The following is a 60,948-nucleotide window of genomic DNA, read 5'->3' on the forward strand; positions in this document are numbered from 1 at the left end:
GGGCCCCCACCAGGATCCCATGGACAGACAAGGGCCACAACCGGGACCCCAAGGACAGTCCAGGGCCCCCACTGGGACAGCAGAGACAGACCAGGGTCCCCACTGGGACCCCACGGACCAACCAGGGCCCCCTCAGGGACCCAACGGACAGATCAGGGAGCCCAATGGACAGACCAGGACACCCACCAGGACCCCACAGACAGACCAGGGCCCGCACCAGGAACCCACAGACAGACCAGCCCCTAACGGGACCTCACAGACAGGTCAATCCCCAATAGGACCCCACAGAGAGTCCATGGCTCCCACCGGGACCCAGCAGACATACCAAGGCCCCAAACAGGACCCCACACACAGACCAACCCCCAGCGGGACCCCACAGACAGGCCAGTCCCCACAGGGAACCCACAGACAGAGCACGGACCCAACAAGGATCCCACAGACAGACCAAGGCCCTCACCGTGACCCCACACACAGACCAGCCCCCAGCGGGACGCCACAGACAGGCCAGTCCCCACAGGGAAGCCACAGACAGAACAGAGCCTCCACCGGGACCCCACTGACAGACCAGGGCCCTAACCGAGACCCCAGAGACAGCTAGGGCCCCCACCAGGACACCACGGATAGATCAAGGCCCCCACCGGGACCCTACGGACAGACCAGTGCCCACCGAGACCCCACAGACAGACCAACCCCCACCGGGACCCCACAGACAGACCAGGGCCACAACTGGGACCCCACGGACAGACCAGGGCCCACACTGGGACACCACGGACAGTCCAGCTCCCCCACCGGGACGCCACGGACAGACCAGGCCCTCCACCGGTACCCCACAGACAGACCTGGGCCCCCACTGGGAACCCACAGACAGACCTGGGCCCCCACCGGGAACCCACGAACACTCCAGGGCCCCCACCTGGACGCCATGGAGAGACCAGGGCCCCTGCAGGGACCCAAAGTACAGACCAGGGCCCCCACTGGGACCCCACAGACAGACCAGTGCCCACCGAGACCCCACAGACAGACCAACCCCCACCGGGACCCCACAGACAGACCAGGGTCACAACCGGGAACCCACGGATAGACCAGGGCTGCCACCGGGACCCCACAGACTGACCAGGGCCCCCCCGGGACCCCAGAGACAGCCCAGATTCCCCACCGGGATCCCACCGAAGACCAGGAACCCCACCGGGACCCCACACACAGACCAGCCCCCACTGGGACCCCACAGACAGACCAGGGCCACTGCTGGGACCCCACGAACAGACTAGGGCCATTACCGGGACCCCACAGACAGACCAGGGCCCCCATGGGGACCCAACGGAGAGACCAGGGCCCCCACCGGGAACCCACAGACAGACCAGGGCCCCCACTGGGACCCCACAGACAGACCGTGGCCCCCACCGGGACCCACAGCCAGACCAGGACCCCCACCGGGACCCCACCCACAGACCAGGGCCCCCACCTCGGCCACCCCTCAGACCCCATGCATGCACCCTCTCTCTTCCTGTAGAAGGCATTTTAATGTATTTGTTCTTCGCAGAGACACGTGTGCCTAAATCATTTCACGTGACCGTGTGGGTTACCCGTACTGCCCCCTCCCTCTACCAATGTCCCGAGTCCCCAGGTGTCACTCCAGCTCGCTTTCCTCTGTGTTTTGTCCTTGTGCACAAAACTCGATACTTACACGTAGAACATGAGCGCGTGTGATCTGCAGCGTATGCTTATGTAACTATGGAGTTTTACTGGGGCCTTTGCAAGAATGACGGGTTGTATAAACATCCCACTTCTCACCTGTGTCTTGACACCTCCAGGTCACCTGGACGCCTCCCCTCCTTGGAGGGGCTGCACACTAACCCCCTGTTGTGCTGAGCTGTGTTTCCCCAGATTCATATGTTGAAACTCTGACCCCTAGAACCTCGGAATGTGGCTGTTTGGAGATGGGGCCTTTACAGAGGGGATTAAGGTAAAACGAGGCCAATGAGGTGAGCTCTGATCCAATGTGACTGGTGCCCCTATAAGAAGAGGAGATCAGGACACAGACCCCGGGAGGACATGTGGAGACAGCCCTCTGCACTCAGAGGAGAGCGGCCTCCCAAGAGCCCTGGTCGCAGACTTGCAGCCTCCAGGACTGGGCGGAAATCAACTTCTATTGTATGAGCTCCGTGTCTGTGGGACTCTGTTACGGCCGCCCCAGGCCAACTGCACACCCGGCGCTCGCTCTGCACCCACCACCCCAAGAGAGGCCATGAGATGCCGCAGGATCCCCCCTGCTTGGTGTCCTTGAGGGCATCCCCCAGAGTCGGGACTTGCAGATGCTTCTAATTGTGTGATGGCGACCAGACGGCCTAGCCCTGAGCTCTTCTACAACAAGTGAGAGCCAGCTGCCCATACTCTGGCCCCTCCAGCGATACATGCTTTTGCTTTTTCATTTTTGCCAGTGTGACGCATCCCCGGTAACATCTCACCTCTGAAGAAGCCTGGTGCCCTCCCCAGGCCTCCTCTGGCAGGTGCACGGCCCCTGCTGCCCAGGGTTCTCTGAGGCCTCCTGGGAGGTCACCCTTGGGGCAGTGACCCATACTGAGGTGGGGTAGATTGGCCTGCTCCCTGCTCCCTGAGGCCGTCTCCCGAGACCCCTCTCCACGCGCCTCCCACACAAGGAGCCCGTCCCAGGCTCTGCTCCCTGGACACTGACCCGGTGTCCGTGATTCTCGCTTCCCTGACGCCAGCGAATCTGGACGTTCCCAAGTCTAACAGCTCCTGGATTTGCTCAGTGGATCGCCCACTCACAGCCTTCACCCATTTTTCCACAGAGTTTCTTGTCTTTTTCTTGACAGTTTATAAGTTCTTAATATAATATTTATTTTAACCATGTGTCATATGCATTAAAATATTTTCTCAAATTGATGATTTGTCTGCTGACTTTGCTTATAGATTATTTTGCTATGTTCAAGTTTTAACTTTGATATAGTAAGTGTGACTGTAAGGAACTAGGGGAAAAATCTATTTACTGCAGTTCTCCAGGCAGAGTCTGTACAAGGAGAAGAAGACTTAAAAAACCCCACGCAACCATAATTGATCTCCTCAAAGACATAAGAGGCAGTATTGTGATCACGGAGAAAGGTCAGAATGCTTTAGCAATAAATATTCAAACATGAACCTCAATAAAGGAGTTGTAAAGTAAAGCTGAAAGACCCAGAAAGGGAGATCGGGTCCCTGGGTCCCACCTATGAAGTCCCACGTCTCAGTGATATTTACCACGAAAGAGGGAACGGAGAAAACAGAAGCCAGGAAACAATTTAAAATTAATAATTAAAGAAAATTTCCTGGAAATAAAGAACAAGAATTTCCAGACTGGCGGAGCCATGGGGCACCTGGCAGAGGATGAAAGGGAACCCACACGAAGGTCATTTGCACGAACTGTCAGGACACCAGAGACAAAAAGAAGCCCCGAAACTTCCAGGAAGAAAAGACAAGTCAGGACTTCCCTGGTGGCACAGTGGTTAAGAACCTGCCTGCTAATGCAGGGGACACTGGTTCAAGCCCTGGTCCAGGAAGATCCCACATGCTGCGGAGCAGCAAAGTCCATGCGCCACAACTACTGAGCCTGTGCTCTAGAGCCCGCGAGCCACAACTGCTGAGCCCACGTGCCACAACTACTAGAGCCCACGCAACAAGAGAAGCCACCACAATGAGAAGCCCCCGCATCACAACCAAGAGTAGCCCCTGCTCGCCGCGACTAGAGAGAAAGCCCGTGGGCAGCAACGAAGCCCCAACGCAGTCATAAAATAATAAATAAATAAAATAAAACGAAAAGACAAACCAGTTTCACACCACAGATCAGGAATTAAAGTGGGGTTGAATTTACCCACAGCAGCAGGTAAATTCAGAAGCTGGGGTCCCACTTTGGAGGGACGTGGTTCTGGGCTGGAACTCTACACCCAGCAACGCGCCTCCACGTCAGGGGAGGGACAGGGCATCGAAAGCCACATGTCTGCCAGACGCCCTTTCTCAGCAAGGACGTGCTCCACCAGGGCAGGAGTGAACCGAGGAAAAGGAGGGTGTGGGGGCCAGGGAAATCCAACCAGGAGAAGCAAAGGGAATCTTCTGGGTGAAGGCCAGGGGAGATCTCAGGGGTGGAGGGAGCAGCCCTGATGTAGACCCAGGAGGATGGGCCACCACGGGCAAAGGGTGGAGGCTCCTGGACGGACCACTTCAGAAATACCCATGTGTTTGAACTTAAGCCACTGGCGAGAGTCTGAGGATGAATTAGTCGTGAGTGCAGAGAAAACTCAGCAAGTATGAAAAAGGAAGGCGATGATTAACATCATGTGTTCAACACATGTTTCAACATGTGTTGAAAACAACACATGTTCTGATTGGAACAGTAACCACGGCCTGTCACAGGCCTGGTGGGAACACAAATCTAACCGCTGAATTCAGAGCGAACTCAAATTATAACGTCATTCCTTTGGAAAAACGGGGGGACCCGAGTCTGTGGGGGAGAGGGGAAGAAGAACTAAGAAGAAATAAACCCAACTTCCCTGGGGTGAATTCAATAGACAATACCTAAATCTGAAACCCCAAGAAGTTGTCATTCAATCATGCTGTCGCACAGATGCTGGTAGAGTGCAGGAATTATCTGGGGGGCAGAAACGGTGGCCCCTGTGGCCGGCTGGGTGGGTGGCGGGGACATTTGTCCGAATCTTGCAGAAATGCTTGACTCTTAAACCACATGCAAGTATAACTTTGACAAAAATGAAATTAAAACTCATCTGGTGCCCTACCCCCGCTCTGCGGCCTGGGAACTGTTTCCATAATGCTGGAAGGACCTGTAATCAAACTCGGCTGTGGACCTGTCTGCTTTCGCTGTGTTTTCTGGGTAGTGTCTCTCATCACCTTGCCTGATTCTTCTGAATCCCCGACCTCGCCACATTCCCCGCCTCTTCTCTGACAGTTGATATTCTGCTGGGACAGAGCGTTTCTCTGGGTTTTCCCATCATGAGGCCACGTGGGGTCCAGCACCTCTACCCCGAGTCCACCTTCCCAGTCAGGTGCCGTTGCATCCACCGCATCCTGCCAGGAGACCCCCGGGGCGAGCGCTGTGATGGAGCGGTCCCGGGTCTTAGGCCCACGTTTTATTTCTTTTGTGCCTACTTGTTACCGGGACACCCAGTGCGGGACTGAATTTCAGCTTTGATGAAGGAAATCTAGCCAGTTCCGAATTCCACTCCTCTGGGGTGATTCACAGACACAGCATCTCGTTAAGTGGAATAAATCTGGTTCCCTAGCAAGAGCCTCTGGCCACCGTCATGTAAATTCAGGTGTCTCAGACCTGCCGCCTTCCCACTGGGCCCTGGATTCCGGCTGTTCTCAGAGGTGGCTGGTTAAAGGCAGGCCCGGGAACAGTTTCGGGCCTTAACAGTCACCTTTGTCCACTGGAAGCTCGAAAACACCCACAAACGTCATCGAGGTCCCCAACTTCTCCTGGGGGATCCCAGGGATCTCCTCAAGTGGGGCGGAATGTCCCCCGTGGCCCGCTGGGGAGCTCCAGCCTGCCCAGCTATTTCCACCTCCCCCAAATGTGTTCAGAGGGCACGATCCCCACCCCATCGCCCAACAAACAGCAGAGACAGACGGCTCTCTGGAAAACCCCTCCAGCCGAGAAAAGCTCTCCCAGAGACCCCCACTTTCCCCACAGGCACCCCCGGCCCAGGGCATGGCCCCTGCGCTCACCGCTGGGACGTCCCCAGTGGCCCCACCGGGACGCCCCAGAGACCGAGGGCTGGACGGCCGCTCAGAAGGAAAAGCTTTAGAGTTGGGGGGAAGGGATGTTTCGAGCCAGCTGTGCTCAGAAGCCATGGGGGAACCACAGACCCCACGAGACAAGCTCTCCCCAGCGCTTGCATGGGAGCCGCAGTCCTACCTGGTCCCCACGAGGGCGGCGGGCGGTGTCGCCGAGGCTGGCTCCCCGGCTGCCTTATCGCGGCCTGGCCGGGGGATGCGGTGGAAGCCTTTGCCTGGTACAACCGGCCTCTGCAACACAGCCCAGGAATTCTGCCTTGAATAATTTTTAACTTCTGCCTGGGAGAAAACCAAGGTTGTGTGCAGTGCCTGTCTACACAGAATGCCAGGGGGCTTTCACTCAGGAGCAAAGCCCTCAACAATAACAGGGAAACCTGCCTTGGCTAAAAAAGAGAAGGAAGAAGGGAAGAAGTGGCTACAGGGCTCGGGGAGCCTACTGGCGCCCAGACGAGCAGCCGGCCGGTCTCGCCTCATTCTCTGGACGTGAAGCCGCCTTGGCGACAGCTCTCCCGCCCGCAGCGCCCACCTCCCTGGCCTCTAAACCCGCACCGGTTCTGTGATTTCTTCCAACAGCCTCATATTTCAAACTGCTGGAGCCGAGCCGTGCCACCCCTGCGCCCTGCACGCCCGCTTCCAGCCCGGGGTTAGCTCTGTGCGCGTCCAAGATTGGACCCGTGACCCTGCAGCAGCACGTGGCAGGGGCCGCTCGAGCTCCTGTGGGCCCTGTGGCCACGACGGAGGTGGGGCAGTCTGGCCACCCCCCTGCCCCCCAGGATGGCCTTCACACAGTGAGCTGGGAGACCAGGGCTTTCCTTTAAAAAGACCTTGATTTTCTCCAGCTCTGGGACAGGAGTGACTGATGCTCAAGGCGGCCCAGGCAAGGCCCACTGGCCCCGTGAGGGAGGGCACTGGACTCCCCAGGACACGGGATCACCAGCACCAGAGGACGGGGTTCCAGGCGGCCCAGCTCTGCGCCGCCACGTGGGCCCTGGGCTCAGAGCCCCAGGACCCACCCTAGGGAGCCCTGCACGTTGGAGGCTGAGCTTGGTGGGGGGCTGGGGGTGAGGCTCCCGTGCAGCAGCCAGAGGTGAGGTGAGCAGGGAGGCCAGACACGAGGGGCCTGGGAAGGTGGGGCAGGAGAGGGGCTCCCGCCACCCCACCCGACTGGGGTCCCCACATTCCTCCGGTAGCGTGTGACCCCTGCACACCGCAGGCTCTACTCAGGGACAGCGGGCAATCAGGAGGGTGCATTGGGCAACCACAGGCCCATGCTGGGAATAAACCCCAGGGACACACGTGCCGGGGAGGCCCTTCAGGGCCTGCCTGCTGATGTGGTGGTCACCCAGGGGGCAGTGAGGAAGTGACCTGGGCAAGGCCGCACGGCCAGGACCCCTGACCGCCGGTGCAGCCGGTCGGGTGCGCATGGCTGGGGCTCCTCGGGCAAGAGGGCTTCGGTCCTTCCGACCTCAGACGAGGGGTGCCGGTCCCGCCCCCCCGCCCCATCCTGCCTGTAGGGGGCTCCCCACGGGCTGCACTGGTTGTTTTGGGTGCCGGCACTGCTGACCCCACATTCCTCCCATCCCCCCATTCACTCAGCATCGGATTTCAGGAGGCACCTGTGTAGCCCTGAGCTTCCAGAACCTGTGAGTTGCCCTCCTCAGGCTGCCCCCCCACACATGCCTGCCACCCCCATACAGCTCTCTGGGGATGCCCTCACCCAGCTGGCCACATCCCCAGCCGGGCTGCCCCCCCACACCTGCCCACCCTGTCTACACTCACCCATGGGCCCCATGCCCGCACACACTCCAGCGCTCCATGTCAGGCAGGCTGACGGTGAGACGGCCCCTCCTCGTGACTCACGTGTGTTTCTCTAACTGCTAATGGGCTTGAAGGTGTCCCCACACGAGGTCTTCTGAAACATGATCATTTTCTCACTTTTTTGCTAGGATTCCTCTCCTTTCCTGTTAAATTGCAGAGTTCCTTGTATATCCCAGATAACAGTCCCTACGGATGGGCACATTCAATGATCTTCTCCAGTTCTGCCTATCCATTGATCAGAAATCCTGGTTTTTATAATCAAGTGCATCCCTTGTTTGCCCGAGGGTTCGTGCGTTTGAGGTTGTGTCTAAGGTCTCCTTCCCCGTCTCTCCCAGGCCACCGGGTGTCACTGATGGGTTCTCCCTGGACCACCTGTCTTGCACGTGCTCTATACCGTAAGCCTGCTTCCCATCCCCACCCCGGTTACTCCATCTGGCCCCGTCATCGCACACTAAACACACATGACTGTAAGGTCTGTGCCTGCAACCCGTCCCGTCCCTCTGCCTACATGTCGTTTCTGCCTGGTTTGTGTAACTGTCACCTTGCCATGTGCCCCAACATCTGGAAGAGCTAGCTCTCCTCTTCCCTCTTTTTTAAAATGTTTACCTCATTATTCACGACTTTTTCTCTCATGAATTTTAGAGTAAATTTGTCTAGTCCCTGTGAAACTTCAACTGTAATTTTGACTAGGATTGCATGGACCTTACAGATTAATTAGGAAGAGGCAATGTCTGTGTAACGTTGCTCTTGCGCCCAGGAAGGCAGAAGACCTCTCCACTGACCCAGATCAGCACCCGCAGCCTTTACCTCAGTTTACAGTTCTCTCCATTCAGGTTGTGTATATTCTTGCCTGAGTTGATTCCTAGATACTCTATTTTCTTCCTTGCTATTGTGAATTCTCTTTCTCCTAATGGGTTATTGCTGGTATAGAGCAATATTATTGATTTTTTCATTAAAAAAAATTGAGGTGCAATTTACATGACATAAAGTTAACCATTTTAAAGCGTACGTTCCAGTGGCCGTCAGCACATTCACAGTGTTGTGCAACCGCACCCCCTCTACACGCGGTTGCCTAACATTGTCACCGCTGCAAGGGAACCCCGCACCCGTTACGCAGTGACTCCCTGTTCTCCTTGGCAACCACCAGTCTGCTTTCTGTTTCTACGGAGTTGCCTATTTTGGGTATTTCATAGAAATGGACTCATACAACGTGCGACTTTTGCCACTTGTCTGGCTTCATTCCTATACTATTGTTTTTTTATTTTGATAAAATACACCTAACATAAAATTTACTATTTAACCATTTTTAAGTGCACAGCTCAGGGATATTAAGCACGTTCACGTTGTTATGCAACCATCACCACCATCCACCTCCAGAACCTTTTCATCTTCCCAAATTGAAACTCTGTCCCCACTAAAAACTCACTCTCCCCCCCTCCCCCAGCCCTTGGTACCCACCCTCCTACTTCCAGTCTTCGAGTTTCACTCCTCCAGGGACCTCATATGAGTGGAATCATAATTGTTTGTCCCTTTGTGACTGGTTTATCTCACTCAGCCTAATGTTCTAATCAATACTATTGATTTTTTGTAGATTGGTCATTTATTCAGCAATCTTATTGGACTCTTATTCTAAAGTTTTCCCATCTGTTCTACTGTTTTTTCTAGATAGATGATTGTATCTTCTGCAACTAATATTGATTTTTTATCTTCTCTTATAATCATATGCCTCATTTATTTTTCTTTCTTTATCATGTTGGCCATGATCTCCAGTCCTATGTTAGGCAGTATCCACTATATGGGCGCACCCTTGACCTCATCCAGATCTTAAAGAGAATGCATTGGAAGTTTCTCCAGTTAATGTAAAGTTTGCTATGATGTTTTGATGTGTGAACTTTATCGTGTTAGTGAACTTCACTTTATTTATTCATTTATTTGTTTTTAAATTTATTTGGCTCCGCTGGGTCTTAGTTGCAGCGCGTGCAATCTAGTTCCCTGACCAGGGATCAAACCCGGGCCTCCTGCGTTGGGAGCGTGGAGTCTTAACCGCTGGACCACCAGGGAAGTCCCGAACTTCACTTTTTTTTTTTTTTTTCCGAACTTCACTTTTAATGCAAGTTTTTTAAAAGGTGATTTTAAAAATCACAATTAGGTTTTGAAATTTATTTAAAGTTTTTCTGAATCAAATAAGGTAACCACATTTTCTCCTTTAATCTATTGAATTCCTGTTACAAGCCCATTTGGTCATGATGTACTAGTTTTACTACACTGTTGCATTTCATTAGTTGCAGAGAGGATCTTGATGTTAAGAGGCAAACCCTACATGCCCCTTCACTGCAAGTCCGCACAGCAGGGCACACCTCACAGTGCTGCTTGACCTTCCTCAGCCCTGACCTCCCTTAGCCTTTGCTCATCTGTGGGAAGGTGTGCAATGCACAGGAGTCAGGGGTGGCCCAAGACACAGCACACTGAGCACCGAGCTTCCAAACACGAGGAAGGCTGCCTGCTGCCCACATTCTCTGTGCTGGGCGCCGGGGTCCAGCAGCGGACACAGTGGGCAGGTCCCTTCCCTGACATCCGGCTGCATCCTGAGGCCCCTTTGGAGCTAGAGGGACCATTGGTGGAGTCCTCACAGGGACTCAGGTGTTAGCTTGTAGGACGTGAATTCTACTGGCATTTAAGATGCTCACGCAGTTCTCAGACAGAGAATCCAGGCGAGGGGAGTAGAGACAGCATATCAGAAGACAAATCATCATATGCAGGGAAGAAGGAACACGTCTCGTCATTTCCAATGGAAAACACGACAGGAAAAGAGCTTGCTGTCCCGACATATACGATATTTGAGGGGATTCCCTGGCGGCCCCGTGTTTAGGGCTCCTTGCTCCCGCTGCAGGGGGCGCGGGTTCAATCCCCGGTTGGGGAACTAAGACCCCACAAGGCACGTGGCTCGGCCAAAAAAAAAAAAAGATATTTGAAGAACTGACGCATTAGAATCCTCTGGCCTCCAGGTAACATCTTTTCACAAGGGAATCACCTCCAGGAAGCTGTGCTTAGGCAAGCATCTAGCACCAAGAATCAGAGAAACATGAGAAACAGCATCGAGAAGTGAATTTGGTTCAGACTCGTAACATTGCTGGCGGAGCCAGGGCACCACCGGAGAAGCAGGTGAAGAGCAGAAACCCAAGGGGTGCAGATGCAGGAGCTTGGGGGTGTGCCTGCTCCTCTCACCCGGTTTGGGGGAAATTTATGTCCGGGGGAGCAGGAACTGGAAGGACCATTGGTGGAGCGTGCGGTATTAGATCTGCGGGGAAACCACGCGTGTACGGGAGCTGGCGAAGGATGAGGTGCCCTCGCCCGGGAAGGAGTGACAAGTGGCAGCAGCAGACAAAGACCAGGAGGGGCCCCGCTGCCCGGGGGCAGGTCTGAGTTTGGGGGTGCCCAGCAGGTCCAGGCCAGGGAGGGTGGGAGGGAGGCCACGGTGCTGGAACCATGACCATGACCCCCAACAGCGGGGGTCAGTGGTGTCCCTGGAACAAAGCACTGGGTCAGGGGGAGGGTCTGACCCCAGACAGGGGAGTCCGGGCCGCCCTGCACCAGGGCTGGTGTCAGAGCTGGACCCCATCAGCCTCCACGTGGTGACAGCCTCCCCATGTCCAGCTTTCTGTCCTGTGCCTCTGGGGCGATCACCTCTGCTTGCAGGCGCAGCTCAGATGCCCAGAGTAGAAAAGGGCAGCGCTGACCATGAGGCTCTTTCAGCCCTTGGGGGCAGCGGGAGACGGCTTCCCGTGTCCACCAGTGTGTGTGGTGGCAGGGCACTGATGGGCAGCCGGCAGGACCTCCTCGGAGCGTGTGCACATGTGTGCGTGTGCCCGTGTTGCCCCACCCACCACCGGGAAGTGACTGAGGACCAGGTCCAGCCCTGCTGAGGACACAGCCTGGCCCTCGGCTGGGAAGGTGTGCCTGGAGAGGCATGTCCAGGTCCAGGCCGTCAGAAGTTCAGGGGGCCTGGGGTCGGCCCAGGGTCAGAACCCTTAGAGTCCAAAGTCTGGCGAGCTCCCAGGCCCGTACCAGCCAGCGGGGTGCCCCCCTCCACCAGGCACCAGCCCGCTCGAGTCCCAGGGCCCAGGCAGGGGCCTGCAAGGCCAGAGTGGCAGCCGAGGGCTCTGGTGATGGAGAAGGCCTTGCCCGCGAGGCCCCGCGAGCTGGTTTCTGCAACTTCGGAAGGCCAACAGCCAGGTTCTCTCTCTAGGGTGAGAGGGATGCAGTGACGCAGCATCAGCTCCGCAGTGTTTCCTTCTGGGGTGAAATGTGGACTCGAGAAGCCCATGGGCTGGAACCTGCGACCACCCCCAACTCTCTCTGAAGAGCGGTGAGCGCCAGGCCCTCCAGCCCGTGCAGGCGCTGGGCAGTGCAGCAGCCGGAGGCCAGGCCTTGGGACTGCAAGACAAAGCCGAGGCCGTGGGAGATGAGAAGAGAGCCAGCCGTGCCCAGCACTTCGCTGCCACCAGAAACGCTCAAGTGCTGTTCTCCATGGCTCCCGCTGCGCGGTCCGCCCCAGGGTGGGGGGCTCGGTGGGCCCCTGGGTGGGAGGCACCGGCTCTTAAAAGTGGTTGGCAATTCCCATGTTTAACCAAGGGGCCCTTGGCAGTGAGCCAGGCAGTGGGAGGCAACTGCGGGGTGCCCACGGGCCCACTCACGCAGAAAGAGCTGGGGAGCCGCACCGCGGGCAGGAGATCACCGGCACGCGGCAGGGTTTTCCCTGGCGACCAAGCCAGTACTCATGGGGGAAGATGCGCTGGACTGTGGGAAGGAGCCGCCAGCAGCGCCACCCCACACGGAAGGCGCTGGCATCTCCGTACGCTTCCTAACAAACGTTTTCCTATGCACTGGTGTAGGTAAATCCAAGTAAATAAATACTGGGTTAAAAACCCAATCACGCTCGTTCCATCCAAGGCCATGTTGTATCTTCTCACTTTGCCTTATGACACCTCCCTGATGGGGCATGGTAGCCGCACAGCCTAATGTCGGCACACTGTAGTCTTCATTGCATTTCGCGGATACTGTGTTTCACAAATTGAAGGTGTGTGGCAACCCTGCGTTGTCAGATGACAGCATTTCTTAGCAATAAAGTATTTTTAAATTAAGGTGTGCACATTGGTTCTCTTAGACATAATGCTATTGCACACTTAATAAACTACAGTACAGTGTAAATATAACTTATATGCTCTGGGAAAGCAAACACGTGATTCACTTTATTGTGACATTCGCCATGTTGGGTGGTCTGGAACGGAACCCACAGAGGTCGGCCTGTATTATCTGTGCATAACAAGTTGGTTTTGGGGGCACTGGGTGAGCGCCCTGCTGCCTGTTTCTGATCAGAATTCCAGGGATGAGCTCAGAGAGCCAGTGGCCTGGTAGGTGACTGCCCCACTGGTGTCCCCGGCTCACGTCCACTCTGCAGATGAGCCACAGGGAGGCCTCCTGACTCCTCCCAGATCCAGTCAGAAGTAGGTGGAGAACCGGCCCCCAGGCTCTGCAGGCTGGCCGCATCCTGGGCCACATGGAAGGCCAGGCACTGTGGTCCCTTTGGTGTTGCTCCCTGGGGACACTGGGACCACACTGCAGGCCAACACTCCAGGGTGGCCGGAGAGGGGGGCTTTCCCCAGTCAGAACTGTGGGGCCTCCCCGGCCCCCCTGGCCTGTGTCCCCCTCCTCCCCTCCCACCGCCCCCCTTGCTGTCCATCCTCACCAGCTGCACGTGTGTGCTCATGCCCCGGGGGCTGAGGGGCCCTGCCAGGATCTGCCACGGCCATGCTTCACATTTCTGCCTGGGACCCTGGGGCTCTCTTTCAGCTGGCGGCCAGCCCTTGACTGGGACAAGGCCCATCACTCCCTGGATGGCTCAGCTCTATGTGGACCGGGCTCTGTGGTGTGTGGCCCCTCTATGCACCTGACCGCAGGCCCAGCGCCCAGAGAGCAGAGGGGAACAGGGTCTGCCTGGGTGGCACCTGCACCTGCCCAGGAGATTCCTGGGGGTCGGTGAGGGGACCGAGGCTAGACCGAGGAAACAGCCCCCGCCCAGCTTCTCCCTCCAGGGCACCCCGAGGGCCGGGCAGGAGGTGTCCTGGCTGGAATCCAGGCGGAAGCCAGCTCTGGGCCCAGCCCTGCCCACGCTGCTGCCGCTGTGGTCGGGAGAGACAGGCCACAGCCCCCTTCCTGGCCTTCGAGCCTGCCCGGCTGAGGCCCCTGCAGGACACGCCATACCCACCATGGCCCCTCCACGGTGAGCAAGGGCTGGAGGTGGTGCCGTCAGGAGCGGCCTGCAGCAGTCCCACTGCTGTACCCGAGCTCCGGGGCAAGGGCACCGTTCCACCCCCAGGCTGGGAGCTCTGCGACCTTCGGGCGTGTCTCCAGGCCTCGGCCCCTGCAGGGTACAGGCGCTTCCGGTCCCGCTACTGGGGCCTCAGTACACTGCGGCCGGGCACTGGGACACGTCCTGTGCGGGCCGCCCACGCCCCCTGCACTGGGGATGGACGTCCAAAGCCCTTCAAGCGTGGCCTCCTGCTGGGTGGGGCGTTGCTGTGGAGCGGCCCGAAGTCCCCAAGGTGCAGCCAGCTCGCCTCCCACGGCCCGGGCCCCCACGCCGATGACCCCTCTCCTCCCCGCCGGCCGGCCACTGCGGTTTACTCCTGTGCCTCTGCGGCTGTGAACCTTCCGCGGCCTTCGTCCCGGTGAGCCCTTAATTGCCAAATAAATATTTGCCCAGGGCGGGGCTCGGCGCTCAGGGTTAAGTATTACACGGGCTGAAAGGCGGAGGCCCCCGTGGCCTCCCTGGAGGGCCCGGGGGGCGTGGGGATGCTGGCCCGGCCGCGTTCCCAGCCACCCTGTCCAGAGGGGAAGGCAGAGCTGACCCTGGCCCGGGGCAAAGGCCAGCCCAGGGACCGAGGAGGACAGAGGCAGGGGAAATCCTGGGAACGCGAGGTGCAAGGGAAGGCTCTGTCCACCCAGAGGTCAGCCAGGACGTGGCTGGTCCTGAGCAACGGGGGACGAGGCAGGAAAAGGCACTTCCAGACCAACCCCGTGTGGGTCAGGTGCTGCTGCGTAACAGGTGGCCCCAGCACGGTGCCTGGAAACAGCAGCGTCTCTGCCTTTCTGTGGCTGGGAACCCAGAGTGGCTGGTGTGGCACAAGGCTCCACGGGGAGGGTCCCGCAGCTGTCTGCGAGGGTGGCCGCAGCCGCCTGATGACCAGCCCTGGACGTGCCGCCTCCCTCTTCCTCACACTGCGTCCACTGAGCAGTGAGTTGGGGGTCAGAGGGGAGGGCTGCTCGGGGCCGTGGGATCCCAGGGCACTGGTCAGGATCAGTGCATTTGGTTTGTGTCCTGGAAGCCACTTGTCCCTTGTGGGCGTTTGTTGTTTTTGCTGATGGACTGGCGGTTGGTCGGTTAAGACTATAAAGTGGGAGGAGTTTTGAAAAGATACACATTTGGAGTCAACCTAACTCCTAGGAACGCCAGGCCACGCGCAGCCGGCCCTGCGGCGGTTCCTGCCATCCTGGGAATCGTGGGGACACGTGTCCTCCACCAGGCTTTCCAAGCATTCAATCTGCTTTTCACGGGCACATGTGTGCACTCATCTTATGCGTTTGTCACTCTTTGCAGCAGCTCCGACGCAGTCCCAAGTCCCCACAGCAAGCCAGGGTCTGGGCTGATTTAGTGTCAGCTTGGCTGGGCCACGGGGAGCCCAGGTATGCGTCCAGACCTCGTCCCAGGCGTTTTTCCATGAGATTAACACAAATCGGTGGGCAGAGGAAAGCAGATGGCCCTCCTGTGAGGGTGGGCCTTGTCTGATATGTCAAGGGCCTGAATGGAACAAGGAGGCCGGTCCTCCCCACTAAGGGGATGCCTCCAGCCTCTGGCCCAGAGCGACCCCGCGCTCTCGGGGCCTCCAGCTGGCCGACTGCACACCCTGGGGCTCTCGGCCTCCATGCCCGCCCTCATAATGAACCTCTGTCTGTCCAAGTGCGTCCTGCTCGTCTCTTTCTGGAGACCCTGACTCGCGTGTCTGGGTGAATGGGTGGCTGTGGCCACGCGGGCTTCGGTGGGTGGGGGCAGCCTGGGCGTGGGTCAGGGAGGAGGTGTGCCACTGGGGGTCCCAGCATCCAGGCCCAGGAACCGACCGGGACCCTCCCATGGCGAGGACGAGGGGCTGTGTGATCGGATGGAAGGGGGGGTCTGAGGTCTGAGATGAGGTACAGGAACACGGCTGCAGGGGAAGGAACAGCCCCTCCAAGTCCCAGGGACGACACAGAAAATGAGGGCGGGGACCTGTGTGCTGGGCAGGCCTGAGAGCCCGAGTTTGCTGGGGCTGTCCCAGCGCTGCTCCCAGTTTTGGGGACCCCAGGCAGCCATGGGTGGGGGGTCTTCGGGTTCCTGGAACAGGGAGGCACTGGGTGGCGCTGGTCGAGGCGGGGTCCCCTTCTTCTCCCCCAGGGAACGGGGCTTCAGTGCCAGCCCAGGAGCACACCCACACACACATTTCTGCGCCTCCAGGAAAGGGTCCAGGCCCAGGCTGGCTCCCTGCCATCCGAGGGCCTGGGGCAGCTGAGGCGCTGGCCGCCGCCTGCTGCACAAGGGCGCCACCTGCAGGCTGGCTTGGGAACGCGCCATCCCCAGGGCCCCAGCCAGGGATGGTTGAGCCCCAGAGGCAGCCAGACCCAGGTCATCCCAGCCCAGCTCAGAGGTTTGCTAACGACAAGCAGGGGACTGGCCTCCCTGCTGGGCTGTGTCCCTGGAGCTCTGAGAAGATTCCAGCAAAGGTTAAACGTGCTCTTGGTCTTTCAGCCGTGAGCGAGGTGCACGTGGGGTCCAGAGGTCCGCTTGGCAAGCACGGCGTCCCGGAAGCCGGCACCCCCAAGGTGCTGTCCCTACCCAGCCCTTCACCAGGTGACCGGTGACTACACAGTCCCCAGGCGGTGAGGACCCTGGAATGTAAGCTCCGGGTGGAGTGTCTGGGCACCCGGCACGGCTTCCTGCTGCTCTTCAGATGACAGCCCCACCCAAAGGTCTGCGTGACATTTGCAGGCAGCCCACAACCTGGGGAAACCGGCCAGGTTGGGGAGGGCCGGGCGGGGGGTTAGGGTTGTAAAGAGCAATTAAGGCCGCCTTCTAATTGCGGGCAATGAATTAGCTGATGATTGACCTCCCCCAGCATAAGGAAGAGTTTATGCTTGAAAGAGCATAAGAGCTTGGGAAGCTCTGCTTGGGAAGAGCTAAGGACCTTCACCTGCTCTTCCCTGGGCTGTGCAGGTGCCCAGCGGGCGTGGGGAGTGGGGGACAGGCCCGGGGGGCTCCGTGGGGCTGGGGGTCCTGAGCCTGCCCATGCCCGCCCAGGTCACATCACCTTCTGAGTACCTGCAGAGAACACTCTCTTACCGTGGGGGTGGGGGAGGGTAGCCCCCAGGGAACCCAGTGCAGAGCGGATAATTGCCTGCCCCGCCCTTCCAGGAGCGGGAAGCAGTGGGAGGCGAGCCTGGACACGCCTGCTCCCTGGGCGCCCGGGGTACCTCCTTCCTGGGTTGACGCAACAGAAATGCCCACAGGCGCTCTGGGCGACCCTGGCACAGCCAGAGGGTCCCCCCTTTCTGCAGCGGCAGGATGTGGAGGGGCTGGGAACCCTTTGTCTGAGCAGCCATCTTACAGGAAAAGCTGAGCATGAGAAAGGCCACCGGGTTTCAGGAGACGGGACAGAAACAAAGACCCTGAGACGGCCAAGTCCAGACGGGGGCAGAGAATCTGCCCCGTTTCCCCGACGGGAACGTCTTCCCAAAACCGTGGCGTTGCTCACCGTGTGCTTAGTTGTCATCTGGTCCCATGTGTGATCCCGGGAACACCCCGCAGTCAGGTGCAGAGTGGCCCCCGCAAGGAGCCTTCCAGCTGCCCCCACCCACTGTCGTCTGTTCTCCACCTCCATAACTCTGTCATTTCAGGAATAAGGGTGCTTTTGAGACTGGCTTTTTTTCACCCAGCCAATGCCCGCAGCCCCCCTGGTGCAGGTGGTGCCCCACAGCTGGCTGACCTGCTCTGCCACCTGGGACACCTGGGTGGTTGCCAGGTTTGGGTTTTACAAACAAAGCCACTGTGGACATCAGTTTTCGTCTCTCTGGAATAAATGCCCAGGAGTGCCACTGCCAGCATATGCGGTAGGTGATGTTCAGTTTATGAGAAACTGTCAGACAGCCTCCCAGGGCCTGTTCCCTTTCACCCCCCACCAGCAATGCAACAGTGATCCGGGTCCTCTGCAGCCTCGACAGCACTCAGTGTTGTCACTATTTTTAATTTTAGCCATTCTGATGGGTGAGTGGTGGTACCTCATGTGGTTTTTTGTTTTTTGTGGGGTTTTTTGCGGTACGCGGGCCTCTCACTGTTGTGGCCTCTCCCGCTGTGGAGCACAGGCTCCGGACGCGCAGGTTCAGCGGCCATGGCTCACGGGCCCAGCCGCTCCGCGGCATGTGGGATCCTCCTGGACCGGGGCACGAACCCGCGTCCCCTGCATCTGCAGACGGACTCCCAACCGCTGCGCCACCAGGGAAGGGAAGCCCCTCACGTGGTTTTAACTTGCGTTTCCCTGATGGCAAATGATGCTGAGCATCTTTACATCCGCTTACCTGCCATCTGTAGGCCTTGTTCAATGAAATGTCCCTTCATGTCTCTTGCCCACCCTCTAATACTTTAAACTATTTACAAAGGTAATACATTCTATTTGTTTTTCTTTGTTTTTGGCCTCGCCACTTGGCTTGTGGGATCTTAGCTCCCCGGCCAGGTACTGAAGCTGGGCCCCGGCAGTGAAAATGCTGAGTCCTAACCACTGGACTGCTCGGGAATTCCCGACATTCTATTTCCTTTTCAACTTTATCTGAATCAACAAAATCCTCCAGATACCTGGAGGTATATAACTGCGAGATACCTATCTTAATTAAACTTATTGCAGGTTATTCCAAAACTCTGAAATTTTCAACACTTACTTATATCAGTTTAGTAGGATTTCATCTTAAAGCAACAAGTGTAAATAATGTCCTCCCCTGAACGATGATTTGGTGGCAAAGCTCACCATCTCAACAGGAGATGCACGACAAACACGAAACATGTACTGATTCCACTTCAACACACAAAAATATCAGCGCCTGACTTTTTGTTTCTCCTAGCCCTCCCCACAGTGAATCAACCCCCCACCCTCAGCTGGGAAATCCCCACTCAGGGAAAGTCTGCACACAGGCCCAGGCGGAAACCTCGACCGCGGAGAGTTCTGCGGGACGCTGACTCACTCCAGGCGCTGACCCTGGCAGGTTTTGCTGGCAGCCGGCCCGCTTCCCACGTTGCTCCCTGTGGCCTGCAGGGGGCCTCCCCCCACGGGACTGCTCTAAGGGATTTGGCATTTCTGTGGTCCTTAAGACAGTAAATTTATTTTCCATCTTAGCCTGGAAATTCTTCAACCGGATGGGCTCCTAAGAGACGTCCTCATACTCCCCACCAACCTGATGGAACTGGGACTGTGCAGCTCTTGGGGATCCTCAGAAGGCCCCAGAACAGCTCTCTCAGCCTCGTCTGGACCATACGGGGCCACCGCCCAGCAGCCACTCACCTGACACAGACTCTTCCTCACGTCCATGACGTGTCCCGCCCCCGCCCCCCACTGCTCCCCACGCCTTGCCAGGCCTCTCCCTGCCCTTGGAGGGGGCCAGGTAAGCCCCTGCCCGCCTTACAGAGCAGGGGCTGGCACTCAGGGAGCTGGCTGAGCCCTGACACTCCACACCACTGACGACATGGCCCTGGATGCCACTGCCGGGAGACAGGCCTGTGCGGGGGGGCGCTGGGGGCGAGTCCAACACGGCGCTGCCCAGAGCAAACACCTGACAGCTAACACTGGAAGCTGACCCAGGAAGCCAGCATAACTTTCACGTGTATTGCTGGGGAGGCGGGGAACCACAACACACACTCAGAGGGCTGTTTTCTCTGAGCAGCAGGAACTGGGAGTTTGGAAGGAAAGGGTGGAGCTGGAGATAAAAACAAAAACAGAAACAGACTTCTGCTCCTAGCCAGATGGCGTCACTGGGCCGATCACCCCTCCCCCAACCAGCTAAAACCCAGGCAAGATCCAGGAGATGACCGCCCACAAGGTATTGGACATCGGGTGACCAAGGACAGTGACCCCCAAGATGCGGGGCCCAGGGCCCCCCGAATCAGGAGATGGAGCTGATGGCCCAGAGGGCCCAGTGTGGCTGGAGTGCCCAGGACGGAGCCGCAGAGGGGCAGGCAGGGTGGGCAGGCGCAGGCGAGCACTCGTGCACACTCGGACCCGCGGGGGCTGCGAGGGCTCTCAGATGGGCTGGCCTCAGGAGTGAGGAACAGTGAATGCTGCCCAGAATCTCCTCACAAAGCTCAAAAGAAAGATCCAAAAGGGTCAAACTCTTTCCAAGTAACTTTTGCGCATCCCAGAACAAAGCTCAAATACTGATGGAATACAAAATGCCCAGCACCAAGGTCAGTTCACATCTGGCAACCAGCCGAAGATCGCCAAAGCCTGCTCACACATAAGTAGATAACTTCGCTAAAGAAATTGAAATGATGGTTAAAAACCTTCTCACAAAGAGAATTCCAGGCCCAGATGGCTTCACTGGTAAAAAGTCTACCACACATTTAAGGAAGAGTCAAGACCAATTCTCTGCTACTTGGTCCGAAAAATTCAAGAGGAGGCTAACCCTAACCCTTCTATGAGGCCAACATGACCCTGATAACAAACAAAGGCCTTACAGGAAAACCACAGGCCGGTGTCCCTTGCAACACAGATGCAAAACTTCTTAGCAAATTAATTCTTAACTTGGAGAACCTTAGCAAATTGACACAGCAATATATAGAAAGGGTAACATATCATGACCAGATGGAACATAAGGTTGGTTTAACATTAGAGAATCAATGTAATTCACCACATGAACGGACTCTTCTCAATAGATTTTTTTTTTTGCGGTACGCGGGCCTCTCACTGTTGTGGCCCCTCCCGTTGCGGGGCACAGGCTCCGGACGCGCAGGCTCAGCAGCCATGGCTCACGGGCCCAGCGGCTCCGCGGCACAAACCCGTGTCCCCTGCATCGGCAGGTGGACTCTCAACCACTGCGCCACCAGGGAAGCCCTCTCAACAGATTTTTAAAAAAGCTTTTGACAAAACCCAACAACCATTCCCAGTTAAAAACAAAACCAAAACCAAACAAACAGAAAAACCAAGTAGAAGTAGAAGAAACTTCCTCAGCTTAGTGAGATGGGGGTTCCCTGTGGGCCCACGGGTGTGAAGTATGGATGACACTTCCAAGCAGAGGTGTCGAGGGGACAGCGGGTTACAGGAGCCTTCAAGAAACTCCTACAAGGAAAGATAAAAGTTGCAGATCATTTTATTGTTCATTTCAGAAACTTTAGGGGGAAAAAATGTAAACACGAGGCTTTCAATGGATCCCACGAAAAGATGCCTCAGATCCCTCGCCTTGCTGTGCCCCCGGCCTGGGGACCCTCGCCCGATCCGAAGCAAGCGTCCTCCCCACCGCACGCCCGCCCTGACCCAGACTCCAGCCGCCGATGCGGACTCTGCAGGGAGCCAGTCGAGAACGCACGTGCTTTGTCCGTCTGCAGGCTTCTTTGGCGGCATTTTCAGGAAACCCACATTTGACAGGACTGAGAATCGCCGGAGCGAGAAGGTCACCCCTTGATAGTAAATGATCTGTTATTAACGGATGGCCTGACCTTAGGGGCACGTGGGGCTGAAGCAGGCGGCGAAGAACACTGTTTCCCCTGCCTTCAGAAAACCACCAAGAAAGTGGAAGTGGACTAAAGTCCAACAGAGCAATGATTCTGCAACAGGCACGACGGGCGGGGGCGGGGCCCCTAGGCGGCAGAGATGCTGCTCTGCTGCCCAAGGATGTTTCTCAAACATCCCAGTGCAGGAACCGTGCAGGTTCCTCCCGACCGCACGGGCCCACGAGAGCTGTCACATTCCCAGGCACAATTTCGTCCTTGAGAGACTTTAACATCGCCATCAAGAGTCACACCATTGGGCTTCCCTGGTGGCGCAGTGGTTAAGAATCTGCCTGCCAATGCATGGGACACGGGTTCGAGCCCTGGTCCAGGAAGATCCCACATGCCGCGGAGCAACTAAGCCGGTGTGCCACAATTACTGAGCCTGCGCTCTACAGCCCGTGAGCCACAACTACTGAAGCCTGCACGCCTAGAGTCCCCCCCCCCACCCCTGCCACATCTCTGACAGACAGAAAAGCAGTGCCACGAGATCGCTCTTGGAGCCGACATCAGCTCCTCCCACGGAGGCCCCCGAGGGCCACCCTGGGATCAAGCCCCCGCCTCCAACTAAAGAAACTCAGCTACCGCTGTCCTTGGGAAGAGAAGACACAAATGCGACTTGTCCTTCTGCCCCAGTTCTCTTACTTGGAGAGTAGCCTCACACCGCAAGATGCTTTATTTCTGTTGAAAACTCTGGACATTCAAACTTGGGATGAACGTCCTGGGGCAGCTCCCAAGGGGAAGAGAACCCGTGGAATTCGGGCCGGATGGCCAGCTGGTGCAGAAGCCAACTGGGAGTCCAGGGGCCAGGCGTAGGCTGGTGCCAGCTGTCCTACAGCACTCCGTACACTGTAGACCCTGACCCTAACCTGCCCCGACTCTCACTCCGATGCCCCCACCGAGGCCGACAGGGTCCTGGCCCTTTGATCGCACACATGCGAGCCCACGTGCTGAGAAGCGAGGAGCCTGCAGGACACAGAGCAGAGGCAGAGCCTGAGACCACAAGGCGGACGTCCTCCGGTGTCATCCTGTCGGGACAAACCAGCCTGGGACGCCAACAGTCCTGTCACCTAGACCCCATGGTCTTTGGGACTGACTGGGGAGCATTCCCAGCGCCTGGGAGGCACCACAAGGCCACGGGGTGGGAGCTTCCGTGGAAAGAACAACCAGTCCGACCAGCTTCACCAGTTCAAAGAAACCCGAGACCACGCGTCTTTCCCAGCCACCCCTCTTCATCCTGAATGAGGAAGTTTGGGAGAGACGCGAAAAGCCCGTGTTACAGGCGTCCATGCGGACTGCAGTCTTCGGCGTGGGTGCCCGTTCCGATGCAGGCCTCTCTGCTCAGACCCACCGGCCCAGACACTGCTCTCCGAGTAGCCGCCCTTAAGGAAAGTCGGCCCCCGCCCAACGGCACAGAAAGCACGACAAGGGGGGTGGTCGGTCTTACTCTCTTTTCTCCAAGCTCCTCGTCACAGCCTTCCCCAGAGGCAGCCTTGGTGCGGACCAGGCCCCGGGGATCCCACGTACCCCGACCCCACCCCGTGAGAAGGGCTCCGCCTGAGGTCCCGAAAGTGGCAGAGCTGGGCGAGGGGCAGTCCAGGAACAGCGTCCTTCCTGGGGAACCGCGCACAGAGGATGCAAACCCCACAGAGGCTTTTTCCTGGCCCCCCCCGTCCACCGCGCCCGAGCGCGGGCCGGGCCCCCGGGCGCCGGGAGCGGCCCCCAGGCCGATTCCAGAGGCGCAGCCGGAACCCTGTTCGCAGCGCGGCGCCGCCCTCCGGGACGCGGCTGTGTAACCCCGTGCTGTCTCCGGAATCGCTGCCCCGCCGGACACCGACGGGCAGCCTCGCCGACCGTCCACGAACAGCTGTCCGCCCGGCCAGCACAGGCCTCCCGTCGCTTCCGCTGCCCTATTCAGGGCCCTAGACTACACTTCCCAGGCCGCTCCGCGCGCGCTTGCAGATGTCGCGAGAACCCTGGCCTGGCACCTACATGGCGGGGGCGGACTCTCGCCTGGACCGCCGGGAGGTGTAGTTTTGGGCTGGGAGCCACGCTCCCTGGTACTCAGGCTCGGGCTGCAGAGAGACTACAAGTCCCAGGGGGCGCAGCGCGACCGCCTGGAGGGCGGGGGGTACGAAAGAGGAACCCGAAGGGCGCGGGGGTGAGTGAGGGGCCGGGGGCGGGCGCGCGGGGAGAGGGCGGGGGCTACCCTCGGGGTGCGGACCCCAGGCCGGGCGGTAATGGCGGGGCGGGGCGGAGGGCGTGGGGTCCGGCCGCCCTGCTCCTCCGCGCCCCCCGCCGCCCCGGCCGCGCGGGAGGGCCCGCAGGTGGATATCGCCCCCACAGTGTCCAGTGTGGTCCAGCAGGGTCTGTGTGCGTCGTCACCAGGACGATTTAATTGACGCTTTAGTTTCGGTTTAATTGAGACCGGGGTTCGGACGCGCGTATCACAGCGTTTCAAGGAGCAGCGTTCGAGCCAACGCAGCTCCTCGGTGCCCGAGCGCCAGGGTGGCCCTTTTGTCCTGTTTCCCGGGCCCCTGCGGGGCCGGGGGCAGAGCTGGGCCCCGTGCTTCTCTGCTCCTCCCCGCGCCTCCGCAGCAGGCTGTGTTAGCCAGAGTCTGAACGGCCACGGTGATCTCAGGAGCTCCTAGAAGGAAATCAAACCTGGGTTTTCCGGAAAGTTTCTCTTCCTGGCTCACGCTCACCCCACCTGGCCCTGGGCGCTCCTCCCAAAGGCGGAGCAGCCGCGGCTCGAGGGTGCTCAGCCCCGCACCCCTAGGGCGCCGCCCGCCCCTCCCTGCATCGCCCTGTGCCTCGAGGTAAGCTGTGACTTGTCGCGTAATTCACTTGAAGAACGACCTCTGGTCACCACAGCACTGGGAATCCCGCGTCCCCAAGGCCAAGGACCCCCCCAGGTGGGCTCCAAGGGTCCAACCGGCAGCTCCGTCTCGGGGCTTTTGAGGCCCCCGAGCCGTAAGTGTCAGCAGCCGGGAGTGTGTCCTTTACGTCGGTCAGATCGTTCACTGCGCTGATCTTCCTTGAGCGTGGGGGGATTTTCAGAATGGGAAGCAGCAGAATGAGAAGGTCCGCGGTTCTCATATTGCCCGTTGGCGCCCTTTGCTCGCGGAGAGGCTGACTGGAGGTACCCGCACGGAGGCTCTGGAGATGCCGCGGGCCCTCCTGCGTTGTGCTCGACGGTGGGAGAAGGAAAGGGCAGCACACGTGAACTGTGAAGTTGGTGACCACCTGCCCCTCTCCCCTCTCCAGCCACAGCTGCCCGCAAGGCTGGAAGATCGCGTCCGCCCCCTGCCGTGGTCACCCGGGCAGGGCCTCCTGTCGGAGAGCTGTTTATATGGTTTTCTGGCCCAGCACCCAACAGCTATTGAGGGACCTGAATAATTCCGCCCCCCGCCCCCCGCCGTTACCTGACGTGTTACTTGTTCAGAATCACAGTGACTTCTTTGAAACCAGTGCTTCTAAGGATAAATGAGAGTCATGAAAGAACACATGGTACAAGTTAAATTCTCACCAAACTTTTCATTACCTTGTAGAAATTTTTGGACCCAATTCCTTAGATTTTTGGCTCCAATAAGATTTTCAAAATAGAAAATGAATTGCATTTATTCAGTTCGTGATTACATATAATCCACATAAGTGAAGTGCATAGGTTCAGTTTGCCCAGTTTTGACAAATGTATAGCTGTGTAACTTGCACACTGGCATGATAGAGCACATTTCTGTCATCCCTAAAGGTTCCCTCATGTTGTTTCCCCCGAATCCTTGTGTCGAAGCCCCAGCGTGATGTTGTCTGCAGGTGGGGCCTTGGGGAGGTGATCAGGGTGAGGGGGGCCCATGAGGGGATCGGTGCCCTGATAACAAGAGGAAGACAGAGACCCCCCTCCCTGCTCACACACCAGGCAAGGCCAGGAGGACCGCGAGAAGGCGGCCGTCTGCAGGCCGGGAAGGGCCCTCACCAGAGACCGGATCTGCCGGCACCCGGACCTTGGGCCTCCCCGCCCTGGTTCTGTGAGGAACAGTGTCTGTCTAAGCTGCCCTGGGCTGACTGAGACCTCGTAAGCCTTCCCAGCCCTGCCCCCCAGGAGCCGGCATAGTTCTGATTTCTGCCACGTTCCTTCCTGGTGCTGTGTTAGACTCCATGGTCTGTGGAGCTCCCTGGCTGTCCGCAGCGCAACGCCTGGCCCGGGACGGCACCTGGGTGCATTCCTGGCATTGTCTTGGGTGATGGGGTCATGCACATTCTTGCACTTGTGTTCTGTGGGCGCGAGACTGCCATGTGAGGCCTGGTGGGCAGGGCGGTGTTCACTAGTGTCTTCCATCTGCATCTCCTTGAGCAGTGATGCTGGGCATGCGTCCGTCTGCGACACCCGCTCGAAGCATCTGATCAAGTTTTTTGCCTTTTTTAATTTTTAAAAATTTTTAAATATTTATTTTTTAAATTTATTTTTGGCTGTGTCTCAGTTGCGGCACATGGGATCGTCCTTGCAGCATGCGGGATCCTCTTCTGTGGCACGTGGGCTTCTCTCTAGTTGTGGCACGCAGGCTCCATGGCACATGGGCTCTGTAGTTGCAGCACGCGGGCTTTCTAGTTGTGGTCCATGTGCTCAGTAGTTGCCCCGCAGCATGTGGGATCTTAGTTTCCCGACCAGGGATCAAACCCTCTTCCCATGCATTGGAAGGTGAATTCTTAACCACTGGACCACCAGGAAAGCACCCTGCCTTTTTAAAAATTATCAAGTTGTAGAGACTTCCCTGGTGGCACAGTGGTAAAGAACCCGCCTGCCAGTGCAGGGGACATGGGTTCGATCCCTGGTCTGGGAAGATCCCACATGCCGCGGAGCAGCTAAGACCATGTGCCACAACTACTGAGCCTGCGTGCCATAACTACTGAAGCCCACGAGCCTAGAGCCCGTGCTCCTCAAGAGAAGCCACCACAATGAGAAGCCCGCACACCGCAACGAAGAGTAGCCCCCGCTCGTCGCAACTAGAGAAAGCCCACGCGCAGCAACGAAGACCCAATGCAGCCAAAAATAAATGAATAAAACAAAATTATAAAAATTATCAAGTTGTAATTTTCTCTAGGTCTTCTGGATACAAGCCATGTCAGATATATATATATATGTATATGTATAGAGAGAGAGTATTACCTCCCATTGTTTGACTTGCCTATTCGCATTATTAATAGCGTCTTTTTAAAATTAAACTCTTTTGGAGTGGTTTTAGGTTAACAGAAAGATGCAGACCGAGGCACACTGTGGAAACTAGGACACGACGGTGCTCCGTTACTGTTCCCCGCGCTCCAGGCTGCAGGTCACGCGCTGCCCCAGGGTCCTCGTTCTGCCCGGGGTCCCATCTGGGAGGCTACTTTTTCGTGACCTTGACGGTTTTGGGGAGGACCACTCAGGTGTTTTGTAGCATGTCCCTGATTTGGGCTTTGTCTGCTGTGTTTTCTCCTGGTTAGACAGGGGTTGTGGTTTATGGAAAGAAGACCCCAGAGGTGAGGTGGCGCTCTCGTGACATCACATCAGGGCACCTGACGTCCGCACGACATCACGGGGGCTGTCAGCCTGGTCACCTGGCTCAGGGGGGATCTGCCAAGGAGTGTCACTCCTTGTCCTGTCCTCCCGTCTCTCTGGCAGCCACTCAGAGGGGCAGCCCACCCTCCCGGGGGTGGGAGCGAAGCTCTGGGGAAGACCCACCGTGTGGTCTGGACTCCCGTAAGGAGGATGGACGCGTGGGTGTCGTCTGCACTTTGGTGGGGACGCAGCTCCGCGCTGTCGGTTTGGCTGCCCACCTCGTTCCAGCCTTGGCCGCCAGGACCTTGTCGTTGCCCATCCCTCCCACCCCCCGCCCCTTGTGAGCGCTTCCTTCCTTTCTTGCACTGCCAGCCACGCCAGCTTCCCTTCATCTTGTGTTCCCGCCTCAGTCCTAGAATCACCCAGTTCTCTGGGGAGCGCTGGTTCGTTTCATGGGAGAGTGGTATTTAGAAACGAGGACCTGGCAGCGGGTGTGGGCGTTGCTGCTGGGGTGTCCTTGCCTGTAGTCCTCTTAGCAGATAGGTAACTATGTATCTGTTCACCTGTGTGTCTGTAACCTGTAGTCTGTTAGAAAAGTGCTTATATGTAACCTTCTCACTGCCATCACCATCATTTTCTTATTTGTCCCACCCCAGTGTACATAGAAAGCAGTTTCAGAATTGTTCTCCCATATACCTCCCCACTCTGAGAAACAAATTTATCACCTTGAGTGCCATGTTTATATTTGGTTTCTTCTTATCGTTGGTCTTACAGTTCCTAGTCAAAACACTGTCTTCCTGTCCCCTTCAGTGTGTTGGTGTCACACGTTGATACAGTTAGATTCAGTGGTCACAGTCTGCTTTTCATCCTGACATCCCTGACATTCTGGTGGGTGGTGTTGATTTTTTTGCATGTATTAAGTCTACTCTCTGTGATATATCATTCTATGGATTTTGGCAAATGCATGGAGTTTATATCCACCATAATGGTGTATTTTCATGAGCAGAAGTTTTTAATATTGATGAAGTTTAGTTTATCAATTGTGTTTCTTTTTTGGTTCATGCTTTCTGTGTCCTATTTAAAAGTCTTTGCCTAACCAAAAGCCCCTAAGATAGTCTCCTGTAGTTGCTTGTAGAAGGTTTATAGATGCAGTTTTGTGTTTAGCTCCGTGAGCCATCTCTAATTAATTTTTCATGTGATGTGAGTCTAGTAGTTTCACTTTTTATTCCATGTAAGTAACCAGCTGTCCCAGCACCATTTCTTGAAAAAAACTTTCTTTTCTCCATTGAATTGCTTTGGCATCTTATCAAAAATCATTTGACTGTGTTTGTGAGGATCTATTTCTGGGTTCTCTATTCTGTTACGTTGGTCTATCTGTTCATCAATCCACACTGTCTTGTGACTTTATAATAAGTCTTCAGGTACGGCAGTGTAAGTCCTCCATGCTTGTGCTTTTATTCTTTTTAATTTTAATTTTTTTTACTTTTTGGCCGCACCCCGTGGCATGTGGGGTCTTAGTGCCCCGACCAGGGATCGAACCTGCACCCCCTGCATTGGAAGCTTGGAGTCTTAACCACTGGACCACCAGGGAAGTCCCACTTGTTCTTCTTTTTAAAATTGCTCTGGCTATTCTAGGTTCTTTGTATTTTCATATACATTTCAGAATCAGGTTGTCAGTTCCTCAAAAAAAAAAAAAACCTGCTATAATTTTGATTGTGATTATCTTAAATATTGGGTCAATTTGGGGAGAAATTAATCTTAGTAATATTGAGTCCTCTAATCCATTCACGTGGATATGTGTGTGTGTTCATGTTGATACCTATGTACCGTTATTGTATGTCTTTCCATTATGTGGACCTTGAACAACTCTCAGCAGTTTTATCTTTTTCTGTGTACAGGTCTCACACATCTGTTATTAAGTTCATCCCCACGAACAGACTGTTTTGAGTGCCGTTGTAAATGATATTTACTTAAGTTTCATTTTCCAGTTGCAGGTTGCTAGTATATAGGAATGACAGTGGCTTTTGCATATTGACTTTATATTCTTGTAACATCGCTGACTTCACCTACAAATTAGAGTAGGTTTTTAAGATTTCCTAGGATGTTCCGTGTGAACAGCCATGCCGTGTGGACAGAGGCGCGATCACTCCTCTTTCTAACCTTGTGGCTTTTGCTTTGTTTTCTGTCGTCACTGGCTTGAGCCACAGGACAGTGTTGACTAGACCTGCTAAGGCTGGGTGGACTTGGCCTCTTCACTGCTGCTATGGCATCAGCTGTGGGGTTTTTGGAGATGCCCTGCCTCACGCTGAGGGTGTCTCCTGTTTGCAGTTTGCTGAGAGTTATCGTGAATGGGCCTGAAATTTTGTCAAATGCTCGTTTTGCATCTGCTGAAATGGTGACATGTTTTTTTCCTCTTTAATCTATTAAAGTGGTTGATTGCATTGACTGGTTTTTGTATGTTAGGTCAATCTTTTTTTTTCCCCGAAGTTACAAAGAGTTTTAAAAAAAATGTTTATTTATTTATTTTTAAATTTTATTTTTGGCTGTGTTGGGTCCTAGTTGCCCCACGGCACGTGGGATCTTAGTTCCCCAACCAGGGATTGAATCCGTGTCCCCTGCGTTGGAAGGCAGATTCTTCTCCACTGGACCACCAGGGAAGTCCTACGTTAAGTCAATCTTATGTTCCTGGAAGAAACTCATTTGGGCGTGTTCTGTCACCTTTCTGTGTTTTACTGAATGCAGTTTGCTAATGTTTTGTTAGAGTTTGGGGTCTGTATTCATGAGGGATGTCAGTCTGCATTTTTCCCTCGTAATGTCCTTGTCTGGATTTCTGTCAGGGTTATGCTGGCCTATGTTTGAGTCTTGCTTGCTGGCCTTATAAACGAGCTAGGACAGGTTCCCTTCCCCTTTGTTTTCTGAAGGACTTGGTTTAGTATTGGTATTAGTTCTTCCTTAGTTTTTTGGTAGACTTCACTAGTGAAGCTGTCTGGGTTCACTGTTTTCTTTGTGGGAAGTTTTACAAATATTAATTCAATTTCTTTCCTTTCATCTTAATTCAAATTATTTCCTTTCATCTGCCTAATACGGTTGAATTCACTCTCGTTTTTCTGTCTTCTTAAGACGGAAGCACAGATCAGTGATTTCACACTTGTCTTCATTTCTTATACAACCATTAAAAACTATAATTTTTTTTCTAAGCGCTGCTTTAGTTTCCTACACAAAATCTGATAGATCGCACTTTATCTTTCTGTTAAAAATATTTTAAAATTTCCTATGTTTGATCCATGAGTTATTTAGAAGTCTGTTGTTTAATTTACAAGTATTTGGAGATTTTCTAAATATCTTTTGTTACTGATTTCTAATATAATTCCGTTTAGTCAGAGAATATTCTCTGTATGATTTTCACCCTTTGAATTTGTTGATGCTTGTTTTATGGTCAAACATATGGTTTGTTAGTGAATATTTTGTTTGCACTTAAGAAGAGTGTGTATTACACTTTTTTTGAGTGTCATATTCTGTGATTGTCAGGTGAGTCAAATATTGCCCAAATCTTTTTTTTTGTTGTTTTTTGCGGTACGCGGGCCTCTCACTGCTGTGGCCCCTTCCGTTGCGGAGAACAGGCTCCGGACGCGCAGGCTCAGCGGCCATGGCCCACGGCCCAGCCGCTCCGTGGCACGTGGGATCTTCCCGGACCGGGGCACGAACCCGCGTCCCCTGCATCGGCAGGCGGACTCCCAGCCACTGCGCCACCAGGGAAGCCCCTTTTCTTTTTTTTTTTTTTTTTTGCGGTACGCGGGCCTCTCACTGCCGTGGCCTCTCCCGTTACGGAGCACAGGCTCCGGACGCGCAGGCGCAGCGGCCATGGCCCACGGCCCAGCCGCTCCGCGGCACGTGGGATCCTCCCGGACCGGGGCACGAGCCCGCGTCCCCTGCGTCGGCAGGCGGGCTCCCGACCGCCGCGCCACCGGGAAGCCCTGGCCAAGGCTTTTATGCCCTTACTCTGTTTTGTCTACTTGTTCAGTCAGTCACTGAAAGAGGGGTACTCAGGGTTCCAGTCACATTTGTGGATTTGTCTTTTTCCGTTTAGTTCCCTCAGCTTCATGTGTTTGCAAGGTTTTATTCAGTGCATACAAATCAATCCAAGACGATTGGTTTATCTTCCTGATGAATTACGCTGTTATTGTTGTGAGAGATCGAAGTCTACTTTGTCTGCTCCCAGTATATCTGCATGGGTGTTCTTATACTCAGTAATTGCATAGTCTATCTTTTCCATCCTGTGCTTTCAGTGTTCTGTGTCTTTATGTATAAAGCTTGTCTGTTATAAAGTGCATATCATTTGGTCTTGCTTTTTATCCAATCTGACAGTCTCTACTTTTCAAAAAAATAACTATAATAACTACCATTTATTGAGGCACTTTATAGGCATTATGTAATTTCATTTCTTCCAGATTTTTTTTATTGTAGTAAAATATACATAACATGAGATTTACCATTTTAACCATTTTATAATATATAGCCTGTGCCATTAAGTGTATTTATGATGTTGCACAACACTTACCACCACCCGCCTCTGGAACTTTCTCATCTTCTCAAACTGAAACTCTGTCCCCACTAAACGCTAACTGCCGTCCCCTTCCCAGCCCTGGCACCCACCCTCCTACTTTTTGTCTCTATGGATTTGATGACCCTGGGGACCTCATGTAAGTGGAATCATACATTATTTGTCCTCTTGTGCCTGGCTTATTTCACTTAGTATAATGTCACCCATGTTGTAGCAGGTGTCAGAATCCCTCCTTTTTAAGGCTGAATAACATTCCATTGTATGGATGGACCACATTTTGCTTATTCACTCATTGGTCAATGGGTATTTGGGTTGCTTCCACTTTTTTCTTTCTTGGCTGTTGTGAATAATGCTGCTGTGGACACTGGTGTACAAATATCTCTTAAAGACCCTGTTTTTGGTTCTTCTGAGTATATAATCAGAAGTGGAATTGCTGAATCATATGATAATGCTGCACCGCTTTACATTTCCACCAGCAGCAGACAAGGGTTCAAATTTCTCCACGTTCATTGTTTCTGGGTTGGTTCTTTTTAAAATATTTATTCATTTATTTTATTTATTTGGCTGTGCTGGGTCTTAGTTGTGGCATGTGGGATCTAGTTCCCTGACCAGGGATCGAACCCAGGCCCCCTGCATTGGGAGCGTGGAGCCTTAGCTACTGGACCACTAGCGAAGTCCCAGTTGTTTCTGTGTTTTTGATAGTAGCCATCCTCATGGGTGTTGAGTAGTATATTTGCTGCATTTCTCTAATGATTAGTGATGCTAATCTCTGCTTTTTGATGGAGTATTTAGTCTGTTTACATTTAGTGCGGTTATTAGAGTGTTTGGGTTTAAATCTACCATCTTGATGTTTGATTTCTATTTTTCCATCTGTTTCTCTGTTTCTCCTTTCCTCCCTTTTTTCTTTTTTTGGTGAATCAAGTTTTTAAAATTCTGTTTTATGTCCTTTATTGACTTCTTAGTTCTGCCCTTTTGTGTTATTTTATAGTGGTTCCTATAGAGATTAAATATGTGTGTTTAATTTATCATGGTCTACCTTAAAAGTTAATCCTGTACTTCACAAACAGTACAGAGGGTCCCAGTGACCACCTTCTACTTCTAGTGCTCTTGGCCGCATATAGTTTAGTTCTTGTGCTAGAAAATTCTACAACACAGTTTTCATCTTTACTTTAGCTAATAGTCTTTAAAAATAGTTAGAGGTGTATTACATTTAATTGTTAAAGTCTTGGATGCCTTTGTTTACTAAATTGAGAATTTCTGAGTCCAGTGGTTAGGACTTTGTGCTCTCACTGCCGAGGGCCCGGGTTCAATCCCTGGTCAGGGAGCTAAAATCCCACAAGCCTCCCAGTGCAGCCAAAAAAAAAAGAAAGAGAGAATTTCTGTAGAACTGCGCCGTACTTGGCTTGACATGCTAAATGTATTAGTTGAACGTTGTAAAACAAGCAGTACCCACTGGCCCCTGTAGAAAACTCTCAGACCCCAGGTCAGTGTGGGGGGTAAGTAGAGGCTCTGGAGCCAGGGGCCTGGCCAGTCCTCACCCTGCCGTGTACTCACTGTGCCATGTACTTGCTGTGTGATCTTGTGCAAGCCTGTTTTCTCCTCTTACAAGGGGTCCAGGGACTTCCCTGGTGGCGCAGTGGTTAAGAATCCACCTGCCAATGCAGGGGACACGGGTTCAAGCCCTGGTCCGGGAAGATCCCACATGCTGCGGAGCAACTAAGCCCGTGCACCACAACCACTGAGCCTGCGCTCTAGAGCCTGTGAGCCACAACTACTGTGCCTGTGTGCCACAACTACTGAAGCCCACGTGCCTACAGCCTGTGCTCCGCAACAAGAGAAGCCACCACAATGAGAAGCCCTCGCACCGCAACGAAGAGTAGCCTCCTCTCGCTGCAACTAGAGAAAGCCCGCGCGCAGCAACGAAGACCCAACTCAGCCAAAAATAAATAATAAAATAAAATAAATTAATTTTAAAAAAAGGGGGTCGATAATAGGCATTGCTAGGAGGGTAAAATGAGTTAATATGAATGAATAACTCAGAGTGGTGCTTGGCACACAGCAAGTGCTATATAATTGCTGTTCTTGCTGTTGTTACACAGTGAGCAGGTTCACATCCCTTGGAGATCCAGGATCTGCAGCAAAAAGAGACTTTTTCATCCTTCGCAAACCAACACGGGCATGAAAGTCCAGCCCTAGCTGTGTATGTGACAAACCTCTAAGGTGTGAAATTACTTTTCATAGGAGAATAAACCTCAGATTATTAATTTGTTCATTCTTTGGGGAATGTTTTAGAGATGAAAAGGGCTACTAAAATAATGTTAAGTATAACTTATTATCTTTTTTTTTTTTGCGGTACGTGGGCCTCTCACTGCTGTGGCCTCTCCCGCTGCGGAGCACAGGCTCCAGACACGCAGGCTCAGCGGCCATGGCTCACGGGCCCAGCCGCTCCACGGCATGTGGGATCCTCCCGGACCGGGGCACGAACCCGTGTCCCCTGCATCGGCAGGCGGACTCTCAACCACTGCGCCACCAGGGAAGCCCTAACTTATCTTAAATTTATCTTTTTGCAACTGGATTCATGTTGTTAACCGAGAAGAGTGCTTTAGCATCCATCCCCATTTGCTTCCCTGAGGCCGACTCCTGCCCAGTGGAGACGAGGCTCTGGTGGCACTGCAGTTCTCTCCAAGTGCCCTATTGCTGACCTCTGTGCCTACCATTGGGTTTCTGAATAGAAAAGCCATGCAGTGGAGTCATTTCTGGCATAGAAGAATCAGCTCCAACAAATGACTCTCCCGTAGATGGCAATCATCAGCCCTGGACAAGGTAGAAAAGCAGCTACCTGAGGACTCTGGAAGGGGGGACAGCAGGCAGATCCTGAGGGCAGCTTAGACTTAGAGGCGTGGCCGGCACACAGTGTGTCTCTTGTTTGCACATCTTTCCTCTGAGGGCTGCACAGTCACTGCAGGGGTGGTGTGGTGGCTAAAACTCTGGGTGGAAAGACCGTGCGCTTCCTCGTTAGACTAAGGGGAGGAGCTGGTATCCGCAGCTGCTGGGGAGAAATCCTGGAACGAGGAATTCTGCGACTAAACTCTGCTCAGATTTCTGTCCAAGCCTTGAACCGTGCACACACACAGGGCATGGGGAGAAGCCACCTGGAGTGAGAGCGAGGCCACCGCTTCCCACAAAATCAACAGCAACACAGTTTGCAGTTTGAATCTAATGAGATTAATCGCCTGCTAAAGCAAAACCATAAACTCTCTTCAGAACAATATAATGGAATTCAGAGTCTCTACAACATAACATTTGCAACATACATGTTACAATCTGAAAGTACTCAACATACAAAGAGCCAGGGGGGTGTGAACCATCCTCAGGGAAAAGACAGTCAACAGACGCCAATCGTGTTATGACCCAGGTGTTGGATAGTCAAACAAGCACCTCACAGCTGGCTTAGTAACTGTGTTCAGTGAGGTAAAGGAAAATACACTCATAATGAACAAAAACATAGGAAATCTCGGTAGAGGAGTAGAAAATATTTTTCAAAACAAGCCAGTTGGAAACTTTAGAACTGGAAAGTAAACACCTGAAATAAAAAATTCACTGAATGGGCATAATAGAATGGAAATGACAGGAAGTAGTCAGACTTCAAAGACAAATTAGTAGAAATCATCTGGTCTGAAGAAAAACTGGGGAAATGATTGAGGGAAAGGCATGAAGAGCCCTAGGGACTCATGGGGCAGTGTGAAGTGTCTCACGCAGGGTAACTATGGAGCCCAGAGGGGAGGCGAGAGACACAGTGGGGCAGGAGAAGTACTTGAAGAACAATGATCAGACTCTTTCCAAATATGGTGAAAAACGTAAATTTATAGATTTCAGAAGCTCAGTGAGTCCCAAACAGGATGAATATGACTAAAACCATAAACAGGCACATCATTTTCAAATTACTGAAAACTTTAAGATTAACTTTAAAAATCTTGACGGCAGCCAGAGAAAAACAAGACTACATACACACAGCATCACAAAGACTAGGAACTTATCATCAGAAGGCAAGTGGAGCTGCATCTATAAAGTTCTGGAAGAAAGATAGTCAACCCTCCAGGAGTGTGTGTTAAATACAGATGTTTTCAGAAGAAGGAAGACTGATGGAATTTGTTGCCATCATCTGTGTACTGCCAGACATGCTGAAGAAAGTCTTTCCAGGCTGAAGGAAAATGATACCAGAGTGAAACTCAGGTCTTTATGAGTGAGTGATGAGCATCAAAAAGGGTAAATATCTGGGGGGAACGTTTTCTTTAAAATACGTATTTAAAGAAAAAATCAGAACATGTCTTGGGTTTGTAATGCATACAGATGAAATACGTATGATAACTGTAGCATAAGGAACAGTGAAGGGGATCTGTGGACCTGCAGGTTCTGCCTTTACATGAAGTGCTGCAGTATTGATTCTAAGTAAGCTGTGAAACAGTGGGGATGTGTGTTGCAGTCCTAGAGCAATAACCATAAAAATAATGCAGAGACTCATAACTGAAGAACCAAAAGATAAATTGACAGGGGATTTTTAAAAATATTCAAATAATATAAGAGAAAACAGGAAAGAGAGAACAGAGAAATAAAACACCAGAGAGACAGCAGAAAACAAATAATAAAATGGTAGCCTTAAATCCAACCATAGCATCATTATACATTTGCCAATGCCCAGCATCAAGAGTGATCCTGATGTAAATATGGACTTGAGGCAACAGTGATGTGTCAGTGTAGGTTCATCAGAGTACCTATCTGGGGCCGGATGTTGACAGTGGGGGAGGCTCTGCTTGTGTGGGGGCAGGGGGTGTATGGGAATTCTCTTACTTCCTGCTCAGTTTAGCTGTGAACCCAAAACTGCTCTAAAAAAATTAAGTCTTTTATGTATTAAAACCAAGGAACAAGTAGAAAAATAATAAAATGGTAGACCTAAGTCTAACCACAGTGATAATTAAATTAAATGTTAATGGACTAAACTCTCCACTTAAAAGGTAGAGATTATCAGAATGCATAAATAAGCAAGACCCTACTACATGCTGTCTATGGGAGATTCACTTTAAAATTATTTATTTATTAATTTTTGGGTCTGTGTTGGGTCTTCGTTTCTGTGCGAGGGCTTTCTCTAGTTGCGGCGAGCGAGGGCCACTCTTCATCGCGGTGCGCGGGGCTCTCACTGTCGCAGCCTCTTTTGTTGCGGAGCACAGGCTCCAGACGCGCAGGCTCAGTAGTTGTGGCTCATGGGCCCAGTTGCTCCGCGGCACATGGGATCTTCCCAGACCAGGGCTCGAACCCTTGTCCCCTGCATTGGCAGGCAGATTCTCAAGAACTGCACCACCAGGGAAGCCCGAGATTCACTTTAAATATCAAAAACACAGGTTGAAAATAAGTGAATGCAAAATGTGTATGTATACAAATAGCGTAAGAAGGCTGGAGTGGCTATATTAATATCAGATAAGGTAGATTCACAATATGGAGTATTACTAAAGAGAACGAGGAAATTCTAATAATAAAGAGGTTGTTTCATCAGGAAAACATCAATTATGAATGCACCCAATAAAGGGAGTAATAAGCAATCATAGTAGGCAATTTTAGCATCTTTCTCTCACCAGTTATTAGAACAAAAGACCTAAAGAAATCAGTAAAGACATAGAGGATCTGAACAGTGCTCCCAAGCATCTTGAGCTGATTGATATTTGTGGAAAGCCACACCCATCAGAAGCAGAACACAAATTCCTTCTAAGTGCATATTCTCTAACAAAGACCAACTGCTGTGCCCTAAAACAAGTTTCTAAGAAAAGTAGTGTACAGCTGTATTTATTTGCATAGGACATGATTATATAGAAGACACTAAGAAATCTATGAAAAACTGCTAGAACTATTAAGTGAATTTAGCAAAATCTCAGAACTCAAGGTTAAGATGCAAATTTCACTTGTATTTTTGTATACTAACAGCAAACCGTTACGAAATGCAATTAGAGGCCACCGCAGCCCCTGGGAGTCTGGAAAGGGGGAACTGCGAGCCAGTGAACGGCTCAGTCCCCGGGCAGCAGGGGCCGGTGGAGGTGGGGCGCTGCTGCTGCGAGGGGCTGGCGGAGGTCCGCACCAGCCACGCTGAAGGAGGAGGCTGAAGGAAGAAGGAGGAGGGACCACCAGAAGCGGGACACGTGGACAAAGTTCAAGAGGAGGACAAGACATAGTAGAATCAGACTGCCGCTGTCTGAGAGCTGGGGCTACAGAGCTTGAAATTACCCTGGAAAACCTCTGAAATGTTGCGCCCTTCACCACTTCCTCCTACGGACTCCAGAGGCAACACACCTTATTAAGCATGAGAGTTGGAAGATCACTGTGTATATTTTGCAGGAGCACAGACTGAGGTGTTTCTGTTCCTCTGACCTTGAGTTACCATTGCTTTCCATTGTGGTCTCTTTCCCCTCAGTGTTCCTCTCCGTTCTTCACTTCTAGTCCCACCGCCTTACCAAGTGTGATCGACTCACGCAGGTGAATTAGACCATCTTTTCGCACGCTGTTTTCCTCCCTGTCTGCCAGTATTACTCTGAACTTGACCATTTTAACCTGAACCGTTCACGTGGGTTTGCAGTTCCCACTCTGCTTTTCAAACTTTCTGATGTCGCGTCACCATGACAGTCAGCATTGGCTCAGGTTACCCTGTGGACATACCTCTGTTAGGACAGTTAGCACATCCGGGGCTGCCCAGCCCGAGAGGTGCAGAGCAGGCGCAGAGAAGTAATCCCGACAGAGAAAACGTTAAAGAGCTTGGCCTGCGGTTGACTTAATTACCACTTCAAGCGTGGGGAAGGTCCTTATACAGAAGTCCTGGCCGGTGATAATCTGGCCTCAAGGAAAACAGAGCAGCAGGTGGCTTACGTTGCAGACCGCTTTGTGGTTAGAACAGGGGGACATTTGATGGCGTGGGTTTTTAGCAAGAGGATAAAGTCCTTTAGTAAAGGGTAGAGTGCTTCAGCCAGGGGCAAGTGAATAAAACGCTGACTCCTGATGGCCATAAACGCCGGCACCTAACGCCTGTGGCCCTCCCTGCTCCCCGTCTCCAAAATGGCTTGGTGAGTTTCAGATTTGGCCATTTTTAAGTTTATGGGATAGATTAGGCATGACCCCTCTTGAAAGTTTCCCTGCAAGGTATATGGCAGGATATGTCTTCCCATGTAACAAAATACCATTAAAAGTCGTAACTGCTGCTGTGCAACTTCTGCCTTTTAGTAGAAACTTCTGTTCCTTGAACGACATGTATTGGTGCATCTTTCTTTGCTTTTTATCTCTTTCAAATAGAATGTTTCATGTTTGACTTGCTTATCTGTATGTCTCCTGGGAATCAGTTTCTGCCCAGTACTTCCTGCTGGTTTATTTCATAGGACACTTTTAAGGAGTGAGGTTGAAGATGGGCTCACAGGTGACTTGGCCTTGGAAGACTGTGGGGATTGACAGAGGGAACTCGTCTTTGAGCAACTGTTCTCAGAGCAACACTCAGATCTGTAGAAACATAGCTAGGCTCATTGGATGAACCCTTAGAACATAGCTAGGCTCATTGGATGAACCCTTAGAACATAGCTAGGCTCATTGGATGAACACTTAGAACATAGCTAGGCTCATTGGATGAACCCTTAGAACATAGCTAGGCCCATTGGATGAACACTTAGAACATAGCTAGGCTCATTGGATGAACCCTTAGAACATAGCTAGGCTCATTGGATGAACCCTTAGAACATAGCTAGGCCCATTGGATGAACCCTTAGAACATAGCTAGGCCCATTGGATGAACCCTTAGAACATAGCTAGGCTCATTGGATGAACCCTTAGAACATAGCTAGGCTCATTGGATGAACACTTAGAACATAGCTAGGCTCATTGGATGAACCCTTAGAACATAGCTAGGCCCATTGGATGAACACTTAGAACATAGCTAGGCTCATTGGATGAACCCTTAGAACATAGCTAGGCTCATTGGATGAACCCTTAGAACATAGCTAGGCTCATTGGATGAACCCTTAGAACATAGCTAGGCCCATTGGATGAACACTTAGAACATAGCTAGGCTCATTGGATGAACCCTTAGAACATAGCTAGGCTCATTGGATGAACCCTTAGAACATAGCTAGGCTCATTGGATGAACCCTTAGAACATAGCTAGGCTCATTGGATGAACACTTAGAACATAGCTAGGCTCATTGGATGAACCCTTAGAACATAGCTAGGCTCATTGGATGAACACTTAGAACATAGCTAGGCTCATTGGATGAACCCTTAGAACATAGCTAGGCTCATTGGATGAACACTTAGAACATAGCTAGGCTCATTGGATGAACCCTTAGAACATAGCTAGGCCCATTGGATGAACACTTAGAACATAGCTAGGCTCATTGGATGAACCCTTAGAACATAGCTAGGCTCATTGGATGAACCCTTAGAACATAGCTAGGCTCATTGGATGAACCCTTGGAACATAGCTAGGCTCATTGGATGAACCCTTAGAACATAGCTAGGCTCATTGGATGAACACTTAGAACATAGCTAGGCTCATTGGATGAACCCTTAGAACATAGCTAGGCTCATTGGATGAACCCTTAGAACATAGCTAGGCTCATTGGATGAACCCTTAGAACATAGCTAGGCTCATTGGATGAACACTTAGAACATAGCTAGGCTCATTGGATGAACACTTAGAACATAGCTAGGCTCATTGGATGAACCCTTAGAACATAGCTAGGCTCATTGGATGAACCCTTAGAACATAGCTAGGCTCATTGGATGAACCCTTAGAACATAGCTAGGCCCATTGGATGAACCCTTAGAACATAGCTAGGCACATTGGATGAACCCTTAGAACATAGCTAGGCTCATTGGATGAACCCTTAGAACATAGCTAGGCTCATTGGATGAACCCTTAGAACATAGCTAGGCTCATTGGATGAACCCTTAGAACATAGCTAGGCCCATTGGATGAACCCTTAGAACATAGCTAGGCTCATTGGATGAACACTTAGAACATAGCTAGGCTCATTGGATGAACCCTTAGAATCCTAGTAAATTGCTCAGAGATTCCTAAAGCCCACTTTAGAGGATCAGACCGTGCGACTGTGTTGTTATTATTTTAATTTGTGTAGTGTCCAAAGTTACTTTTTAAAAAGATTAATTTGTTTATTTTTGGCTGTGTTGGGTCTTCATTGCTGCGTGTGGGCTTTCTCTAGTTGCGGCGAGAAGGGGCTACTCTTTGTTGTGATGCGTGGGCTTCTTACTGCGGTGGCTTCTCTTGTTGCAGAGCACGGGCTCTAGGCGTGTGGGCTTCAGTAGTTGCAGCATGCGGGCTCAGCAGTTGCGGCTCACGGGCTTAGTTGCTCCGCGGCATGTGGGATCTTCCCAGACCAGGGCTCGAACCCGTGTCCCCTGCATTGGCAGGCAGATTCTTAACTACTGTGCCACCAGGGAAGTCCCCAAAGTTATGTTTTAAAAAGTGTTCGTGCTTTTTGTAAAGTGATTTGTTCTAAGCACATTAAAGGTCATTCAAGTGTTGTTCAAAAAAAAGAAAGAAAAAAGAAATTAGAGAGTTAATTATATTTACAATAATACCCAAAGACAAAATATTTAGTAAAATGTTTAACAAAAGATGTGTAAGAGCGCCTCTTCACTGAAAGCCACAGAACATTACTGAGAGAAATTAAAGACAACTTGAAGGGACTTCCCTGGTGGTCCAGTGGCTAAGACTCTGTGCTCCCAGTGCAGGGGACCCGGGTTCAATTCCTGGTCAGGGAACTCGTCCCACATGCCGCAACTAAAAAAAGATCCCGCGTGCCACAACTAAGACCCGGCGCAGCCAAATAAATATTTTAAAAAATAAACAAAGACAACTTGAAGAAATGGAGAGAGAGCATGTTTGTAGATTAGAAGACTCAATATTGTTAAAATGTCAGTTATCCCAGTCAAGATTCCAGAAGGCTTTTTGTAGTAATTGACAAGATGATTCTAAAACATGGAAATGCAGGTGACCTGGAATTGCCAAAGCAATTACACAAAGCAGGGCTTCACTCTGCCTGACTTCAGACTTTCTGTAAAGCTTCAGTAGTTGAGACTGTGTGGTACTGGTGACACACAGATGAACGGAACAGAATAGGAAGTCCAGAAGTAGACCCACACACAGACAATTGATTTTCAACAAGGATGTCAAGAGAATTTAATATGAAAAGGAAAGCCTTTTTAACACATGGTGCTACAACTGGATATACATAGGGAAGAAAAATGAACTTGATCTTTACTTCACACCATGACACAAAAGTAACTCAAAGAAAACACAGGAAATCCTTATGACCCTGAGGTCAAGGCAGAGATTTCTTAGGACGCAAAAAGCAAGAACCATAAAAGAAAAAATGGTTGCATTCGATTTTATCAAAATGAAAACATTTGCTCTTCTGAAGATACCCGTTAGAAAATGAAAAGACAAGTCACAAAATGGGAGAAAATATTTACAGTACATATATCTGACAAAATACATGAAGAGTTAGCACGTAATAATAGACAGATGGCCCAGCCGAACAGCGTGGCCCAAAGATGTGAACAGACACATTATGAGAGATGTAAGATGTGTGAATGGCTGACAAGCAGGACAGAGGTGCTGACTGTCGCTAGTTACCAGGGAAACGCAGGTTGGAACAGCTGCCCGGCCGCCGGTGCGAGGCCACTAGCTGGCAGGGCCAGAGCAGGTGAGCCAGCCACTGCACACGGAGCCGCTGCCCGAGAATAGCAGGGCAGCTTCCCAGAGAGTCCCCTTGACCTGGTGCTTCCAAGTATTTACCCAAGAGGAAGGAAAGCAAGCGACTGTGCAGGAACGGGCCCAAGAACGTCCCCAGCAGCGTTAGCCACCAAAATGTGGAAACAGCCACATGGCCATCAGCAGGCAGCGGGCAAGGGAAGTGTCCTCGCAGTGGATGCCACTCAGCCACGAGAGGGCAAAGTATGGAGGAATCTGAAGATCACTGTGGCCATGCTGAAGGGCAGGAGCCCGACACAAGGTGCGCGGACAGTGTGGTCCGTTCTCCTGAAATTCCAGAAGACACCGTCCACATGCAGCAGCAGGGCTTGGCCGGGCAGGCGGGGGCCGTGGAGGGGCCGCACGGTGTGGACACCGTACTCAGTCGTGTCCACTGAGTAGCAGACAGAGTTGTCGACTGAGACCTGATTCCTGAATCAAAGGTGTCAATGCGGCTGTGACACCAGTAGTTGCCACCTGAGGGGATTTCACATTCTAGACAGGGGATGGTGCCGCAGGAAAGAGCAGGTGTTCTTTTTGTTTTTGCGGTACGCGGGCCTCTCACCATTGTGGCCTCTCCCGTCGCGGAGCACAGGCTCCGGACGCGCAGGCTCAGCGGCCATGGCTCACGGGCCCAGCCGCTCCGCGGCATGTGGGATCCTCCTGGACCGGGGCACGAACCCGTGTCCCCTGCATCAGCAGGTGGACTCCCAACCACTGCGCCACCAGGGAAGCCCAAGAGCAGGTGTTTTTAATGGGGGGACTTGACGTGGGGGGCGGCGTCTGCTCCATCAGCCTGGACTAAAGGCAGCACAGAGCGAATGGCAGGACAGACCCCAGCCCGGGACCCCCAGGCCCTGGGCCAGTGGGCGGAGGGGCTTCTCGCCCCCCAGCCCCAAGCGCGCCCTCTGTGGAACCTGAACCAGCCCCCCTCACGCGCAGCTCCACCCTGCAGCTGTTTTTGTTAAGAAAAAAGTGTTTTTAGAGGTGACTTTTATGTGTTTGGGACAGATTATAATTGTAGTTCCCACCTTTCCGAATAAAAACCCGACTCACGATTTACTTCCGGGGTTGTGCAGGCCGGTGTGTTTCCCCGGTTACGTTAGAAGTGTGGCACCGTGAGCGCTGAATCGCGTGGGCTGTCGCGTTTCGTGTGGTTTTAGCATTAGGACGTTTACTTGCAGTCTGTTTGCTCTCTAGATCCATCACCCGCCAGAGGCACCTGCACCCAGTACTGCCTGTGTCACGGCTTTTAGTGCCCCAGCTGGGTGTTTTCCACACACCCTCCCGTGATGACAACAGGCCCAACGGCACAAAACTGTTAACACCGAGGGGTCCTGACCAGCCTGGCCGCCCCAGAGGCACCCTTGCCATTCCGTCTCTGGGTGAAAATACTGGAAATCGAATTCGGGTCTTATGAGGACAGGATGAGATGGCGGGTGGGAGGGCCGTCCGAGCTCTGGGGCAGGACTGGCTCACCCAGACCCTCTCTGCTCAGTCCTTCTTCCTGGAAGCAGCAGCGAACGGTGGGAAACTGGCGGAGGAGGGAGTGAGTCCATCAGATCCTGATCCGGGTGGGCCGAGCCGTGGGGGTTCCTGACGAAAAGTCCAGTTGGACCCCGAGCCCCGGGCGTGGTTTGGCTGCGCTTGGCCAGCAGCACGGCCTCACCTATCCACCTCGATTTGCAGGCCCCGGACCGAGGGTCTGCCGGCCTCCAGGAGGGCCAGGTAAGCATCCTGCGCCCTGGCCCCCGCCCGGTGCCCTGCCCTGCCAGGCGTCGCCTGTGGCCACACGGCACCCCTCTCTCTCGCAGACCCTGAGCTCCGGGACATGGCGCTCCAGCGCGCCGTCCTCCTGGCCAGCCTCCTGGTGGAAGTTGCCAGTAGATCCTCAGGAAGTGCGGTGAGCACCCAGCACGTGGCTCGTGGGCTCTTCACCCAGGGGCTCGCCCTTTCACCTCTAGGTGCCACCCTTGTCCCGGCCCCCGAGATGCTGGCCGTACCCACTGCCAGGGTCAGAGGGGCCTGTGCCTCTGGGCGGGCAGCAGATGCACAGCCCCGCCCCTGGCACCCGCTCCACTCTGCCTGCTAGAACCTCCTTTCCCTCTGCCCAACTAGACCTCTTTCTGGAGCTGAAATAGGGTCTCCACAGAGCTGCCCCCACTGGCACTGGCCACAGCTAGTGGGGCGGACAGAGACGCCCACTTCAGGCTCAGACTCGGCCAGGTCATGGCTCTCCCAAGCCGGTGACACAGGTGTGCCAGGCTGTGGTTTCTGGAGGTGCCCGGCCATGTGTGCACACACCCAGCTGCTCGTCCTCCAGGATGGTGAGCCTTCCAGCCACTCTGCCCCTGCCGGGTTGGGTGGGACAGGACGGCCAGGCTTCCCCCTCGGGCTTGGCCTCGGCCCCCTGGAGTCCAGGATGCGCCCACCATTCCTCAGCCGCCCTGAGGTGCCCCTTGCAAATCACAGCGTGCCAGTCCTGGGAAACCAGCTCGGCTGGGCTGAGCGCACGGAGCGGAGCTGCCCGGACGCCTCCCGAGGCCCCTGCCGCCGCCTGGTCTGTGAGTGCAGTGCCCGCAGCGCCCACTCCTGCGCGTGGACCTGGCCTTTCCTCTGTGGGGGCCGAGCTGGACCCCCGATGGAGGTGCCTGTAGACTTGTAGAAGCATCGCAGAAGCGTCCAGGAATGTGGGCTGTTTGGTCGGGAGCGCGGGCAGACGCGCTGTGAGGGCTGCACAGGCCTCTCACTAGGGAGGCCGAGGGGGCCTGGAGTTATCTTCCTGTTTCACCACTGCCCAGAAACATATGTGCTTCCTTTTTTAGCAGCTTCGTCTTTTGATTTTCAAAGCCACCAGCTGCAAGTGGCGACTAATATAAATAACTCCACGGTTGAAATGCCTGCCCTGTGCCCACCTGTGGCCCACAAGGCGAGAGGTGGCGGCTCTTCCCATGACCCAGGAGACCCCCGTGAGAAAAGAAGGGGCTGCAGGGAGGCCCCAAGGGGAGGGTGGGCGGGCAGTGGAGGAGAGGACCACCCCCTGCCCACCAGGCTGCTCCAGCCCACCCCCAACAGAATCTCTGGGTGGGCCCCAAGGGATCCCCCGAGGGATTCCTGCCTTTGGGAGTCCAGGTGCCACGGAATGTGCCCTGGCAGGTCCCAGCCCAACACTTCGGTTGTTGGTTCAGTCACCAAACGCTCGCTGGACACCAAGTGCTGTCCCAGGAAGCGTCTGTGCGGTGTGGCCGTGCGTCCTCACCTTGCTCTGGGTCAGCGAGGCACAGTCACCGGACGCTGACTACAAGAGGCCAGAGCCCCAGGTGCTGGGGTGAGCTTGCCGGGAGCCCCTCTGCGGATATCGCCCTGGGCCTGGCCCGCACAAGCTGCCCGGCCGCAGGGTCTGGAAACTCACCACTATCTCCCCTCTAGGGCCAGCAGCCCAAGTGTTGTGTGGACGTGGTGGACACCAACGCCACCTGCCCAGGCACTAACCTGTGTGGCCCAGGTGAGCTTTGGCATGAGCAAGCCTAGATGGCCTCGGGAAGGAGGGGCCGGAGGGGTGGGCAGAGGCAGCGAGCGTGATGGGGCCTCGTCCTGGGAGGTGGGGGCAGGACCCCAGGAGGACACGGTGGCTCCAGGCCTGCGGGGTGGGGGCAGGTAAGACTGCCTCTTCCCTCGCAGGGAGTTTCAGCTGCCCTGAGGTAAGCTGACATAAGACAGGAGCAGCAAAGTACAGAAACGTGTACAGGTTTTACAGGACATGGGAGGAAGTGGAGTCCCAAGTAAGTGGCAGAATCAGCGCTTACACATCAGGTTGAACAAGGAGGCGATTGTGGGCAAGTGGCTAAAACACTGGGGCAGCCGAAGGGAGACGGGGATGACTGTAACATGGTCGCCCGACTCCCGTCTTCTCCCGGTTGGGGGGTGGGGGGCAGCTCCCATATGGGGTTTGTCTCCTCCCCACTTGAGACTTTACCTTCAGAAAGTTTCACATATTAAAAGCCAAGTTGGTAGCTGTGGAGAGATTTGGGTTAGAATTTGTGGGATAGGAGGTCGGCAAAGGGGAGGGGAAACAGATGGAACGAGCAGAAAGGAACCAGATGAGCACCAGCTCCCGTGTCTCACTGACCCTCAGTCCTGGGACAGCCCGTCCCGTCACACTCAGGAAGAGGATTGTGGGTGGGCTCCCACCGGTGAAACCTCCGTGTGTGGGCAGTAGGTGGGGCGGGGACAGCGTGGAGACCCTCGACGCAGCCCTAGTCTCAGGAACTTTCCCAGTGGCCCGCCGTTGCCGCAACCTGTCGAGGTGACTGCCTGAAGTTCACATCAGTTTGCAGGGCTTTGGGAAACGGCAGTTCTGGTCCTTGTGATACCAGGTCAGAAGGGTGGGAGAGAAGCGGAAACGTTAGTATGGAGAGTCAGAGCCAGACAGTGGGGGAGACTGGGAGATTTCAGCACCCGGTCCAGTTTACAGGCGGCTGGGCCTCGAGGCCTGGGTCAGGACTGGAATCTGCTCCATCAGGCAGATCAGAGTTTCCTACTGAAAGGTCACTTCTCCCCGCAGCCAGCCCGCTTTCTACCAAAGAGAGTCACAGTGACACTAACTGTCTTACAAATAAGCCTAGCCTCACTAAACTTGGCCTGATTGTTGAAGGAAATTTAGCCACAACAGCGACTGACCACCAGGCGCTTTTGAAGTCTGCTTTGCTGGCCTTTTCCCAGGGCCTCTTGAGTCCAGGAGGCCGAGCCAAGGACTCAGCTCCAGACTTTGCCTGCAGTACCTCTAGGTTTGCGTGAACTCCTCTTCCTGAGGTCCCTGGTCCTGCCGGGCGGTGACCTTCCTTACTCACTGGGCAAGGCAGGGAACCCAGTGAGCCAGGCCCTGCGCTGCTTTTCAAGGGGCTTTAAGGCTCAGCAAAGTCAGCCTTCGCTCCTTAGATCTGGTTACTGGGCCTGGCCCCCAGCTGTGCTTTGTTCCTGCACACACAGCTCAGGGCCTCCTTGTGGCCAGCAGCCCTGGCGGCTTCACCAAGGAGCCCAGGTACCTTGGGGCTGGCGGAGGGAGCTCTCGGGAGAATCGTTGCCTTGGCGACAGGTCTGTACCCAGGACCCCATGTTCCTAGGCCTCCTCGATCAGCCCCCCCAGAGGTCAGCCCCTCCCAAGAAATGCCGAGTGAAGGGAAAGAGCCCAACTACTTCAGAAGAGAAGCCCTGGTCTTACGAGAAACGAAGGCCTGTTCCTGATACTTGTATGATTCCACGTTGGGTCTGACGTGGCCTCCTGGCACGGCGCTCAGCCCGTGCGCCCCCGTCACTCTTCAGACCCTGCCATCTGCTTGGCGTCACAGCAGGAAGGCCTTCCTCTGAGGGGACCCGTTTGTGTGCAGACTACGTGCTGGTCAAGTCTGTGCCGGCCTCCAGCACCTGCAACCAATATTTCTCCAGTACGTTCTCTCAGCCCGTGCTACGTGGCGGGGTGTTGAGAAGAAATAAAGGTGTAAGACGCAATCTCTGCCCTTAAAGGGCACAGTGGGCCAGGTGGACTGCCTGCAGACCGCCGGCTGGCAAGCGCTGGACAGCTTCCAGCCCCAGGTCGGGCCGCAGGCTGTGGGGAGGCCGCTGGCCGCGGCATTGGGCAGGGCAGGAACGCGGGTCGAGTGTGCTTGGGCCGCCCGGGGGCAGGGGGCGGGCGGCAGCACACTGGCGCAGACGCCCCTTGTCCCTCGTGGCGGCCGAGTGGGAGTGCGCTGCAGCCCCTGGTGGATGTGGGAGGTGGGGCTCGCCTCTCGTCCCCTCCAGCGTGTATACTCGGCACCTGTCAGTGTCGGGTCCCCATCCGGGCCTCTGCAGCCCTTTCCGAGGCACCTGGCAAGGGGCCGGTGGGAATGCCCGTGCGAGAGAGGGCTGGCTGCGGTTCCCGCGGAGGCGGTTCTTGTTCTGAAGTCCATGCAAGCGTCCAGAGTGGGTGAACTAGCGTCCTGGAATGAATGTGGTTTTACAGGCTCAAAGCATAGCGCTCCCCGAAGGCAGCCGGCTGGCGCGGGCTTGCTTTGAGCCGAGCCTCCTGTCTCCCGGCACAGGCTGCTACGGGCACCGGGCCGAGGACGGGACCGTCAGCTGCATCCGCTGCAGGAACGGGACTCACAACAGCTCCGAGTGCAGAGGCTGTATGTCCCCCCGCCCCTCCCCCTGCCTGCTGCTCACCAAGGGTCCACACCTCCATGTTCTGGAGGAAAGGGTGGGAGTTCTCGCTGTTGTCCCCACACCTGGGCCACTGTCCCTCGGTGGACACCTCCCAGGAGCCCTCTCCCCGAGTCCGCTTGCCCCCCAGGACAACCTCCATGTCTCATTTCCGGCCCGTTTGGGCTGCATCTCTGGCTCCCCAGGGGTCCTCTGCGGGGCCCCCGTGCCTGGTCCAGGACCTCACGTGGGTCTGGGCGGCCTGTGGAGCCAGCCGCACTGACTGGTCTGTTCCCCCGCAGTCGCTGCCCGGGGCGCGCACTTCCCCATGAACAGGAGCACGGGGATGCCTGGGCGGCCGAGTTTTGGTAAGTCTCTCGGCTCACCGGACCAGTCCCGGGGGGACACAAGGGCACCATCAGAGCCATTCCCAGCGCAGACCCAATCGCTGATGCTGGCCACGGCAGGGCCACGTCCACAGTCAAGGGCAGGCTCCGCCCCAGACAAGAGCTCTGTACCGGGACCCAGCCCTGGGACGCAGCCCTGGTCACGGAGCAGGACCCCGGACGGCATGGAAGCTCGGCCGGCTTTGAAGTCAGGGTCTGGGCTTGATTTAAAAGGGTGGGTGCTGGGCTTCCCTGGTGGTGCAGTGGTTGAGAGTCCGCCTGCCGATGCAGGGGACACGGGTTCGTGCCCTGGTCCGGGAAGATCCCACATGCCGTGGAGCGGCTGGGCCCGTGAGCCATGGCCGCTGAGCCTGTGCGTCCGGAGCCTGTGCTCCGCAACGGGAGAGGCCGCCAACAGTGAGAGGCCCGTGTACCGCAAAAAATAAATAAACAAAAGGGTGGGTGCGGCTGGGGTCGCTTGGCGTGGACCCCCATGTGCCTCTGAATGGGCTGCATGTCTTAACCCTTTGCCTGGCTCAGAGGCCCCCCGGCCCCTTGGTCCCTGGGAGCTCAGGATGTGCAGTTCTCCAAGGTGGGAGGGCATCTGAAGTCCCCTTGCACCGTCCCCGGTGGCTCTTCTAGGACATAGGTCTTGGAGGGGACTGAGACGCTGTAGGCAGGCAGACATGCCCTCCATACCACCTGGTCCTCAGGTGCAGACACGGGAGACGCCCTGGTACCCCGCCTGTTCCTGCTGCGAGGCGTCCTGTCGTACCTGAGACGCTGGCCGAGCCACAGGGAGTGGCCAGGCTGCGGGAGTGTGGTGTCCAGGCCACCAGTGACCACTGCAGTCACGGTGCGGGACCTGCCCCAGGGTGTAGCCACCTCTTCTGAGGTGACTGGGTTGCGATGGGGGTCATGACCCCCCAGATCCTGGTCCTTCAGAGGACACGTTGACCTAGACCAACGGCTCAGGCCTTCCCTGCGAGTCTCAGGACCGGAAGCAAGTGGCCTTGTGCTGGCGTGGGCCGACCAGCAGTGTTTGGGGCAGGGTGGGCCCAGACAGCCCCAGCTTCTTGCGATGTGGGCCTGGGCCTTGCAGCAGAGGGTGGCACATGAGGCCCCTGCAGTCCAGTGTTGAGTCCGCTTCCAGTTGGCAAGTTTGGGGTGGTGTAGCTGGAACCCGTCCCTCCTGAGGCTCTAGCGTGGCCGGCCTTGTGCCTGTGTGTCAGGGTCAGAAAGGCGCTTCCCACGGGCACCTAAACGCAGAGCCTCCAGCTGGGCATCCGCCCGCCGGCCCGCCTGGACCTGTGGAGGTGAAGACAGCAGGCGTCTTGGTGCTGGGAGGGCCACCCCGGGTGACAGCTGACCAGCTCCAGAGAGGCAAGGTGGGGTGTATCCACACGCCAGGGCCACGGGGGCCCCAGAGTCTGCACTGAGTGTCAAGGGAGGAGATGGGGGGCTCGGGGGCCAGGATCACTGAACGTCTTGACAGCCCACGCCCCGGAGAACCTGAGGCCTGGGCAGTGCGAGTGCAGGGGGGACCCACACCCCTGTGTGTGAACCCCTTGGCCCCTGCGGGAGCCCAGGTGTGCACCCCTGGCAGCCCTCACCTCGCTTGCAGGGGGCCCCCAGGTGGCAGCCTCCCTCTTCCTGGGGACGTTTCTCATCAGCTCGGGCCTCATCCTCTCCGTGGCTGCATTCTTCTACCTCAAGCGTGCCAGTAAGCTGCCTGACGTCTTCTATGGAAGAAACAAAGGTACCCCTCCTGCCGGGGTGTGCCCGGGGGCACGGAGCGGGGCTGGGGCCGAGATGCAGGTGTCTGGTGCAAGGCCGCATCTGCGGCACCCTGGAGGGGACTGGGTTGTCACGTGGCTCTCGGGCCTGAGGATAAGAGGGGCGGTCACGTCCTGGGAGTGCTCTGGGTGGATGTCGTGGGGTCTCAGTGTGGAGGGTGACGGGGGCAGACACTCTGCAGGCCGGCTTGTCTGCTCTGGTGGGAAGCTGGGGGTGGGGGCGGCTGGCCCCAGAGCGCTGGCGGGACACCACCGGAGTGTGGTGGGAGATGGGGCCGGGCAGGCTGAGGGCACCGCTGGGCACGGGAGTGAGGGACTGGAGTGAGCCTGGAGCCAGGGACCCTCTGCAGGCTTGTGGAACCCTCAGGCTGATGGACCCCCACCTCAGGCCTGTGGACCCCTGCCCAAGCTGAGGGCCCAGCAGCAGAGGCTGAGGGTCCCTCCCAGACTGAGAGACCCCTGTCCCGAGGCTGAGGGACCCCCGCCCAGGCTGAGGGCCCCCCAGGCTGAGGCAGCTGTGTGGCCTCCAGGTGACACCTGTGCTCTCCCCTACAGCCCCCAGCCTGCAGCCTGGCGAAGCTGTAAGTACCTGATAGGTGGGCTGAGGCCCCGTGTGTGTGCGTCTGGGTGTCTGTGTGTCTGGGCTGGGGGCCATCCCGTCTCCAGTTCTCACTGTGCCTTTTCCCCTTTTCCAGGCCGCGATGATTCCCCCACCTCCGTCCTCAGGTGCGTCAGTGCTTTCCTGTCCCTCGCCCTGTCGGGATGCCTCGTCTCTCGTGGGAATTTCAAAACGCCAGGCCCATGGCCGCTGCAGGGGTGCTGGCCAAGCCCCTCTTCATCATCCACAGCTTTCGTGCCTTTTTCCTTTTATTCCTGAGATGCTGTGTCTGTCGAGGGGGGCGGGGTGTTCCCAACACGGGTCAGGGGTCAGCCCTGCCGCCCTCAGCCCTCCACCAGGTCCCAGCTCTGCCTGAGCAGGGAGCCAGTGGCCGGCACGGGGCCCTCCCGTGGTCCCTCCTGAGCAGTAGCTGTGTCACAGTTGACCCTGTGAGCACAGAGGTCACGTCACACAGGCCACCTGCCTCTTCCCCAGACCGTGTTCCTGCCACCGTGTGGAGGTCTGGAGTGGGGACAGGTGAGGACATCCTCCTCCTTGGGGACAGAGAAGTCCCTCGGTCAAGGCGAGATCTGCCCTGTCCAGTGAGACACTTGTCTGATCTCTCCAAAGCAGCGCCATGTCCAAGCACAAGGTGCCTGCGTCAGTCTCCTGGGGCGGCCGGGGGCTCGGGAGAACAGAAATGTCTTCTCTCACGGTTCTGGAGGCCACCTGCTCCCTCCGGAGGCTCTGGGGTGGGTCCTTCCTGCCTCTCCCAGCCTCTGGGGCTCCAGGCGTCCCTGGGCTTTTGGGGCCGCATCCCACCAGCCGCTGCTGCATCTTCCGCTGGCTTCTCCCCTCTGTGTCTCCCTTCCTCTCCCGAGGCCACTGGTCGCTGGATTTAGGGCCCATCAGATAATCACATCTGCAGAGACCATTTTTCCAAGTAAGGTTGCACCCGCAGGTTCTGGGCCTTAGGGTGTGGACATGCGTTTGTAGTTGGGGGGATACCATCCACCCTGCAGCGCATCACATGACCTGTGCCTTTGTGTTTCGGGAGAGCCGGGCCCTCTCCCGGGCCGAGGGGCGCCAGGTGTCCGGGAGCTGGAGCCCGGTGGGCTTCCTCCCTGGCGGCTGCTCCAGCCCCCCTCCCGTGAGCCCCAGGGAGGCCCACGACCCCAGGCCCTCCCTGCCGCCCCAGGCCCCACTCTGATCCCGCCTGTCTCTGACCCTGTTTCAGTGCGGAAGCCGCGCTACGTCCGGCGCGAGCGGCCCTCGGACAGGGACGTGGGCCCCACTGCCGTCTCTTCCGTGGAGGCCCGGGTGAGCAACGTCTGATCCCGCAGCCCATCCACAGCCCCGCGTGCTGCTGAGGGGGGGCCCACACGAAGGCTGGGCGCTGCCCAGCGAGGCCTCAGGACAGGCCTGCACACGGCCCTGGCTCATCCCTCTCTAGCCACAGATGTGGAGTGAGAGCCGCCTGCCCGCAGGCCTTCCTCAGCGCACACAGCCGCTCAGCGTGACTGACCCGGGGCAGCACTCCAGCCTCTGGCCCTGAGCCGGGCCGGGGAACCAGGCCGCGTGGGGTCCAGGCTCCTCGGGAGAGACGACCTGCAGGACCCGGGTGCCCCTCCACCTTGGAGCCCATGGTGGGCAGACCCCCCGCACCCCCTCTGAGAGCAGTGAGGCCGAGGCCTTTGGGGGGTCAGGCCGCATCCACACACAGGCAGTTTGGGGCCTGCAAACCGGCCCCTGGGCTCAGGCGCCCGCAGGCCTGTCCTGCATGGCCACAGCTGCCCACTTCCAGGCGCTGCGGGAGTGAGTCGCCTGGCCTCCTGCTGACTCTTACCTGTGCTTAAGCAGAAAGCACTTTGCATAGAAGTCCAAGAGGCACGCTGCCGTCGTCTGCACCCCGCCTGGGCCCCAGGCACTGGAGGTCCTCATCCACCTTGGGATGGACACTGGCCCGAAGCTGCTGGAGGTCGAGACCCCCCAGGGACGTGTCAACCCGGGGCCACGTTTACCTGTGACTGCCGCCTGGACTGGCTGTCTCGCTGGACCTGCCGAGGGCCGCCCTGGCCAGCAGTCCTGTCCCGCTGCCCCAGCCCCGAGGCAGCAGCCCGTGTTCCCTGCCTCGGCCGGTTGCGGAGGGACGGCTCTGGGTTCCTGTGGAAATGGGGGAGCGTCGGGGTGCCCACTGAGCACGGGCAGGGTGCTGCCTGGCCTCCCCAGAGCCTCCACGGGGACTGACGTTTTCTCCTCCGGTGTCTGGTCCACGTCCGCGGGGCCCACGGCAGGGCCTGTGTGGCCGGCCTCCTGCTTTCTGCACTGGGATTCCCACTGCGGTGTTTGTGGTGTATGGACACAAGCTCGGTCGCCAGGACATGAACGATGACTGACCGGCAGCTGAGAGGGGCGGCCACCTGAAATCAGCGTCAATAAACCACTCAGGCCCTTCTCGCCGGCCCAAGGTTCACCAGCTCCTCAGCAGGGGTGGAGCCTTGCTGCTGAGCCCTGCCTCGCACTGGGGAGGGCAGGGAGCCCTCAGGATCTTAGCCTCGGGAGAAGGGGGCTTGTCCCAAGCTGCCTCAGAGAGCAGGAGTCCCTGGTGGCCCCCAGCCGTCAGGACTGAGATGGGAAAGAGTGTGGGTGCCCCCAGGGGGGCTTTTCTGTAAAGTGACCGGGCCCATGGGTGCCCTGGCCGCACGGGTGACTGCAGGCCCCCGTGCGGCCAGGGCACCCATGGGGCCTCTCGGGGAGGTCACCGTGGTGCCCGGCTCACAGCCCCCAGGAGGAAGCTACACGTGGGTACAGAGTGCAGGCTGGCGGCACCTTGGGGAGGTGGGGTCCCGTGGGTGGGTGGCCCTCGGAGGGGCCTTTGCCGACTGGCAGCGGGCTTCATCCCGGGCGTCCCAGCCAGAGCCGCCAGGACACAGCTGGGGCAGGGCAGAGAGCCTGGCCCACCCCGTCAGGCTTGCAGCCATCGGGGCACCCGGGGGGCGTCTGCTTGGCCCTGGGTGCTGCGTCAGCACAGCCAGGGCTGCGGGGAGGCTCTGCCCTCTGTTCTGGGGGGCGGCTGCCCGGGAACCTCCTGCCTCCAGGCTGACAGCCTTAAGGGGCTGTGGGTCGCCCATGGGGTTCCTGTGGGCGCAAGATGACCCTCGGCTTCCCCGGGGCCCCCTAGAGCCCCTCTTCTCTAATGTCCTGTCCCCTGCCCTGCCTGCAGCCCCCAGCCTCAGCCCTGCCCCATCCCCGGCAGCAAAACTCAACTCTGCATTTCAGCCTGCAGCCCTCTGGTGCCCACACGTGAGATGCTTCCCCTGACTTCCCAGGCCTATGTGGCCTGGCCCGTTGGGCTCTCAGCCGCCGGAGACCCCTGGGCCTGGGTGCGACTGTCTCAGGCCCCCAAATAGTTGGGGGGGCATCACTGGACTCGTGAGCCCGTGACCCTGATGGGCATCCTGGCCAGAAAGCGGTGGGCAGGGTTGGGGGGCACCCGAGATGGGGGTGGGGCAGCTGGCAGGCGCAGGGCGTCTGGGCCGGGCACCACGCACAGCCGCCTCCCCAGTTTCTCTCCGTCACCCATTCCTCACCCGGACTCCAGGTCCTCACGTAAGAAGCCAAGATAAGGCCGATTTGTGGGCTAATCAGTTCGGGCCAAAGCAGGCAGGTGGGGCGCCCGTCGTCCCCCCAGCCCCACTGTGTCAACCGCCACGGGGACCCCTGCCCCGGGAGGTGAGCCCGGCCCGGGGGCCACGCTGCAGCTCGCTGGTCCATTCGTCCGCTCACTCAGCGCCGGAGGAGCACCCAGAGCTGTCAGAAGTCAGAGGTCAGCAAGAGGCCGTACCCACTGCAGAGGTGGGAGGTGGCAGCACGGCAGGGCGAGCAGGGCCTGAGGGGGTGACCCGAGGGAAGAGGGCCTGGCAGGGGCCTGGGCGCCGGGCCCCAGTAGGAGCCGGCTTCCAAGGCCAGGCCGACTTTGGGGACCAAGCTCACTGCTGGGTGCTGGAGAGACAGGACCGGAGGAGTCCCCTCATGGCCAGAGGGCCTCACCAAGCCTGTCGGGAGCCCAGAGTGTGTGGGGGGGTGGGGGGGCCGGGCGCAAGTGCGCCCCCCGAGCCCCGGCTTCAGCCCAGCCTCTGGCCTGTGGGGGACACCAGACTCTACACCCGTGTGGGGACCTCTCCCCACACTGGCCATTTCATGTGCCCCCGGCAGCCCTCAGGGATCTGAAGCTGGTCCTCACCCCACCCCTTGGGGGGCAGGCCTCTCTCCTGCCCCTCTGGCCAAGGACAGCTTCTGTGTCCAGCCCAGGACTCCCAGGTGTCCTGAGGGCTCCGGGACCCCACATCTGAGAGCCGCAACTGGACAGGGGCGGTCGCCGTGGGCCTCGTTCTCTGCCCGGTCCGGCAAGTGAGTCCCAGCCCCAGGGTCACGTGCCGGCCGCCGTGCTCCCCTCACGCGTGCACACACCTGCACGCGCACGCAGACACCTGCACACGTGCGCTCGCACACCTAGCCGGGTTGGGTTGGTGAACAGCTCACCCACTCAGGCGAAGCCCACGCTCACACCTGGAGCAGCTGCTCTTCCCTCGTGAATGTGGAGAGCAAGCAGGTGTGGGGGGACCAGGTGGGCCCCAAATGTGCTGAGATCCCGTGAGGTGAGCCCCGGCCACCACCGCAGATGGCATATCCCTCAGGTGTTCCTGTCCCCTTGCCTCTGGGCACTGACTGTCCACTGAGGAGCCCGGAGGTTCCCAGGAGGCCTTGGGAAGGTGTTCTCAGAGAACCGAGGATGCCTCCTGGAGGCAGCATGTGACCGACCCCGAGTCCCATCTCGCACGGACTGGCCCGCCCCTCACAGAGACTCCTCACCCCCTCGTCAAGCCCCTGGCTGAGGCTCCTCCCCCTTCCTGGAGCACACGGGAGCCCCAGCCCCTTCCTAAGCCCAGGTCCCCTCCGCCCCTGCAGCCACCCCACAGCTCAGCCTCCTTGTGGCTGCAGGCCTGGCTGCCCCCCCAGCCCGCTGTGGCTCCTCCTGGGGTCTGGCCCAGGCAGCCTGCTTTGGGCACCCACCTCCTAACGCTGAGGGAGGGTCTTCCTCTTGCTGACCTCTGACTTCTGTTGGCTGTCAGTGCCCCTCCTAGTGCTACTGGGGCTGGGCAGCCTCCAGGGGTCCTGGACTACCCGCTGAGGAGTCAGGGGGCCCCTGCCCGGTGGGTGGGGATGAGGTGGGCCGTCCCCCACCAGGGTGGACCGCTGCTCCCAGCCTCGCCAAGCCCAGCATCCCCTCCCCACAGGCTCGTGACTGGGGTCCCATCTCAGGAGGGCTGGGCCCCAAGTCTAGATCAGGTGTACACTGAGGTGTGCTGCGTGCGGCTGCGGGGTGGGGGCAGGGAAGCCACGGGGCGTGGGGGAGAGCCTGCTGTGACCCTGGGGCCAGGATCAGGTGTCAGATGGGGGAGCCCCTGGCTAGGACCCGGGCCCCTCCAGCCCAGCCCTCACCCCCTGCATCCTGCCCTCCAGCCAGGCCTCTGCACAGGCTGGCCCTGTGGTCTGCTGGGACCCCGTACCTACTGGCTGAAACCGCTCCCCTTCCCCCGGGAGACTTCCAGCTCCCCTGGCTGGGTGGGCGCTGCCTTGGAGTCCCTGCCCTACATGTGTAATTGAGGTGTCCCAGCAGACGCTCCCCTGAAACAAGTTCGTGTGGCCAGCCCGGCGCCTGGCCCGCCCTCACCCCTGGCTCAGCCCTTGGGTGCTCCTAGCCCTGACCCCTCACCCCACTCTCTGGACCCAGAGCAGGGAGCTCCCTCCCGGCCCCCAAAGGCTGTAGGTGGGGAGGGATGGGCGGGGGCAGCAGAAGCCCAAGTTCGGGGTGGGCAGCCACACGGATGAGGCAGGTGTTGGGGCGAGGGGCAGGGGCTGCTCGGGGAGCATATCAGTGAGCTGATCGTGAGTGGGGGGCTCCTGGCAGGGACCCTCCGGGGGGCCCACCCAGGAGCTCAGGTGCAGCCACCTGGAACAGGGTTGGTGAGCAGATCTGTTTCCGGAGGGGCTGCTCCGGCATCTCAGGGGCCACGGGGGTAGGGGAGAGGTTTCACCCAGGCATCCAGCCACCTCCCCAGACCTGCCCAGACTACAGAGCCCTACCGACCCCCAGCCCCACCCCAGGCTCCACCCCAGACCTCTCACTTCTGACTCCCCGCCCTCAGCTGGCTGCCCAGCCTGCCAGGGACAGGACAGAAGGCCAGCCAATCCCGGAAGCGGGCCGCGCCCCCGGCCAGCATGATCCCAGCAAGTGTATAAATACACCTGCCGGGAGCCCATGCCCAGAGAACTCACACCCGCCTCAGACAGCGCTCCACACCTGGAGGAGTGCACACACCCGCCCCCCGGCCCCCCCCCCCCGGCGGCCCTGGAGAGGAACAGCAGCCAGGCCGGGAGGGGAAGGACCCAGCGCTGCCAGGACGAGTGACCTCGCGGCCGCAGCCTGGCCGTGACAGCCAAGAGGGTCGTGCCTGGGCCCCGCTGACCCCAGCTACCAGGTAAGGCTGGCTCAGCTGGCACTCACCTCTCACCTGTACGGGCTCAGGGTGGGGCACCTCCTCAGAGGGGTGGGGCCGCCGTGCCAAGGAACCGGTTATGTGGGGTGAACTGGCTGGGGGAGGACAGCCTGCAGTACCCCCAGACCCTGCTGAGGCTGCCGCCTGGCCTGTGGCAACTGCTGTCACCAAACGTAATGACGCTTCATGCTGCGATGCCGGGGCACTGGTGACATCACAGTGATGTCACCGTGACTCACGGCGGTCACCGGCAGGAGGCAGCAACCCCTGAGCCTTCGTGACACGTCACTGCGAAGTCATCCCACCATCCCTCCTGGACTGACCAGCAAGTCAGGGTCAGGTCACCCCTGGGGGGCCTCCTGGGCTCCATGGGGTCACGTGGCCAGCGTCTTCCCAAGGCCCTGGCCTCCTCTGTCCGTCGTGAAGGTGAAGGGCGAGTCAGCCCCTTACCTGCCCTCCTCCAAGCAGGAGCCACGTGGCTGTCTGGGAAGGAGACCTGGGCCCCGTGAAGGGGCAGCAGGCAAGGGGGGAGAACGTCCCACTGCCTCCTGATGGCAGCTGTGGCTGGTGTGACACTCCCAGGTGGCGGGCCGGCCTAGGGAGGATGGCTGGGGCTCATCCAGCACCCCGCCCCCCGCTCCCCTGGCCACAGGCTGAGGGTCACTTCCAGGCCCTGAGGGCCAGCACCAGGCAGCCCTGCAGGTTCAGGCCGTGGCTGGGGGACAAACCTCCTCCTCGGGCCACGGCCACCACCCTTGCTCGGGCCCTCCAGTCTCCCGCAGCGCAGCCAGCTCAGGCCGGCTCTAGATCCAGAGTCCCAGCCCTCACCCAGCCAGGCCTGGCACCCACCCTCACACAACTGCCCGCAGATCGGGTGCGTGCCAAGCAAATCGGCCGCCCACACTGGGACCTGTGTTCAAACCCACTTCACCTGACCCAGAGCCACACTCCTCCTGTGAGAGCCTGGGCCCCGCTGGCTGTCACCCCAGCCTCCGAGCCACCTCTTCTGCACCGTGGCTGTTCTGTGTCATGTGCCCAGGGCCCACCCTGGCAGAGCCCCGATGTAAATAGTAACTGTTGTGGGCCATCGTCATCATCACCTTTATTTCTGCCCAGTGGCACGTCCAGGTAGGCCAGGGCTGGTGGGAGGGGTCTACAGAGCAGTGGTCCACATGGCCCAGGCAGACTGGGACACCCCAGGATGCTGAGCCCTGACTCAGCAGGTGAGGGGCTGGGGAGCGCAGGGTTACAACTTGAGCAGAAAGACCTTGAGCCAGGGACAGGTGGGACTTGGTGGGGGTGCCTGCAGATGGGCAGTGTCCTTCCCGGAATCTCTGGGTGATGCAAGAGAGGGACGGGGAGACAGCGACAGACAGACCTTGCAGGAAAGGGGCAATCGAGGTCACTCACAGGGGTCTCTGTTTGTCCCACAGCCCAGAACCATGTCATCAGGCCCGCAGGTGTGGCACACGGCCCTGCCGCCTGCCGGCAGGAGCAGCCCCACCGCCACAGTGCCCAGGTCCCGCGGCTCGGCCGGCAGCCCCAGGTCCCCCGGCAGCCCTGGATCAGAGAAGACGGCCTCCCCGCTGGAATGCTCCATCTGCTTCTCGGGCTACGACAACATCTTCAGGACACCCAAGGAGCTCTCCTGCACCCACGTCTTCTGCCTGGAGTGCCTTGCGCGGATGGCAGCCGCCCGGCCCGCAGGCCAGCCGGGTAGCGAGGTCGTGCCCTGCCCGTTCTGCCGGCGGCCCACAGCCGTGCCCATTGCCGGGGCCCCCGCGCTGCACACCAGCCGCCAGCTGCAGGCTCGGATGCCAGCACACCTGCGGCGGGAGGAGCCCGTGTGGCTGGAGGGCACCAAGCTGTGCTGCCGCCCGCCACCCTCTGCGCCTGGCCCTGCAGCGCCCGGCTTTGTGTACGTGGACGTGAGCCCGAGCAAGCCTGCCACGCCCGCAGCACCTGCGCCCACCCCAGGCCCTGCCCGCCGTCCGGGCTGCCTGGCCCGCTGCTGGGCCCGCCGCAGGGACTGGAGGCGCGCGGCACTCATCGCCGTGCTGCTGCTCGCACTCTTCTGCGTGGTGCTCTGGCCCGTGCAGTGCGCGCTCAGGACCGGGAGCCTGCACTGCCTCCCCCGGCCACCCCCTGCCACTGCCCCCGCCGCCGCCACCTTCTCGCTCGGGTCCCTGGCTGACAACTAGGGTTACCGCCCCCACCCCCGGGATCCCAGAGGAGCCCCCTGGGATCTCTGAGGAACCCACACCCGGTTCGGCACACCTGCCCCCGCTCTCTGGGGCTGGCTCCTGTCGGGTGGACAAAATGGTCCCCCGAGCTCCCAGAGATCCCAGATCCCTGTGGGCCCCAGAGGCCGCCCCCCTAACTTCCATCTTGCAGATGGGAAGACCGAGGTCCAGGAGAGAGCTTGGCGAGGCCCCTTCCCCATACACACTGTGAATCGCACGCAAGACCAGCCCCTTGCTGAAAAGGGAGCGGGCTCGCCATCTTTCTTTTATTTTCACATTTCGCCCACGGCTCCTCCCTTCCCCAGGCAGGGCGGGCCCCTCCCCTCGGGTGGCCAGGGGGACGGAGGGCAGTGGCGGGGAGCCCAGCCCCCCCCCCCGAACTGTACATTTTTAAATAAACTATTTTGTACTCGCAGTTGGTAAGGGGCCCTCACTCCCTGTGTCCTCTTTCCTGCACCATTAAGCCCCTCCCTCCAGAAAAACCCCCAGTCTGCCCCTTCTGCAAAGACCCTCAATCCAGAGGACACCGCCACTGGACTGCACTCCCAGCAGCACCTAGGGTGGATGGCCGCAGGTTCTAGGGCGTCCGACTGCTGTCCCCTCTGGGCTGTGGATGGGCTGCGGCGATTCTGGACTTGGCTGCCCCGGGGGGCCGTGAGGCTCTCCCAGGGAGATGGAGAGGGCCTGGGGCACCTGAGGCAGGCGGGACTGCTGTGGGGCCTTGGCCTGGTCCAGGGCCCTCCCCCCCAGCCCCCACCACGGTCACACCAGGCCGCCTCCCCCAGAAGTCACGGCCCCACAGTCCTGCCTGGAGCCCTGACTGGAGGGCCGCAGGACCCCGT

General features: G+C 56.6%; 2 protein-coding genes across 3 annotated transcripts; both read left to right on the plus strand.

Moving 5' to 3' along the window:
* The first annotated feature begins 23,600 nt into the window (after window positions 1–23,600).
* On the plus strand, window positions 23,601–53,722 carry LOC309975974 (uncharacterized protein C1orf159). 2 transcript variants are annotated; one of them, XM_082861368.1, is made up of 10 exons: window positions 23,601–23,615; window positions 44,033–44,071; window positions 44,158–44,246; window positions 45,773–45,848; window positions 48,424–48,510; window positions 48,826–48,891; window positions 50,534–50,632; window positions 51,261–51,286; window positions 51,401–51,431; window positions 52,541–53,722. In XM_082861368.1, the coding sequence occupies exons 3-10, from the start codon at window positions 44,175–44,177 to the stop codon at window positions 52,636–52,638; spliced, it is 555 nt and encodes a 184-aa protein (XP_082717494.1). In that variant the 5' UTR covers window positions 23,601–23,615; window positions 44,033–44,071; window positions 44,158–44,174; the 3' UTR covers window positions 52,639–53,722. The 2 variants fall into 2 exon arrangements, with proteins under 2 accessions (XP_082717494.1, XP_082717495.1); XM_082861369.1 differs by lacking the exon at window positions 23,601–23,615 and adding an exon at window positions 43,874–43,892.
* A 5,583-nt stretch (window positions 53,723–59,305) lies between these two features.
* RNF223 (ring finger protein 223) lies at window positions 59,306–60,064 on the plus strand (the record flags this gene model as incomplete). The annotated part of the gene is made up of 1 exon (XM_082862516.1): window positions 59,306–60,064. The coding sequence occupies one exon, from the start codon at window positions 59,306–59,308 to the stop codon at window positions 60,062–60,064; it is 759 nt and encodes a 252-aa protein (XP_082718642.1).
* Window positions 60,065–60,948: the final 884 nt, after the last annotated feature.

Source organism: Leucopleurus acutus (assembly GCF_964270905.1).
Source record: "Leucopleurus acutus genome assembly, chromosome: 2".
NCBI classification, from domain to species: Eukaryota; Metazoa; Chordata; class Mammalia; order Artiodactyla; family Delphinidae; genus Leucopleurus; species Leucopleurus acutus.

What these genes read in the sequence shown, in the direction of transcription:
- LOC309975974 (XM_082861368.1), top strand. Translation starts at nt 44,175, where the DNA reads ATGGCGCTCCAGCGCGCCGTCCTCCTGGCCAGCCTCCTGGTGGAAGTT. An exon ending in CACTAACCTGTGTGGCCCAG is followed by an intron (nt 45,849 to 48,423) that starts GTGAGCTTTGGC and finishes CTCCCGGCACAG; the next exon opens with GCTGCTACGGGCACCGGGCC. An exon ending in TCCCCCACCTCCGTCCTCAG is followed by an intron (nt 51,432 to 52,540) that starts GTGCGTCAGTGC and finishes ACCCTGTTTCAG; the next exon opens with TGCGGAAGCCGCGCTACGTC.